Here is a 72,089-nt window from a genome sequence, read left to right on the forward strand (position 1 = left end):
ACTCTTTACTTCGCTTCAAAAACATTAATAAAAATAATCAAATTATATCAATTTTTAAAAAATCAAGACTAATTTTAGATTAAAAAATTTAGAGGATTAATATGATAATTTTGGACGAAAAAATAGACAAAAAATAATTTAACAAAAATTTTAGTATCCCAAAATTTTGACCAAACATCCGTGAATTCATAATTCATTCCTAAAGAAGGATTAACCACGCCTTTGGAAAATTTTCTTCAAAATACATTTTTTAACATCCATAAAATTCAATTCGAAACTGTATTATTTCAAGCCACTTAATAAAGTTTCAATTCTAAACCATAAGTTATGTTTAAGAACATCCAATTAATCCATTAAAGCTCATTGTTACCATAAATTTTCAATTCTAAACCAAGCTTTTGACTTTTAGATTGAAATTTCTGTCTGCTACTATTTTAGGGCGGCTTTGGTCCCTTCTTGCAACATTTTTATTATTAATTAAGGATTAAGGAATAGTATTTAAAATATATCTTTAATCAAATGTATAATACAATGAATAATTTTTAGTCCAATAATTTAAACAAAAAGCCATACAAGTATATACAAGTATACGAAACTATATGAATTATTTGAACAAAATAAAAGTAAGTATATTATACTAAATATTTGAAAAAAAAAACATTTTTTACTAAGATCAAATATAAATAAACTTTTTATGGATTTTTTTTTTGTTAAACGATAACATGTGTTACTGTCTTGATATTTTTTTAACATTTTTTTTTTTCACCTTCCACCACCTCTTTTCTTTTTCACCGCAATCTCACTCATTGACTCCTCTAAAATTAGCATTATGAAAATGATTAAAATGAGATGTAAAAGTTTAGTTTTATATCTGAAGTTGGAGATGAGAGTATTGATCCCCATACCTCTACCATGTGTACTTCCTCATGTTTTTAGATTAGTTAAAATCTATTAAAAGTGTAAGTAAATTTTCTACAATATGGCAACTAATTAAGATTTAAATTAAACTAACCCATTATTCTAAATACTCTAATCCGAATTTAAGTTGGATAAATAGATCGATTTTAACCATTTTTAATACAATTATAACTGAAGTTTCTGCAATATAGGCAAAAAAATTTATATGATTTTAAATTAAATTCAAGAAAATATTAATTTATAATTTATTGGAACCATTACTTTACAAATATGATAGCAGTGCAGAGATTGTATGTCAACGATTTTTTAATAATAATAAAGGACAATTAAAATTGAAATGATCTCTTCAAAACATTATAATTATAATAAAAATTATAATTATAAAATTATTTTGATTTTTATTGATTCTCATAATTATACAATAAAAATACTGTCAATTTTTTTTATCATTTTCACTAATTATGAATAGTTTCTTATGTATGTTGAAATTTAAAAAGCTGGTTTTAAAAATATAAAAAAACGAAAAAAATATAAAAAATATAAAATTGATCTATAATATTAATTAATTCATGAGGTTTAAATTAATTTATTTTGTAAGAAGTGTAATATAAATTGAGCCATTCTATTAAAGTATTTCTTAATTTTGACATTGTTCCGGGGGATTTTGAGAATTTAAGGATTCTGAAATAATATAACAAATATTTTTTAAATAATTTGAAAATATAAATATTATAAGATAGGCACTTAATTCATTAAAAACGTTATATTATTATTTTATTATTCTTATATTATATTGTTTCTTTAATTTACATCTTCAAATAAAAAATAAAGTATGATATGCATACATATTTATATATAAAGTAGATATATCTTCTCATTTTTTTTCGGATCTAAAGTAGATATCTTCATTTTTTTTGTCGGATCTAAAGTAGATATCTTCATTTTTTTTTTTGGATCCTGGTTGCTAAAATAATCATCGTTATAAATAAAAAATTATAATTAATTATTAATTAGTTAAAGATTAATTTAAAAATTAAGTCATTTGGGTAATTAAAATAAGTGGTTAAATTTTAGTGATCAATTTTTTATAATAACCTAGATCATAATAGCTAATTTTAAAGACCAATTTAATGATCAATTATAATTTTTTATTTATAACAGTTACTACAATAATTTATAGTTTTGTAAATTAGTATTTAAATTTGTTATTATAGTTACTAATCATTATTGGTTATTATTTAGAAGTTTTATTGAAGTGATATATCTATATTTTTAGAAAACTATTCTTTCAAAATTATTTGGATTATATTTTATCAAATTTGAGTAAACATGTAAGAAAATTGTCTTATTTCTTTCATACTTTTAATTCATTTATATATTTGTATTTTAATTTAATTTTCGTATTTTGATATCTAAAAAATAAATTTGTTACTATAATTACTAATTATTATTGGTTACTAAAATTCATCACTATTTAGAAGTTTTCTGGAAGTGATATATTTATTTTTTAGAAAGCGAGTTTATATTCTTTTAAAATTATTTGGATTATATTTTATCAAATTTAAGTAAACTTGTAAGAAAATTGTCTTGTTTCTTTCATACTTTTAATTGATTTATGTATTTGTATTTTAATTTAATTTTCGTATTTTGATATCTAAAAAATAAATCCAATTCTGTCATTATTGTCTGTTATTGCCAACATATAGTTTTATATGAAGGCTTATAAATTTGTTCTTTTTTGATTACTAAACTAAACTTTTAATATTTTCCTTTACAATCGGAATTTTATTTGTATTTTTATCTTCTTAAAGACATAACTTTTTAAATATATTATCATATATCATGTTAAGTTATAATGAATTGAAATTTATTTAAAGCACATTTATATATATATATATATATATATATATATATATATATATATATATAAAATACATTAACAACCAACTTAAGAATATATTTTAGTCTTATATATCACATACTAGTTTTAAAAACATAAAATAAGAAAATAATTCTAATAAGACACAAACTTTATTGTACTAGGTTTATTTTTTCAAAAAAAAAAAGGGAAACTTTTTACCTCGAGTTCTGAACAGTGGTATTTAAGTAGATATCAACCATTCAGTGTACTATTAATTCTTTTAACTTTCGTTTCACATCATATGTTTCCACCAAATAATATTAGTAAGTTACGTGTTCCTCTACTGAGGAGGATGCAATGACGTAGGTATAAATAACATTTTGTTGAAGTGGAAGTATAAATAACCATATCTTTTTGAGTGATTAAATTATATAAATTAAATTCTGATATAGAGGAAAGTCGTAAGAGAATTTATTCTATCTTTGAAAAAGTTTTGGATATTAAATCTCATAAATTTATCATAATATTATGAAGTTGAGATAGATTTTTTTTAAATGATGTAGGTGTTAGTATTTAACATAACTTGCCTAATATGGAAAGAGATCATTTATTGATGAAGTATGTTAGATTATGAATCAAAACAAATTAATTAAAAAAAACAATAAATCTTGTGATTAATTAAGCAGTCCTCAGTATCCTAAATAATTAAATGTGGAAGTATAGATGAAAAAATTGGTACCTGATCTTTCAACTGTAGAGCACCTGAAAGTTTTTTCTCTTGATTTAATCTTCTGATGGAAAGAGAGAAAAGAACAAAAATAATATATATGGTGCTCAGAGAAAGGAACCATAACCCTTTATATAACTTTTGTTACTTACTTAATTTCAATATTTTTAATTTAGTCCCTTCATCAAATTAAAATATTGTTGTTACATACGCATTTAGTATATTATGACATATATGTTTCTAGCCATAGAGTTAATTCATTAGATCACTCTAATAATTTGACTAATAATATAATGGTCTTAACACATTTAATTATACATATACATATATATATATATATATATATATATATATATATATACATACATATGTATGTATATACATACATACATATGTATATACATACATATGTATGTATATATATATATATATATATATATATATATATATATATACCCCTTGTTAATAATCTCCTACCCGTATTTGTGACTAGTGAAAGATTATTAATACAAATGTGTTAGACTTTATGAGCTAAAAAATGTCATTATATGTCTTGAATATACTCAAATGATCATATGTCCATTAATTACATCCGCATATAGAACCAAAACAATTTTAATTGCATTAATCACAACTAAACCTGACAATGATCATTAATGTTGACAAAATCAAATGACATAGACTCATCATGACATGTGTAAACTGAAAATTACAAATTACGTGAAGGTGACTTGTACACATCTATTTTCAATTGGTCATTACTTTATTTTAATGAGATTAATATAATAACAGTAATATACAAAGTGTAATTTCGAAATAATATTCAAAGTATGTCCAAAGATATTACAAGCATGCATAAAATTAAACATAGAACACAAAACACATAAAAATGACTAACACTAAACTAAAGATTCCTCAAACAACAAAACACTCATATGAACAATATGCTCATGAAAGATCATGAGTGGAAAGTAACTTAGTGAAAGGATCTACCATCATGAAATTTTTCCCTTATTGCTATTGAAAATCGTCCACTTTTTACCTTATTGTTGTTAGAATACAATACAATTGATTTATTGTCACAATATAATTTAAGTGGTCTTTCAATTATTTCATAATGGTTGTGTGTATTTGACAAGATCTAATTATTCTAGAATTTTCCTTTTTATCAATAGCTTACTCTTTTGTGTGCTTTCTTATGCTGTTTATCTCCTCTTTTTGCGATGATCACATATTCGGTAGGAGTAGATGAATTTGCAAGTTTAAACACATATCGGGAGGATAAGGAGCCATCTGGTAGAGTAGGGAGGGGGCTTTATTAGTTTGTGTATAGAGCTTGTTAATTTAGTTTAAGTAAATAAATGATATATTTTTATAGTCCTATATATATTTTTGTAGAACTGTATTAATATACTTTGTATACTGAATTACCTGTTTTGAATACTATGATCAAATATTATATTTTAGGAGTTTTAAGCTACTAAAATGAGTTGTTACATATTTAACAAAAATAATAGAATTAAAGGCAAGCTATAAATATTTTTAATTTTATAAAACAAAAAGTAGTGATGTCATATTTTCAAAAAATTAAATTAAAGAAAATATTTTAAGGAGAGAAAAATGTAGAACTCATTTTACATAAACTAAAATTACGTAGTTGAAGCCAAACTCACTTTCATACAAAATGAACTCGTGATTTTGCTGACACCAATCAACTTAACACAAAATCAATCTGAATCAACTTCTAAACGCAAATAAATTTATTTTCAGAAGGATTAAAATACAAACGAAAAATAATTGTAGAGGTTTTTAAACAAAAATACAAACATAAAATCTGGAGTTCAATATATTTTTAGTATATGTAAAATTAGGATTTTTTTTTTTATTTTAATTCCCCAAATAACTTTCTTTATTTTTCATTCTATAAACTTTGGAAACATTGCTGTAATATTTCTTTATAAAATGTTGCATACATTTTGGTTGTAAAAATGAATTTTTTAAATTTCATCTCTCTTAATAGAAAACGATAAATCAAATGGAGATGCGGGGTATCAATACTCGTCCCCATACACTGTATTATTAATTTCTACGAGAATAATTTAACCTGCTAGTGATTTCATATTATTTTAAAATTCAAAGCAATAAATTGACAGAAAAAAAAAAAAAAAAAACTAGTTTTTGAGATCTTTTAAGAAACACCTTCAAGCCTTTTTTGTAATGGACATAATAAAAGTAGCACTCTCTAATTTTCCAACCTTCATTATCTGCAGAATTTTGTTCTGAAACCTCACGAATACTTCATTTATAACCTCTGCATCAAACTTTTCTGACAAGAGAGGCTCCAATGCTGCACGTGCGTGCTTGGAAATGATTTCGGCTCTTACATTTTCACCATCACCACCTTCAATGTTTAGTCCTTCATCCCAACCCGAGATTACAACTTCTAATCTCTCAAGAAACACTGACTCTTCTTCCTCAATCACATTCTTAACTTCCTCAACTGTAGGTTCATACACTGGTATATTAAACCACTCTAATTTTGCTTCTTCAATCAAACCCTACGTATAAGTGCAAATTTTATAGCTATAATTAATCAATAATCATCACAAACTTAACTGTAATCAATTAAAAAAAATGTTGTTTACCTCCAAGAGCATGTCATTGAGTATTAAACTAACTATTTCCCAACTTGTTCTTCTAGGAGTTTCATGATAACCGAGATGCATCAACACCATTGCTCCTCCAGGCACAAGCTCCTCAGAACGTGATTTCAGAAACAATTTGAAGTCTTGCTGATACTGTTTAAGGTAAGTTTTGTGTACCTCAGGAGGGCTTGTGCTAACTATATGACAATGACCCTTGTTAAGGGATGCTACATCCTTACATCCCAGTAATGGATCCTACAACCAAAATATGAGATGAAACAAAAACAAACCTAAGACAAAAATGGTTTTGGTCGACTTAGAGGAGAAGAAAGAGTGAACTTATCTAACCTGAGAAAGCCAGTGTAGACCGTTGGAGGAATGAAAAAGGTTTATGGAATTACTGGGAAAGAGTCTTCCATAGAAGGATCCAGGTGTGACATTAATAAAGCATGAATCATGTTCTTTATATTGTAGCAGTTTTGTATAAAAATCTGGAAGTAACTTGATGGTGGTATTGAAATCATTTCCAAATAAATCATTGAGATAAAATTGGAATGTGGGTGGATCACGGTTTAAGAGAGTGCATGTTGTATGAACGATGTTAATGATGTTTGATATTACAAGAAGTGTATTTGATCCAACAGAACAACCTAAGTCTGCTACTTTCATGCAGGTCGGAGAAGAATCACGATATAGCCTTGTTATTGTTTCTTCAAGTATGAATTTGGCTTTAAGCATCATTTGTCTCTGCAATAATCAAAGTTAGATGAATATATATAAGAAAACAAAATTGAAAACAATGGTTAAATATGTGGTTATATAAAGATAAAGATGGTACTTGTATGGAGGAGTTGTTTGCATAACTCATTTCTCCTTTGCCACCGTTCATGTGAAGGAATGGTTGATCTCTTTCCATTGATGAAGCACCCAAAGGATTGAATCAATGATTTGGCTTCAGACTATTCTCACCTTTAATTAATAGTAAACTATGAAAATATTTGGATCTAATTTCTAATATTTTAAATACTTATCAATCTTATAAAGCATGCATGCATGTGGTTTCAGAGACAGGACATGTGATTTTCTTTGGTCTTCTTTGTTAATTATTGTGATTTCTTTATTAATTCATATTTATATTGTAAGTGCCGTTTAATAAAGATAAGTTAATGGCGCAGTATATGCTTCCATTATAGGTTCAAAGCGCACAACTAAGATTTAAATATACATAAAGCAAAAATGATAAAATTTTAATAAATTAAAAAGTTACAAATCAAAGTTCACAAATAAGATTTAAATATGTATAAAGTAAAAATGATAAAACTTTAATAAAGTAAAAAAATCTATAAATCAAATCAAAGTGCACTAATAAGATTTATGTATATATGAAACAAGACTTTATAAGAGCTAAATTAAGTAAGAATCTTAGGAATAAAAGTAGTTGAAAAGTGAAAAATATAACCTTTTATGGATGAATCGATGGTAAAATAACACTCACAACAAGAAAAAAATAAGTGGAAGGAAAGGATTTCATGAAACTATGAAAATGATATTCATAGCATGATATGAGCAAATGATATTCATGAAAATGGGAAAAAAAACATGGAATGAAAATAGTACCAATACTACATGTAAAAAGAAAAAGAAAGAAAAAAGACCAAACAAGATTTCATATGTAAACTAACCAATATATACTACATTAGTTAATAAGTTAACCCATATAGTATGTATCATATTAAGTCAGCTATATTTTGAATTGATGTAGTGTATAATACTACTTTAAGTCTAGTAATAATAGATATATGTTGAATATTTATTATATTAGCTATTAACAATGGCGGATCTTCACCAAAATTTTTGGTGGAGCCAAAATAATATACTCAAAATTTATATATTTAATATTTTTGTGACTAATTCAATAAAAATGAATACATAATCTAGTACATATATAATTATCAAAGAAATTACACAATTTAAAGGAATGTCTATCGTTTTTGTCATATTTTTGAACTCATGGAAATTGATTATAATTAGATTTTTCAGTTAACTTTTTTCGATGTAAATAATCATATTATCTGTAAAATATTCATCTTCCGTTTTATTAACATATATTTGATTCAAAAAATATTCACAAACTTTCATGTTTTCATCTTCACCAGTAGTTTCTCTATCAATTTTAAAAAATAAATTTATTCTTTTATTTTTCATTAATATACCTATTTAGAAAATAAGTTTAAGACTAAAAAATAATTTATCATAATCTAATCAAAAGTTAAGAGACATAATTACTAAAAAAAACTATGATAATCAAGTTACAATTAAAAATTGACTATGAAAAATCACATAGTACATTGTTTATTCTTCTATATTAATAAAAAATTAATATACAAAAAGGTCATGAGATAAAAATATAATACTAAATGTTAAAGAAATAGTTTACTATCAAGTGAGACAAGAGAAAATTACCTTATTTATTTATTTAATAATGGAAGAGAAAATATAAAAAGATGAGGATAGAAATACTGAGTTTATGCCTAACTTTTTTTAGTAATAAAAGAAAATAAATAAACATAAAAGAAGAATACAACATATAAAAAACTCAAAAGATAATTAAGAAAAAAATAAAAAGTATCTTAATAATTTTGTTTTCTTATATATTTAATTATTTATTATTGTACTTTATAAAATAAATAAAAGATAATTAATTTAATTTTTATTAATTTTGAATATAATATTATTTAATTTTAAAAATATAAATTATTTAAAATATTTAAAAAAAATTAAATGTAAAATAATGAAAAAAATAATAATAAAAGATTGGGGAGGGGGCCGTGGCACCCACCTGCCCCTTGTATGCTCCGCTCCGCCACTGGCTATTAATTACTATAGTGAATATAATATATTCACTGCTTATCCTGAGTTATTACTAAGTTCGTTTACTACTAATCTTCTTTGGATGTCAGAGAAAAAAAAACTAAAATTGTTGTTGTAAACATTGTTGGGAGAATCTGCAACAAGTTAATAAAGTCATTTAAAGTGTGTTCTCAGTGAATATAGAGTATCAGTTATCGCATTTTTAAGCTACAACTTTGTAATAGGAGTGGACACACAATAAGAAATAATTATAGATTTGGAAAAGAAAAAAAAAATAGAAACACCAGTGCAGTAACGACTTTTTGCCCCGGTTATTTTCCTCATTTTGTCTCGGGTCTGGAACCGAGGCATATGGAGATGAGGCCAAAAGACACCCCCTTTGGCCTCGGTTGTTACCCGAAGTCATAGTGTTCCATTTTTGCCTCGGGTCAAAATAGAACCGAAGCCATACGGGGCCACCATCTTCCTCGCACACGAACCACCGTACTAGGCTGCTGTCTCACCCTCCAGGTGCAATCCCTGTCTCAAAACCCTAAAAACCTTTGAAACCGCAAACACTCCAAATCCATTTGGCTCTTACGGAGAAGATGTTTGTGCACAGGGAAAAAATTAGTTCAAATCAAAGAATCAACTCAAGAATCCAAATCTCAGACATCACAACAAGAAAGAAGGTGTTCCGGGCAAGATCCGCCGCGCAGTACAAACCAGCTCAGGAATCCAAATCTCGCAAACGGCGTCGCAGAGGAAGATCCGCCGCACGACTCGTTAGAGGTGTTCCGGCCACCAGACGAGCCAGTGCCAAAGCCACTGAACTTCCCGTTCCCGCGAACCAGAACAGCCACCATTGAAGCTTCTCTGCAACGCGAACAACGCCGATCGGAGAAGAAGACCTTGACGGAGGAGGAAGGTGGTGGCAGCGATGGAGGAAGGTGGTGGCAGAGAGAGAGACGAGAGAGTGACGAGAGAGAGACGAGAGAAGAGAAAGGGTACTGCTGTAGAGAGGGGCGCGGGGAAGAAGAAGAGAAAAGGGGGCTCACGAATTTGGTGCCCTAATTAAACCATATGGTCTCGGTTATTAATTGAACTGAGGCATATAGCCCTATTTGGCACCAGTTCAGTCTCACCCGAGGCCAAAGGGTGGGTTTTTGGCTTCGGGTTTGTGTAACCGAAGCATATGAGCCTCCTTTGGCACCGGTTTTTGGCGAACCGAAGCATATACCTCTCTTTTGTTTCGGGTTAAGCTGAACCGAAGCATAAAAGTTGTTTGAAATTGCAAAAATGCCACCACGCCATTATATGCTTCGGTTCTTGGATAACCGAGGCATATAAGGCGAGGTAGAAATCAATTTCTGTACTAGTGAAAAAACAAAAGAAAACAAAAATTGGAGATGCGGGGTATCAATCCCCATACCTCTCACATGCTAAGCGAAGACTCTAGCATCTGAGCTAAATCCTCTTTATTAATAAAAGTCAAAATACATAAAATGTATATTTCAAAGTCCAAATTGATCAAATAATGTGAATTAGAGATGTCAAAATGAGTTTCAATCATTGAGTCAACCTGGCTCACCACGGATTCGAGCCGGGTTGGATTGAGAAAAATTCAGTTTTTTCAAAAGTGGGTTGAACTCAACCCGACTCACTTAACCCACGGGTTAAACAGGTTCAAGCCGGGTTTAGGGTGAGTTGACCCACTTAACCCACCACCATTCTTTTACAATTTTTTTTATTTTTTTTAATAATTGTTTACTATTCCTAATTATATAGGTTCACAATTTCATATTTTTAAATGCTAGAATGTTGCTCAATAATATTTGAATAGTTTGAATATTTCATTAATTTGATTGTCAAGTTATATATGTTGATACTTTAATCTTTAAATATAATTTTTATAGTGAATTACTCAAGCAACCATCTTATAAACAATTTTTCCTTAATTAACATGACAAAAATGTGTAATTTTTTTTATTTATATTTTGTTGAATAACATGACAGAAAATGTGTAATATTAGTCATGTTTTTTGGACAATATGGACATTTTCTTGAAAACAATTCATCATATATTGGTGGTGAGCATGATGAAGACATTGGTTCTTGATTTTACTTTAATTAACATCTCATAGGTTCCTATAGGTTCCTTAAAAAAATATTTAAATAATTGAATACTTAAAAATAAATATATAAATAATTTTTTATGTAGGTTGGTGAGCCAACCTACTTGACCTACCAACCTGTGGTGAGTTGAGCCGGGTTGCAAAATTTCTAGCTCACCATAAAGTGAACCGGATTGGATTCAATCATTTTCAACCCGACTCGTAGTGAACCAATCTGTATGAGCCGGGTTGGCTCACTTTGATATGTCTATTGTGTATGATGGAATCGTAATTTGAGCTTATGATGACTAATATAGCATATTAAAGAGCAGTGTTTATTACAGATACAATTTCTCACGTATATAGAATAATACAAATAATTGATTATCAATTTAAAAAATAACCAAATTTTTATCTAATAAAAAAATATTCAAATTTAAACACATTCCTTTCTTTTAATATTTAAGGTAACCGTAATTGAATATTCATTTCATAAATTTAATTGATAATATAGTTTTATATTTCCATTCAAACTATGTGAGGTTTTTTCTTTGAAGGAAGATTCAACGATAATGAATCATAAACAACCATTATCTATAACAATATATAAAATGAATTTTTATTTTTGTGTTCACGTTTTATGATACCAATTTTACTCTTAATTATTTTTAAAATTAATTATTTTATAAATAATTTACTTTTAACCGTTATTCTAAAAATCTTTTTGATCTTAAATCATTATTTTAAAAACTGTTTTTATACATATATTTTTCTTTTATTTTATATTTAACATCTATTTTAAAAATTAATTATATTTATTATTATCTTAATTTAAATTTTTTAAAAATTAAAAAATGCAAACGTATATACGCGACGGCGTCTGTATGTCTGTTGATACAAGTAAAGTGGAAGGCCTCACTATGGTTGTGGAGGATTAAGTGTAACAAACGGAGAAATTGAAAGAACAATAAATTCAAATAAAGGTATGAAAATTTTCAAAGATCACACATAAAATCTTATTGATTGATTTGGCCTTAATCTGGACACCGAATATATTTTGCAACCTAATTATCGGCATTAATATTAAGGAGAGAAAAAAAATGGAACAAATATATATTTATTTTCTATCCTATAGGGAAGAAAATATTCATAGTGAAAACTTATAAAAATATAACGTTTTTCAACTATATGATATAAAAGATTAAAACAGGATGGTATAAATTACATTATTCTTCGATGACAAAAAAAAAGGCATATAAAATATTTTTGGTGCTTTAAATATTCAATCATATAAATAATGATACAAAGTGTCATTTTATTTAACTCTATTATAAGATCTCCCTCAATTGAATGTACGACAGAAATATTTAAAAACTTTTTAGGATTGACTTAATTAATATTAACTTAAATAAATATAAATTAATTTATCCATACTAATTTTATTTGTCTTTAATATTTATTTTAATTAACATATATTATTTTTTTAAATTAAATGGATTTTATATGTTAATTTTACATTTAATATAATATTTATTTATCAAAAATAAATTAAAATAATTTTACATTTCTTAACTTATTTAATAAAAAATAAACTTTTATATTTTCTTAGAGTCAATTAACAGACGAAGAACCGCAATTTTGGTTAACGTTACTGTTTGAAAACTAATTTAATATTTTCTTATAATAATGTTATATTTTAGTTTAAATTAAATAATTTTAATTTCAGTTTTATAAAATAAAATCATTGTTTCATAATTTTTTAAAATTTAAAAGTTACTACTTTTAATATATGTTATATATACGATATTATTTTTGTCCAAATATGATTGACACCATTATTAACATACTGTTTGATTTGGGGTGAGATGGAAAAAAAGAATAGAGAAGCACAAAAGTAAAACTTGAAATTTTGAATTAAGAAAACTAAAATGGTAGTAGATATAATTAACGTGAAATAAAAAAATAAATAAAACTAATTATCTGGCGTTGCTATTTATCAAAATGCCCTCATCAGATTAAGAAGGAATTTAAAATCATTCAGAAAAAAAAAACAATTACGAATTAATCAATATATAATGGAAAAATAATTACAAAAACAATTAATTTTGTTTAAAATTAAATTTATCTATATCCCTTATCAAAACTATAAAAATAATGCAAATAGAGAAAAATACATATTGAAGACAAATATATAAGTGTTTATATGATTTTGTTGACACATATCATTACCAGTTATATATCTTTCTACTATACACTAAGTCTATACATTTACGTGGCTTGTAATGAAAATTGAATTTAAAAATATGAAATGACATTTATTTATGCTTTTAAGAAGTTTATAGTCAAAATCAAGTGATTATAAGATCACATGTTGATAATTATAGCATGTTCTCGTACAAATTGTATTAGTTAAATAGGAGATTCTTATTTGTAGTTCTTTATTTTATCATATATAACTGAAATTTTGGTTTTAATTTTAAGAATTTTCAAACTAGACAAAAATGGTGTATAAAATAGAAAAAATACTTATATGCAATTTAAATATAATAATCTTGTAAAATAGATAAGTTATCCACTATTTAAGTATAACCATTTATAAAATATGAGATAAAGCTTTAGATTTGAAATATATCATCTCAAAAAAAATTATCACCATTTAACTCGAACTATACTTTAAAATAAATAACATAATATTATATATATATATATATATATATATATATATATATATATATATAAAAGATAAAATTTGTAAATAAATATCAAATAAGAGTATTTATGATATAAGATTAAATTGAAGTCTAATTATATTTTTATAAATCTCACAAACTTTAAAAGAATAAAATGGGATCTCATTTTAAGTATATTTAATATGGATCTGATCATTGAAATGATTTATTCTTAGCATAAATATAATTATAATCAAGAAAATCAAATCTATTAATATATTATATTAATAATGTTATTTATAGAATAAGTTTGACAATAAGATTAGATTGCACAAATTAATTTTATCTTATCTTTTCTAATCAGTTTATGATTTATTTGTATAATCCATCACTATAAAAGTACTATAAAAATGTGCAATTGTAGTCCTGTTTTATTACTTTTGGAAAGAGAGATAGGAAAAGAGATACAAAGATGGCCATGTCATGTGATGTTGTGATGACACGATCAGTTTGGTCCTACAATCTCGAAGTAGAATTCGAGTTGATCCGTAGGGTGATTGGGTTCTTTCCTTTCATCTCTATAGACACAGAGTTTTCTGGTGTCATCTTTCAGTCGCATCCAACACTCCGACAACCACAAAATAACTATGCGGTGATGAAAGCCAATGTGGACTGTATTCATCTCATCCAAGTTGGATTGACCCTTTCAGACTATCATGGCAACCTTCCAACCTTTGGAACCTCCCATCGCTTCATTTGGGAATTCAACTTCTGTGAGTTCGATGTCACGTGTCATCCTCATGCTCCTCACTCTATCACCCTCCTCCAACGTCAAGGCATGGATTTTCATAAGAATCGAAACTTTGGAGTCAACATTGTGCAATTTGTTGAGCTCATGATGATCTCAGGACTCCTTTGCAATAGTCATATTCACTGGATTACTTTTCACGGTGCTTATGATTTTGCCTACATGATCAAGGTATTGAGCCATCATTTTCTGCATATGCAACCACTTTTACCTCCCAACTTGGATCACTTTTTGCAACTCGTTAAATTCTTCTTTGGACAGGAAGTATACGATGTTAAACATCTCATGAGATTTTGTCCCAACCTTCATGGTGGTTTAGACAGAGTTAGTGAGTCCCTAGGTTTGGATAATAGTGCCAGAAAAAAGTCATCACGCAGGGTCCGATAGTTTGGTCACTCTGCATGTTTTTAATGAGATTAAAAAATTCTATTTTCATACACAAAATGACTTGAAAAAACATGCAGGTGTTGTTTATGGTTTAGAGATGTTATGATAGTCATGTTTTATAATATTTGTATTTCTCTTGCTTTCGTTATTTCATGGAAGTGGAAAAATATATAAATTTGATAACAATTTAAGTATTTTTTATTTGATATTTTTAATTTAATATTTTTTAAATTCAAATATGGTTTAATTAGTGATTTCATCCCTTACTTTGTTGTTTTGATTCATTTTGGTCCTCTTATTATATTTGGATTTAATTTACGCATTCTATTTTTTAAAAATGTTTACTTTGGTCCTTTAATTGTTTAAAAAAGTTTAATTTAAAAAATATCAATTTAGTCCCTCAATTTAAAATTTTGATTCAATTTAGTTTCTCCATTTTTTAAAACGATATAATTATGCCATCTCTAATTTGAGACCAAATTAGTAATTAAATTTAATTATAACTTATATATACATGTTCAAAAATAAAATTTATACATTGAATAACTCCATCTAAATATAAAAATATTGAATATTTAAGTCGGGTGTAAAAAATAAAATAATTTAAGTATTCAAAACTTTTTTTTTCTTTTTATAATTGATATTCTTTCGTAGAAAAATTAATTTGTAAAACAATGGAACAAATGAAATGATGACTATTCACTCATTTATCGGGCCAATTGACAATAAGGTAGTATAAATAATTCATTTTCTCTCAAACCAAACCTCATAAAACTGAATTATTCTCGCAAAGGATACACAACATCCTCAATTATTTTAATTGTTTACATATACATTAAATAATGTGTATATTCAATTTTATTTTGACCCATTAATAGGATATCCCATACTTCAAAATCTCAGCATACTTGCTACAGTAACGTACTTTGTTCACACCAAAATATCTACATTAATGAGGTTATAATTATTTATTTAGTCTTTTATATTACATTATACGTAGATTATAATCTTTTTTTCAGTTCTTTAAAATACAACAAAAATTATGGATGATATACAAAATTAAGGAAACTCATTGAAACTAAATTATAACATTTTGAGTATAATTAATATATTCTCCGATGTTGTTATAGTTTAATACATTAATTCATTATCAAAAATAATATTCCTATCCATTACAAGCAAGCTCAACATCCTCAACATAGATCATTATTTGATCTCCTAATGAAGAATTAATTGAGTAAAAATTACAAATATGTAATTTAATGATTTCTTCTTCAAAACAATAATATATGTATATCAATGTATATTACATTTTGCTATTAGTTAATATTTACGCTAATATATATAAATATATAAATAAATAAATAAATATATATATATATATATATATATATATAAAAGGTTTCAAATAATTTGGTCAAAATATGTGAAACATAAACACAAAACTATAAAATAATTCATTTTCACTTGTGTTCATACCTTTACATCATTCATTCAAAGAGTAATTCCTATCATATCTCTTACATGGGTACATAAGAATGATAAAATGGAACGAGGTATGCTTATAATTCACAAACCCTAAACTCTAAACTCTAAAAATTTTTAGGAGTCTTTCTTCCTACACCTCCAAACATTTCTTCTGTATCTCCAAAATTTCTTTAAATTCCCAAAATACCCTTTGACCATTTAAAGAAACTCACGGACATCACACTCCCAAAAATACTTTCGAATGTAGACTTTCGGAAGTCAAAATATATGACTTTCGGAAGTCAAAATATATGACTTCTGAAAGTCAAAAAATATTACCGGTAGTCGACTTCCGAAAGTTAAAATATATCACCGGAAGTTAAAAATCATTACCGGAAGTCGACTTCTGAAAATCAAAAATCATTACCGGAAGTCGACTTCCAGAAATCAAAAACATAACCAGAAGTAGACTTCCGATGATAAAAAAAATTAAATCAATTTTTAATATTTTTAATTCTTTTTAAAATTTATATTCTCTAACTTTTATTTTATTTTATTTTTTAAAAAACGTAATAAAAATTATAAAACATATAAATTTTTTTAAAAAATTACTTTAAATTGAGGAAAAAAATAAATTATAAAAATACTAAAAAAAATTGAAAAATAATTTAAATTAAAATAATAAAACTTTAAATTAATTAATATATATATATATATATATATATATATATTTTATTTCTTTTTTATTTTTCTGTTTTTTTTAAGTTTTACTATTTTAATTTAAATTATTTTTCCATTATTTTTTAATTTTTTTTATTTATTGATATTGTTATAATTATTTTATTTATATATTTTATGTGTATTGAATTTTATATTTTATTTGAATTTTTTAGTTTTGTTTAAAATTTAAATATTTAATTTTAATCAAATTTTTTAAAAAAATTCAATTATATATTTTTTTATATTTTTAAGTTTAATTTTATTTTTAAATAATTTATTAAAAATTTAATAAAAATAAAAAAGAATTAATATATATATATATATATATTGTATATGTATTTTTTTTATTTTTTTTATTTAAAGTTTTATTATTTTTAAATAAATTTAAATATTAAATAAAATTAAATGAAGCAGAATAAATTTTTTATTTTTTTTTATTTAACGTTTAATATTATTTTAATTTTACTTATTTATATATATATATATATATATATATATATATTTCAGTATATTAAATAAAAATAAAATTATATATATAGATATTAATATTTTTTTAAAATATATACTAAGAAATATGAAAACATAAAAAATAAATAAAGTAATAAATTTAAAAAATCATTAAAAGTTAAAAAATTTAAATTTTAAAAAAAATTAAAAATATTTAAAATAAAATTTATTTTCTAACTTACCAAAGTCAACTTCTGGATAATTTTTTTGTCTTAGAAAGTCAACTTCCGGGAATATTTTTTGACTTTCGAAAGTTGACTTCCGGTGATAATTTTTGACTTCTGGAAGTCGACTTCCGGTGATATATTTTGATTTAATCGACTTCCGGTGATATATTTTGACTTTCGGAAGTCGACATAATTTTGGGGGTGCGGTGTCTGCGGGTTTCCTTAAATGCTCAAAGGGTCTTTTGGAAATTTAAAGAAAGTTTGGAGGTGTAGAAGAAATTTTGGAGGTGCAGGTAGGAAGACTCATTTTTTAGACCTACCAACTTACATGGGCCTGATCCACATTATTAGTAGTCTGTACGGGCTTGAGATGAGCGGGGCGCGCCGGCCCACAGCCCACATATCTCCTTACTTCCATTAATGTTAAAACTTAACTCGGGTATCAATCAATCTTGTTATTTTCTCAGTTACAACTTCTATATCTTCTGAAAAAAAATGTTGTTGCTTCAATTGGTATTCTACACTACTGTTTGACTGTTTTGTTGATGTATTTAGAGGGAGAAAAACTTTTGGGAAGTCTTGGTGGCATGTTTTCCAAAACATGGAAACCAGAAAAGATGGCATGTTTTCCAACAAACAACAAACATGCTTACAACAAATTTAGAATACTCTTATGACCACGTTGTCTACTCCACTTAAAAACATCTACTTTTGCTACAAAATAAAGGAAAAATCAAAAGTTATTAATAAAATAAGAACTAACTAGGTAAAATATTAAGCTAGTTGGAGTAGAATTATTGATATCACTGTCATTTGAAATACCATGACATGTTTTTTATATAACATTCATTTCAGGTAGAAGAAGAAAATGCAGAGTAAAGTATTGAAACTGAAAAATATATAGAAATATGTAACTATTTTGCTACGAATCAGTTACAATTTTATTCCTTCGCTATTTTCTTGCAAATTAATGAAAAATTAGTTATAAATAAATATTTTGGTAAATTTGTAACTATTTTATTACAAACTAACTCCAATTTTATTTTTTCGCTATTTTCTTGCAAATTAGTGAAAAATTAACTATAAAAAATTTCCCTTATTAATCTCTTTAACAAAATATAAAATTTCTTGTAGTGTATGTACTTATATATATTTTTTCATAAATAATAAGTATTGTTTTGCAAAAGAAAGAAATATATGTAAGTTCTAAAAATAAATAAAATATTTTTATGATGAAACATGTTGTTATTCTAATATGAACGTTTTAGATGATTTTTTTTTTATTGATGTCTGTAAATCTATCAATTGATATAAATGTTATGAATATAAATTTGAATTGACATAAATGTTATGAATATAGAAATTGAGAAAGTCTTGAGATTAATTGATATAAAAGTAGGTTCTTACGTTGGTTGTAACATACAACTAATTTAGAATGTAAGATTAGTTCTACATCCATTAAAATTTAACTTATAGCATTACATCTTTATATTGCAATGAATATTAGTGAGAAAAATAATTAGTCACTATAACCTAACAAATATGTGTATCTAATATCTTTTACATACAGAAAAAATTATAAGTATTTTGTGAATTAGATTTTAAATTGTTCTCTTCATTAATTATGAAGTTTTGACTATAAAAAAAAATTAGTATTTAAATTATATCTAATTTAATAACTAAAATTTAGTAAATAAAGTTAGAAACCCATTTAAAATATAATTTACAAATTAATTATATTTTATTCATAATAAAATCTATTTTAAATATCAATAATATTTTGTTTATAAATTAATACATAGGTCACTTTAATAACTAATAATTTTTCATCTCTAAAATTAATTTTTATTTATAAGTATTTTTGTAGTGCAGAAAATATTGGTTTCAGATATGCAAGTTAAAAATAACCAAACCCTCTCTCTATTTATCAAGAAAATGTTGATATAAAAAATTAACATAATTCACAAGGTTATAACAAAGTAAGAAGCTATAATTCAAAGTGCACAAATAAGATTTAAATATACATCAAACAAAAATGATAAAACTTTAATAAAGTAAAAAGTTACAAATCAAAGTGCAGAAATAAGATTTAAATATATGTATAAAGTAAAAATGATAAAACTTTAATAAAGTAAAAATCTACAAATCAAATCAAAGTGCGCAAATAAATAGATGTTATAAGCAAATGATATTCATGAAAATGGGAAAAGAAATGGAATGAAAATAGTAACAATACTACGTGTAAAAAAAGAAAAAGAAAGAAAAAAGATCAAACAAGATTTCAAAAATAGATTAACCAATATATACTACATTAGTTAATAAGTTAACCCATATAGTATGTATCATATTGTCAGCTATATTTTGAATTGATGTAATGTATAATACTATTTAAGTCTAATAATAATAGATATATGTTGAATATTTATTATATTAGCTATTAATTATTTTAGTGAATATAATATATTCACTACTTATCAGTTCGGCTACTACTAATCTTCTTTGGATGTGAAAAAAAAAAAAATTGTTGTTATAAGTCAGAAACATTGTTGGGAGAATCTGCACTGATTTAATAATGTCATGTAAAGTGTGTTCTCAGTGAATATAGACTATCAGTTATCGCATTTTTAAGCTACAATAAGAAGTTTTTTCTAAATTATAGATTTCGAAAAGAAAAGATCTTTGATTACCATAAACAAATCTTTAGATAGTCAGTGTTTTACGCCACGAATTAAGAAATAATGGATTCTATTGTTATTATTTTCAATTTAAAAAATAAAAGAAAACAAAAAGTGGAAAAAATAAAAAAAATAAAAAGTGAAAAAAATAAAAGAAAACAAAAACTGGAGATGCGGGGTATCGATCCCCGTACCTCTCGCATGCTAAGCGAGCGCTCTACCATCTGAGCTACATCCCCTTTGATTTTAGAAATCAGAATACATAAAACATAGATCAAAAGGTATAAATTGATCAAATAATGTGTATAATGGAATCGTAATCTGAGCTTATGATGACTAATATAGCATATTAAAGAGCAGTGTTTATTACAGATAAAATTTCTCACGAATATAGAATAATACAAATAATTGATTGTCAATTTAAAAAATGAACCAAATCTTTTATCTAATAAAAAATATTTTCAAATTTAAACGCATTCCTTTCTTTTAATATTTAAGGTAACCGTACAGGAATATTAATTTCATAAATTTAATTGATAATATAGTTTTATATTTTCATTCAAACTATGAGTTATTTTTTTTTTAAGGAAGATTCAATGATAATGAATCATAAATAACCATTATACAAGTGGAAGGTCTCACTATGATTGTGGATTAAGTGAAATATAAACGGAGAAATTAAAGGGACAATAAATTGAAATAGTGGTATTAAAATTTTCAAATATCATACATAAAATCTTGTTGATTGAATTGCCCTTGATCTGGACTCAGAATATATTTTGCAAGCTAATTATCGTCATTAATATTAAGGAGAGAAAAAAAATGAAACAAATATATATTTATTTTCTATCCTATAGGGAAGAAAATATTCACAGTGAAAACTTATAAAAATATAACGTCTTTTTAACTATATGATATAAAAGATTAAAACAAGATGGTATAAATTACATTATTCTTCGATGACAAATAAAAAAGGCGTATAAAATATTTTTATTGCTTTAAATATTCAATCATATAAATAATGATACAAAGTTTCATTTTATTTAACTCTATTATAAGATCTCCCTCAATTGAATGTACGACAGAAAGATTTAAAAACTTTTTAGGATTGACTTAATTAATGTTAACTTAAATAAATATAAATTAATTTATCTATACTAATTTTATTTGTCTTTAATATTTATTTTAATTAACATATATTATCTTTTAAAATTATATGGATTTTATATGTTAATTTTACATTTAATATAATATTTATTTATCAAAAATAAAGTAAGATAACTTTACATTTTTTAACTTATTTTATAAAAAAAGTAAACTTTTGTATTTTGTTAGAGTCAACTAACAGACGAAGAACCGCAATTTTTGTTAACGTTACTGTTTTGAAAACTAATTTTATATTTTCTTATAATAATGTTATATTTTTGTTTTAATTAAATAATTTTAATTCCAGTTTTATAAAATAAAATCATGTTTCATAATTTTTTTAAATTTAAAAGTTACTATTTTTAATATATGTTATATATACGATATTATTTTTGTCCAAATATGATTGACACGATTAACATACTGTTTGATTTGGGGTGAGATGGAAAAAAAGAAGACAGAAGCACAAAAGTAAAATTTGAAATTTTGAATTAAGAAAACTAAAATAGTAATAGATATAATTAACGTGAAATAAAAAAAAATAAAACTAATTATCTGACGTTGCTATTTATCAAAATGCCCTCATCAGATTTAGAATAGGAATTTTAAAATCATTCTGAAAAAAAAAACTAATTTTGAATTAATCAATATATAATGGAAAAATAATTACAAAAACAATAAAATTTGTTTAAAATTAAATATACATATATCCCTTATCAAAACTATAAAAATAATGCAAATAGAGAAAAATATATATGTGAAAACAAATATATAAGTGTTTATATGATTATGTTGACACATATCATTATCAGTTATATATGTTTCTACTATACACTAAGTCTATAATTTATGTGGCTTGTAATGAAAATTGAATTTAAAAATATGAAATGACATTTATTTATTCTTTTAAGAAGTTTATAGTCAAAATCAAGTGATTATAAGATCACATGTTGATAATTATAGCATGTTCTCATACAACTTGTATTATGTGAATAGGAGTCTCTTATTTGTAGTTCTTTATTTTATCATATATAACTCGAAATTTTGGTTTTAATTTTAAGAATTTTCAAACTAGACAAAAATGGAGTATAAAATAGATAAAATACTTATATGCGATTGAAATATAATAATCTTGTAAAATAGATAAGTTATCTACTATTTAAGTATAATCATGTATAAAATATGAGATAAAGCTTTAGATTTTAAATATATCATCTAAAAAAATTTATCACCATTTAACTCGAACTATATTTTAAAATAAATAACATAACATATTATATATATATATATATATATAAAAGATAAAATTTGTAAATAAATATCAAATAAGAGTATTTATGATATAAGATTAAATTGAAGTCTAATTATACTTTTATAAATCTCACAAATTTTAAAAGAATAAAATGTGATCTCATTTTAAGTATATTTAATATCCAGATCATTAATTGAAATGATTTATTCTTAGCATAAATCTAAGTCTAATCCAGAAAATCAAATTTATTAATAATTTATATCAAGAATGTTATCTATAGAATAAGTTTGATTATAAGATTAGATTGAACAAATTAATTTTATCTTATCTTTTCTAATTAGTTTATGATTTATTTGTATAATCCATCACTATAAAAGTGTGCAGTTGTAGTCCTGTTTTATTACTTTTGGAAAGAGAGATAGAAAAAGAGATACTAAGATGGCCATGTCATGTGATGCTGTGATGACACGATCAGTTTGGTCTTACAATCTTGAATCAGAATTCAAGTTAATTCGTAGGGTGATTGGATTTTTTCCTTTCATCTCTATGGACATAGAGTTTCCTGGTGTTATCTTTCAGTCGCATCCAACACTCCGACAACCACAAAATAACTATGCGGTGATGAAAGCCAATGTGGACTGTATGCATCTCATCCAAGTTGGATTGACCCTTTCAGACTATCACGGCAACCTTCCAACATTTGGAACCTCCCATCGCTTCATTTGGGAATTCAACTTCTGTGAGTTCGATGTTACGTGTCATCCTCATGCTCCTCACTTTATCGCCCTCCTCCAACGCCAAGGCATGGATTTTCATAAGAATCGAAACTTCGGAGTCAACATTGTGCAATTCGTTGAGCTCATGATGATCTCAGGACTCCTCTGCAATAGTCATATTCGCTGGATTACTTTTCACGGTGCTTATGATTTTGCCTACATGATCAAGGTATTGAGCCATCGTTTTCTGCACATGCAACCACTTCTACCTCCCAACTTGGGTGACTTTCTGCAACTCGTTAAATTCTTCTTTGGACAGGAAGTATACGATGTTAAACATCTCATGAGATTCTGTCCCAACCTTCATGGTGGTTTAGACAGAGTTAGTGAGTCCCTAGGTTTGGATAATAGTGCCAGAAAAAGTCATCACGCAGGGTCCGATAGTTTGGTCACTCTGCATGTTTTTAACGAGATTAAAAAACTCTATTTTCATACACAGAATGACTTGAAAAAACATGCAGGTGTTGTTTATGGTTTAGAGATGTTATGATAGTCATGTTTTATAATGTTTGTACTTGCTTTCGTTGTTTTTATGCAAGTGGAAATATATAGAAATTTGTTTTTTAATTTAATATTTTTTAAATTCAAATAAGGTTTAATTAGTGATTTAGTCTCCTACTTTGTTAGTTTGATTCATTTTGGTTCTTTCATTATTTTTGGATTTAATTTAGTCATTCTATTTTTTAAAAATGTTTACTTTGGTCCTTTAATTGTTTAAAAAATTTTAATTTAAAAAAAAATCAATTTAGTCCCTCTATTTAAAATTTTGATTCAATTTAGTTTATTTATTTTTTAAAACGATATAATTATATCATCTCCAATTTGAGACCAAATTAATAATTAAATTTAATTATTATTTATATATACATGTTAAATATATAGAATTTATACATTGAATCGCTCCACCTAAATATAAAAAATTGATTATTTAAGTCGGGTGGATAAAATAAAATAATTTAAGTATTCAACATTTTTTTTCTTTTTATAATTGAGATTATCTCGTAAAAAAATGAATTTGTAAAACAATGGAACACATGAAAGGATGGCTATTCACTCATTTATGAGACCAATTGACAATAAGGTAGTATAAATAATTTATTTCTATGATGTCATTGTTACATATATGGTTTGTTTTTATGATACTTTTATAATGATTTTGACAACCACATTTTTATTCATGGGGATCATATTCTCCATACTAGGTCCATCGATTGCAAATTTATTTTATTGGTTGGGGCTCCATAGGGATTATAGATAAAACTATTTTTTCAAACCAAACCTCATAAAACTAGAATTATTCTCGCAAAGGATACTAAACATCTTCAATTATTTTAATTGTTTACATATACATTAAATAATGTGTATATTCAATTTTATTTTGACCCATTAATAGGATATCCCATACTTCAAAATCTCAGGATACTTACTACAATAACATACTTTGTTCACACCAAAATATCTACATTGATGAAGTTATAAATATTTATTCAGTCTTTTATATTAAATTATACATAGATTATCATCTTTTTTTTCAGTTCTTCAAAATACAACAAATTATGGATGATATACAAAATTAAGGAGACTCATTGAAACTAAATTATAACTTTTTGAGTATAATGAATATATTCTCCGATGTTGTTATAGTTTAATACATTAATTCATTATCAAAAATAATATTCCTATCCATTACAAGCAAGTTCAAGCACATCCTCAACATAGATCATTATTTGATCTCCCAATGAAAAATTAATTGAGCCACAATTACAAATATGTAATTTAATGATCTTCTTCAAAACAATAATATATGTATATCATTGTATATTACATTTTGCTATTAATACATATTTATGCTAATATATATATATATATATATATAAGGTTTAAAATAAGTTGGTCAAAATATGTGAAGCATAAGCACAAAACTATAAAATAATTCATTTTCACCTGTGTTCGTACCTTTACATCATTCATTCAAGGGGTAATTGCTATCCTTGAATTAGACCCACCAATCTGTATGGGCCTGATCCACATATTTGTAGTCTGTACGGGCTTGAGATGAGGCGGGGCGGGCTTACCCACGGCTCACATATCTCCTTACTTTCATTAATGTTAAAACTTAACTCGGATATCAATTTTGTTATTTTCTCAGTTACAACTTCTATATCTTCTGAAAAAAAATGTTATTGCTTCAATTGGTATTCTACACTGCTGTTTTCACTGTTTCTTTGATGTATTTAGAGGGAGAAAACTTTTGGGAAGTCTTGGTGGCATGTTTTCCAACAAACAACAAATTTAGAATACTCATATGACCACATTGTCTACTCCACTTAAAAACATCTACTTTTGCTACAAAATAAAGGAAAAATCAAAAGTTATTAATAAAATAAGAACTAACTAGGTAAAATACTAAGCTAGTTGGAGTATAATTATTGATATCACTGTCATTTGAAATACTGTGACATGTTGTTTATAACATTCATTTCAGGAAAAGAAGAAAATGCAGAGTGAAGTATTGAAACAGAAAAGTAAATAGAAATTGATGTGTGTTGGAATAGCGATCAGCTGCTGGCAAACATGTCTCTGATGGTTGGGAGCTTGATCTCTCCCTTCTGAGAAAGGGGAATGGTGATGTCGCCAACGACAGGAAGGTCAATGATGAGCCAAATATCCAATTGATAATCGATGTCCCAATCTGCACCAATGTCCCTTGCCAAGCTCAGTAACACCGTGTGAGGCACCTTCACCGGCACATCCAACATTGTCGAGTCCTTCGCCTTCAACGACCCTGGGTCAGGTATTATCCCTGATGCTATCTCCCTTTTCACAACACAATAACAACAAATCACACAACTCGAACATTCCTCTCAATTAAAACACCGAAATACCAGTTTGAAAACCATAAATCCAACGAACCATTCAAATTTAAATTAAACGAACAATAATAACAACAGATCCTGCAAAATCCAACCACCAGCGTCGTGGTTTCACGATTCACAAACATGCAAGCAAAACCAATCGATCAACGGTAAGAGAAGCGTGAAAAGAAGAAGAGTGGACGAACCTGTCTGCACTTTTGAGGGAGTACTTGATCTCACAAATAGGGAGGGGAGTGGCATAAGGATTAGAGACAGAAACCTTAGCCAAGTACTGGACGCTGTCGCAGCTCACCTTTTGGAAATCGACGTCGGCCACCGTCGCCTCTGGCTTCGGCATGTTCGCCACTTTTTCCGCCACTTTGTCCGCAACGTAGGTTTTAGCTTTGTCCAACAAGTTCGACATTTTCAGCACTGCAAATATCGCACTCACACCGATTACACCAAACGACACCTTAACACCCAGACTCGCTCGCATACTTATAGACGGCAAAACCAGACAAACGACATACGCAAAGGCCAAACGCGATTCCGACACGTGACGACTTGTCGTCGAACGTGGCCCCTTCCGGGTTCGCGGATCTGGACTTTCGGAGGCACAAAGGAATAGAATTAGATCCGAAAATCTGATGATAGAAAGATTAAGGAACTAATGCTCATTATCGCTGTTGTTTTATTTCCTTTGATTGCGTGTAATGTAACCGTGTAGGTTACGTGTGCACACGTACGCGTGTTTTGATTTCTTGTCATCATTTGGATTATTTTAGAGCAAATTTTGTTTTTTAAATTATAAAAAACTTAAGCTTTCCATTTTTAAAAGATATGTAAGCAAATATATTTAAAAACAGAAAATAATACAAAAATACACTTTATTTTAAATTTTTTAAAAAAATACAATAATTTTTTAATGTCTTACAAAATAATTTCTAAAATTAAAATAATGAAGACAGTTAAAAAAAAAAACACATTTACTTCTTCTTTTTCCTTTTTCTTGAAAATTGACGGTTTTGTGAACTAGTCGGTGCATTATTAGTGGTTTATCCTTTGTAAGTCAATGAAGTGCTATTTTTTGTGGTGAAGACACATGAATCCGTGATGGATCCATGTGCATGCATTCATTGGTATGCTAAATGAGTAGGTTTAAAGATGAAGAACCATATAGCCATGAATACAGATATGTAAAAGTGGGAAATGAATTGTGAATCACTGAACATGGAATATGGAGGAATAAGCATCACCAAAAAGAAAGAACAATTTATATCAGAAAACTGACCTCCATTATTGAAGATGATGATGAAGAAGATGATGAGTGTTATCACGTTCTAGAGTGGAGATGTGAAAGTGAATCTTGTAAATGAAGGTAATAAATACAGAGTGCGATCGAATGAAACGAGGGAACAATACTTTGTCTCTTTATTTTTATTTTATTATAAAGATTATAAAGATTCCTTCTTTCCTTTTCAAGTGGACAAAACGTAACTCTTTTTGAAATTCTTTTTAGGTGATACTAATTTGTCACTATTAATTAGAAAGAGTAACATTGGATAAATCACACGCATCCACTAAAAAAATCCACCACAAAGGTAGAAAAATAATTTTGATTAAAGAAGTTTATGTGTGGTAGAAAAATAATTTTGATTAAAGAAGTTTATGCAAGACTAAATTTGAATACCGGTTAGAACTTTTAGAAAAATAAAAAGAAAAATTATATTTTGACAAGAAATTTTTTGACAAAGTTACTATAAATGGAATTAAAATATATTTTTATTTTACTTTTTAACCAAAATAAAATAATAAAATAATATTTTTTTACTTAAAATGGTAATTTGTCAAAAGTTTGTTAAAAAAAACTTTTGTTAAAGTATCACTTCCTAAATAAAAATTATGTGGGTATGTATGTATGAAAGTGATTCCTAAGTTGTGATCGCATGTTTGAAGCACCGATAGATATATAACAGCGTATATAATCAAAATCAATATTGAAACCATTTAACCTTAGTTATGCATATTTAATGTTCTATATATTAATACTTAATTGATATAGGATCTGTTAGTTAATTCCCACAGATTCATCACAAATAGAGATGACAAATAAATCCGTCCTTGTGGGTATTGTCCGAATCCATCCTCGTTTTGACGGAGAATCCTCACATTGACTGGGCATGGGTATGGGTATGGGAAATCCCCGATTTTTTCAATTGGGTATGGGGATGGGGATGAGGATGAATATATCCCCGCCATAATACCCGTCCCCGCCATATTTCCATCATCGTTTAAATTATTAAAGTATTCATAATTAATTAAGTAATCCTATATATTCTTTTTATTTTTTATTTCTTCTAAATATTTGGTTTGTCATAAAATTCATTCGCATCTCCAATATATTTTTTATCTTATCATAATCTTTATGTAATTATGTTAAAATGATGTATGTCAATTAAAAAAAAATTATGTCTAACATTTGAATATTTCTATTATTTTTTAATATTTTTATTTATTGTATATTTTCCTTTCACATGAGAATGTTTAATAGTCTTAATTTAAGTGTTTAATAGCATAAACATTTCATTTACTTGGTAATATAAAAAAAATCTTTACTTATTATTATTAATTTTTATTTCATTTCAAGAACTCTTTTATTTCGTTAAAACAATTTTTGTTATTTCTCAACTATTGAGTATATATGTTGATATTTGAAAAGTCTTCTTAGACCTCTAAGATATTTTTCATCTTATCATACCCTTGATTATACATTTGTTTTTCTTTGTGCAATTCTTTCCAATAGTCTCCAAATTGTTTATAAGACACACATTTGTTAATTTTTTATTATTTTTATTTTTGTTTATTTTCATCATGTAGAATACTATTTCGATAATTTTTATCTAATTATTTTTTATTTTCTAACTCATTACAATCATACTTTAATTTTTTCACTATAATTGTATAAATAATTTTTATTTACTACAATATAAAAATTTAATGTAATTGTCATGAATATTTTTTTATCACCATCCAACATATATTGAAGTTTAAAAGATATAATATCTATGATAAAATTTTATTATGTTTATTATTTGTTCTTTGCGTCATTGTTTTAATCAACCATTGAGTATATATGTTGATATTTGAAAAGTTTTCTTACATCTTTAAGATATTTTTCATCTTATCATACCCATAATTATATATTTGTTTTCTTTTGTGTGATTCCTTCCAATAGTCTCCAAATTGTTTATAAGACACACATTTGTTAATTTTTTAATATTTTTTTTTGTTTATTTTCATCATGTATAATACTATTTTGATAAATTTTATCTAATTATTTTTTATTTTCTAACTCATTACAATCATACTTTAAGTTTTTCACTATAATTGTATAAATAATTTTTATTTACTACAATATAAAAATTTAATGTAATTGTCATGAATATTTTTTATCACCATCCAACATATATTGAAGTTTAAAAGATACAAGATCTATGATAAAATTTTATTATGTTTATTATTTGTTTTTTGCGTCGTTTCTTTATCAACCATTGAGTATATATGTTGATATTTGAAAAGTTTTCTTAGATATCTAAGATATTTTTCATCTTATACCCTTAATTATATATTTGTTTCTTTTTGTGTGATTCCTTCCAATAGTCTTCAAATTGTTTATAAGACACACATTTGATAATTTCTTAATATTTTTATTTTTTGTTTATTTTCATCATGTAGAATACTATTTTGATAAATTTTATCTATTTATTTTTTATTTTTTAACTCATTACAATCATACTTTAATTTTTTCAATATAATTGTATAAATAATTTTTATTTACTATAATATAAAAATTTAATGTAATTGCCATGAATATTTTTTTACCACCATCCAACATATATTGTGGTTCAAAAGATACAATATCTATGTTAAAATTTTATTATTATGTTTATTATTTGTTCTTTACATCATTTTGATCAAGTGATGTATTATAACTTTTATTAGTGTATAAAATATAGATTCATTATAATTTAAAAAATTGAAGTAAACAAACATTTAAAATATATTTTAATTAAAATATTTGTTTCCTTTTATATTTTTTAAAAAATATTTTTTCCTTTTATAGTTTTTTTAAAAAATATTTTTAAAGTTTATCAACTAGGTTTCATTAATGTTTGCAAATTTAATAAATGTTTTGGTTCTCATTAAATTTTATTTGGTATTCTAATCTAAAATGTAAACAATTACAATTTATTTCAAAGTATTTGATATCAAAGAAACAACCATACTCCTAATATTGAATATTTGATAATATTATGTTTTCTTTACCGTAATTTTTATTATTTTATAAAAATTAGTTAAAATTAATATTAAAGTAGTAAGTAAATGGGTACGGGTATGGGTACGAGATTATATCTGTTACCCGGTGGGGATGGGGATGGAATAAAAGTTTGATACCCGTTGGATTTGGGTATGGGGATGATGATGAATTTTTTTTACGAGGATGGATATGGGATAGTGAAACCCGTCCCCGCCCCGCCCCGCCCCGTTGCCATTCACAAACCATTCACCCAATTCAAATCGTTTTCCCCAACACTATTTCATATCCATAAAATTAACATAAAATCACGAAAGAAGATGATTTTTTTTTTACATAAGTAACATATACCTTTTTTCATTCATTTTTCAAGTAAAATTTGAAATTCATTATCGATATTTATCTACTACTACAAAATATCAAATTAGGTTCATTTACTAATTTTGGTGAAATTGAGAACATTATTAAAGTTGATTAAACTCTAATACAAACATAAGACAACTTTTTTAGAAGAAATTAAATTTATAAATTTATTTTTAACTTTTTTTAATAAATAAATATTTGTGTTAAGTTAACCCAAGTTAGCCAGCAAATTTTAAAGAGACGTGTACCTACCTGGTCCAATAGATAATGTTAAGTAATACGATCTAATAAGATTCATTTAGTCTTATCACCAAAATGACTACAAAATATTCTAAAATATATCTATTTGAACAAATATTCACATATTAATAATAATTATGACAAATCTCGATAATTTGATCAGTCTTATTAAGTCTTGATACTCCTTAATAATAAATATTTACATATATCAAATAAGGTGTTACATTATTATTATTTATATGAGTTTAGTCATTATTTTACTAATATTGCTTGATATTATATTATATATTTTATCACATGGATTCAAGTTTTAAAAGATTCTATGAATAAATATAGTATTTTTTTAAGAAATATATTCTTGTTCATACTCATCCTCTTTTATTTTAAAAAATCCAAACTTTCTTATTAACTTGAGTACTTATGAGTCTTTTGTAGATGAATTTTTTCGTGTATTCTCAAGATCATAAATCAAGATTTTCCAATCTACTCAGATTTACTACCTATCCAAAGGTCCATATACGAGATCCGAGTAAAAACAAGATGTTAAGTGTTTATTTTAAAAGAATAGAAATGAAAACCTAAGTATTTTGTTAGTGTCTGATTAGATTAATATTAGAAGTTAATAAAAGATGTAAATATTTATTTTTAGTATTTATGTTTATTTTTTATAGCATCTGTTAAACTGACACTTATTTATGTTATAAATTTGTGCACATTCGTGGCAACAAATAGAAACAGTAAATTATTTTTAATCTAATAGCCTAGAGATTTAAAAATAACAATCCTTCTTACTCTCAATTTTTCTCTCTTATTTTCTTATAAAAATCCTCACATTCGTCTCTTTCATTTACACTAATTTATCAAACTTCACAACCTCATCTCTACATTAATTTAAAAATTAATAATGAATTATTATCCACTTAATTACAAAAATACTTAAAATTAACCTTAAACAAATTATGTTAATGTTACAAAAAAACATATAGGAAATAAATTCGACATTATTGACTAACTAGAATTTACTTTTACTTGTTAATATTGGATAAACTAACACTAATGTTTATTTTCTTGTAATGATTCAAAGTGACAATTTTTTAAACAACAATTTATACATTTATACATAGGAACATGAATTTGTTTTTTTTTTCAATCCATAGTTTTTAAATTATAATTTGTTTGACCAGCTATAATTTTTTTTTTATGATTAACATTTAGTATTTACAATAAATTTAATAAATAATTTTTTTACAATATTTTCATCAAACATAATATTCAATTAGTAGATATGTTATAACAAATATGTTATCATTCAAATTAATCAACATTAAATTAATCTACCACATTTATATTTTTAAATTTGGTGAAATATAAATTAAATATATTTATTTCTTCGCTTTTTTTTAGTTTGTAATACATGAATAAAGGAAGTACATTTTTTTTATCCACAAAAACAAATTAAATTAATGAGGTAATTGGCTTACCTCAACCCATATACACAATATAAATAAAAGAAAAACAAAAAAATTATTACCCCTTTACGGTTTTTCTCTCACATACTAAGTCTGATTTGCATAAACCTTATATTCTCATATAGCACCAAAGTTAGAAACATTACGTGCCTATACATGAATAAACGGATTGGACATAAAAATCTCAAGTCAGTTTTGATCTAATAGATGTTTCATTCATACTTGTTTCCTGAATCTACTACTTAAAGCCATGTTCCAGCATCCCTGGAAAAGCTACAACATGCATATTACACATCCTGAAGCCAAACTGCAAACAAATCCATAATACCTCCATTTGAATTGAACCTACATGCACAAGTATGTTAGTCCAACTTACTTGATTAAAACATATCATAACTTGATTAATCATAACCTTCCATAAACAAATCACCAAATTTTAGCCTAAAACACAAACCAACTTATAAGTGATTGTTTGAAGGCATGTGATCAGGCTAAAACACCAATCAAAATAAGAGAACGTTGTTTTTGGATACTTAGTTGTGATCCAAGCCCAAATCGTTACTTGTGTTAGGTAAACACTTCCTCCGCATCAATTTTACAATGTATAAAGATAGAGTTATTCTTATGATTTCATATTTGACTAGCCACCGAATAACTTAAAAACAAATGTGATACTGATTCTTCTATAATTTCACACATTACACACATTTTGTTTCCTAGTGTGATTCCTCTCCCAATCAAGTTGTCTTTTGTTGTAATTTGTCAAGCAAAATGTTGAGCACTTGGTAATGCTCTGCATTTCCAAAGTTTTACAAACTGGTCATTATCATCCACTCTATTTCCATTTCCATTATAAAACCTCATATATGCTGACTTTACCGTATACTTTTTTGATTCATTTGTTTTCCATAACTATTCATCACTCATTTCATTTAGGTGTACACTCTTCTATCTCTTTCATCAATTCTTCACCACCAATGTTTTCTCCCATTCAAACCATTCTCTTCTCCACACCAAATTCCATATTCATTGGTTTTCCGTAAAAATCATATGCTTTTTACTTTTGTTTAAAAATAAATATGATGTTATAATAAAATAAATCAAAAAGTACGAATAGATATATTGATTTGATTTTTTTGAAAAAAAAAACTAAAATAAGACAAAAGGAAAATTCAAATAAAAATATAAAAGTGTAAATTTGCATATAGATTTGAGTATTAATATTTCCAGTCAATATGTTGAGGCCTCGTCTATACTTTCTATAATTTTGAATATGTCAGCTAAGCATAAGGAAATGTATTTATATAATATTTTAAAAAAAGTAAAGAGTATTATGTTATTATCATTAAAAAATAAGATATTATAATTCATGATATAATTTAATAAAAATAACATGTTTCTTAAGTAAAATAAATTGTTTTAACACGATATAAGTTATATTTTCACACTAGAATGATAAGAAGTTTGGTTAAAACTCTTTTGTGAAAATCAACAACATGGTTTTGAATTCTATTTTCTACAAGGTAAATAACAACATCCTTTCACATTCACACCTTAGATTTTCAGAAAAACAAAAATTTCTTCCAACTTTTCATTATTTCATGCACATAGCAAACAATATTTACAAGAAATTAATATAATAATTCATCTCATTAAAACCAATATTCAAACAATTTGTTGTATTTACCATTTAGAAGTACAGCACTAAAAATCCATAGAAAAAACTAAAGTTGAAAAGTAAATCATGATATACAAATACACTGTAAAATTGACAGAAGTTTGATTACACAGACATAGACACAAAAATAAGAATCAAACCAGTAACTTATGAACTGACAGAGAGCACATAAATAAGTTAACTTAATCATAGTGCTTGATATGTACGCGTGTTTGCATGTAGCTGTAGAGAAACTTTTTCACGTTACAAGCTAGCAAGAAACTGTATTTGCTTCAGCAGAGGGGTTAGAGTTTCCATCAGCTTCTCGCATGGATGGTTGTGAATTCCCTCGTACGTTGTCACCACAATGCTCGTGTCTTTCGACAGCCTCTGCACTTGTTTCTTCACATTGCATGTGTGGTGCGTGCACCGGTAGTAACTTCTTCATTATCCATCAATGCAAAATCATAACCAACAGTCACATGCATGCAACGTAAACCTCATCAAAACACACGCATCAAAACATTTACCTGGGATATGTGCTGTTCTTCACAGATTTCTGTCCATATTTCCTCCAGCGATAACCATCATCCAAAACATCATCTGCACTTCTCGTTTGAAAAGCAAACCTCGGCACTCGTGTTGTTTTCTTCACCCTCCCACCTTTCCTTTTCTCCTTGTTTCCCTTTTCCTCCTGATTTTGAGCCATTAAAGATGAAGAGGAAGCAGAAGCACGTTGAATAGTTTCCTTGGCATCACCATTAAGCAACAACAAGCTGTTCTGGGCAGAGAAAAGGTTACCCCACGAGTCAAAGTCACATAGCCCTTGCTCTAGAGGTTGTTCCGAAGGGTTGAACAGAAAAGGGTTGTTTTGGGGTGGTGGATCATGGTTTTCCATCAGGTCTTGATTCCAGGAAGTGAAGAGAAAATGAGAATGTTTTGGCGTTGAAACTTATAAAGAGGATGTGCATGCATTGATGATAACGAAAAATTAGGGCAAATGGAACACGTCTGCTATGTGTCATGGTATGAACTTGAAAGGGCGGTTGAACAGAAGTAGTTGGATTTGGTTGAGTTTATAGCATTGAGTGCAAGTAGAGAACAAGCTTCTTCCATATCTTTTGCACTTCTCTTAGGATAGACATAATCATTCTTCTCACACTAGTTCAAAACTTCAGATAAGATCTACTGTTTACCTACCGATAAAACTTGCACTTATGTAGTTAATGTATAATTTGCTTACGCCAAACGTTGTAACTTTTATGCCATTAACTAATTTTATGATTTTGTTAACTATGTCTGAAAAATAGTATGTCTAAATTTAAACCTAATTATGTGCAAATTATGTCTGAATTCCCACCACATACGGTAAGATTAAATTGGCCTGTAATATTAACTTTTAAATAATTAGTGTGTGAATTAGTTTCTATTTAAAATTAAAAATATTAGAAACTAATTTATACTTTAATTCATATATCAATTATAATTTTTTATTCAAAATAAAGACTATTTTACATATAAATAATTTTTAATTTATAGAATTGTATCTATCTTAGTCAATATAATACAATGAATAATTATTTTTATCCTTAAAATTGATTGTTATTTAATAACTTTTTTGTAGTTCTAATGCTAATTAAACTCAAAAAAAAGATCGTAAACTAGATGTTTATCTGTGGAATTTTTTCAGTAAATTTCTTTCTTCGTTAAATGATTTTAAATTACGTTTTTCGTCATTGTTTTTTTTTTTTCAAATTTCTTTAGTAGAGATTAATTAAGAATGTGTCTCCTAAATAATGAAACGTATCTCCTTTACAACCACGGTATTAACTAATTTTAAACACTCCACTATTGATATTGCTGTTTTAGAATGGAGAATGAAGTTTTAAATATCTCCATTATCCTTTTTAGAATTTCAACTAAAATCTTTGTTTTATCTTATATAAAGTGACGAAATTGATAGCAACAAACAATTAATTGTGTGAAGAGGGAGACATAAATTTATACTAAAAGACTCATCTGTACTAAAATGATTTCAAATGAAGAATATAGTTATCTCTCCAAAAAGATAAGCTTATGATTTAAAATAAGAGGAAAGGAAGCTTTTTGTTTCGCATTTTGGGTAGGAAAAGAAACATAAAAAACCTATGAACCCAATTTGAGATAGCTTGCTATAATGATCAAAAAGGTGTGAAAGCTTAAAAAGTTCATGGTTAGATAGCTGAAATTCCTAAGTTCTCAAGTAACCTAATATATCAAAGGCACGCATTTCTCAATATTATAATAATAATAATAATAATAATAATAATAATAATAATAAATTTTCCAATATGATAATACCACAGCAATAGACGTAACTCCAGAAGCTACTTGGTCTTGCTTCTGTGGCTTTTGCTAAATTTTGACACGGATTTGTGGAGAACCGTGCTTATGAGGGATACCAAACATGCACTTTATTGAATTTCTAATATATTTGTACCTTTATTTTACATTCTATAACCGTAGATACATTTTACAGCTTGAATTGAAAGTAAATTCTGTGACAATACATTGCTGATTCAAAATTACAATGAGTCTCCCTCATACCACAGCAAAACATGTCAGAATCCTACTCTGATAAAAACAAACTCTTCCTGCCATTACTAAATCTGGCAAATTACAAGGAATGAACAGCATCATCTCTATTTCATAGATTCAGTCATTCTCCAGTTAAATCACAGTATCATCTCAATGGCAGCAGGCAGAACACTAATCTTTTTTGGAAGGAACCCCAAATGTTCCCCATCAGATTGAATATAAATACCACCCTTGCCTGAGATGTCCTCCACCTCAATAGAAAGTACACTGCAATATAAAAACACTCTCGGATTAATATTGTTAAGAAGTGAATTTTAAGTATAAGTTAATCCTACAAAATCGACTTGTTACAAAACCGACTTGTAAGATGAAATTTACATCTACTAATATATTGTAAAAGTATCACCACAATGGTCCAATCCTAAGCTTCCATGACCAGAAAAAGGTAGCACATTAGGTTAATTGTCAAAGGTCGCCACAAAATCATGTTGCTAGGTACTTACCTCCACATTTTTTTGTTAGTTACAATTCAGTGCAATTAAGGCACATCCATACACAAAGTTATATCAAATTAAAACAATGATACACAGTAATCAATAGTTAGAAAGAAGCAACGAAAGGTAACATTAAGAATGGTAGATTGACTTGTTTGGAAAAGATTATACCTTCTATCAGATACATTTTTAACCGAGAGATGTGTCCCACTGTATAGCCTATGTAATTTCAAGACAAAATCATACCACTTGAAGTTCTGAAGAATCACAACCTGCAGAATTAATTGAAAAAAACGTACTTTCAGATAAAAAAGATGACCGGGATTTAGGATGAGGCTTAGCCAGTAGATTATTCAAAAATAGATGATAGATTTCATCTATGGCATTTGACAGAATTGTATTTCACCTCTAAATTTCTACTGAACGGATCAGCATTTGGTGTAATTTTCATGCCACCACCGAAGTATTTTGCATTTCCAATGCAAAGGGCTGTCACTTCAGAACATGTCTCCCACGGACCATCATTGAACTGCATTTTTCATGTTTTAGAACTTGGCGACACTTCTGGTGCACAAACATAGACCATGAAAAAACTAAAATTATCACGACCTCAAACTAACACTGACCCTGATTCTCAGATCCTGGTTCTGATGCCCAATGAAGGCTTGCAAGGCACCAATGACATAGCACAGGTTGCCAAATCTCTTGTACCTAGAAGCATAAAAACCCGCCTTTGCACTCCTATAAAATTTGGTCAGGCATGATTTAGATATGATTCATATACATTACACTAATTCTGAAATTTCTAATTTATCCTTACAAGTGAATGTCAGCAACATTTATGAAGTAGTGATGATCGCAATCCTCCCCGGTGATAACACCTACATCTATACGTGATCTCAACCCTAAAGAAAATTAGAATTTATAGTAAGAGAAACTAAAGCACATCTGGAAACATAAGATTTGATGAGGCCAGTATAAACATACTTTAGTTATCAAACAGCTACAATAGAATAGTAAAGCAATTACAGATTAAGAAAAAGAAAAAACCTCTAGCAACACGTTCAATAGCCTCATGGGGATCATTTTTCCTGGAAAAGACTCAACAGATTTTCCATTCACTTCAATTATATTGATATAACAAGCATCATTTAAATAAGATATACAAAGATAATGAAGATAAAAACAAAAACTAACCACCCAAATGTTCTTGCGAAATCAGAACCAGTTCCCAAGGGGATGAGCTGTATAAAGCCATAACAGGGTATATTTTTCGATAAGTAATTCATTCAAGATGTACATATGACAGAATCTAAGATGTCAGCCATTGAATAAAAACTGAGAGTATTGCAATGGTGGCAAGTACTCACACCAAGAGCAGTTGAACGCGTAGACTCTTTCACTTGACTAACAACAGGTTTTCCAGCCCAGAAAAATCCATTAACAACCTGCTTTAATAAACTGAGGTGCATTAGGAGAACAATTAAGAAAGAATGTTGAGATTCATCAACAAGTTTACTTGTATCAAATACATGTACTTTATAGCAAGGAAAATGCTAGCAACAAACTCCCCGATACACTCTTTAAAACACTCCTTCTAGTATTAATTAAAATTCACATTGGTCACTGTAAAATATCACTCCTAATTTATGGGTCCTACTACCAGTTCACTGAACCTAGCATGACTTTCAACCAATAAAGAAATGTGTTGAAAAATTTATACTGCGAGCATTTTATCTTTTTAACAAGTATTAAAGGGTTTTGTTGAACCTTTTCTGATAAGGTAAAGGCTTCTCAAGAATTTCCCTAGGGAACTTTATGTAGCAATAATCCACCAAATAATACCACCACTTCCAACAATAAATACCAAAGCAGTGTTCACCTCATGAAGAGTTCCATCACCTCCAACAGCAATGACAGCATCAGCCCCCTCCCTTATAGCCTACATAGTACATGGACAAACAATTCAACATGATGTTGGGAGCAATTGAGACAAAACCAACTTATCACAAACACTTCAAACTGACCTCTCTCGTTATGTCAATAGCATGACAAGGACCTGATGTTATGGATTCACATATCTACCCAAAACAAATAAACATAATGAATTTGCAAATAAACACAACACACAAAGCAAATAAATTTGCACAGTTCATCCCAAAAAAGAACAGGCAAACACTCACAACAGATCAGCAACAAGACTCACTCACATTACAATCTTTACCAAGGCGAGACCGGAGATACGGAACTAGCTTCCTCCATTCTTTACCCGTCCTCCCATTAGCACCTGCAACCCAAGTTTCCAGTGCTAAAATTTAGATAAATTCATAAGTAAACACTACTTCACATAGGCACTCACCAATTAACATGTGTAAGGCTATACAAATCCTGCGTCTCTAAAGTTTTTTCTTTTTTTTCTTTTTTGAACAAACAGTTGATTTAGTTTTACAATCACAGTTATCCTTTACAGAAAGTAATCATGTTTGGACCAGAGCCGAATACAGATACATTATATCCAAAAATTAAATTCGAGATGAGCATACCACCTGTTAACGAGTTCAAATTGTGGTCCAAATTTTCCGAAAAAATCAATCTTTATCCCCAAAAAAAATAAGGGTTATTATGCTTTTCTAGCTAACTGAACATTTTCATAATGGGTCACCGAATTCAAACACCGAACAATTAAATTTAGCTCAAAGACAAGAAAAATGTAATATTTTTGTGGTTTTTCAACAGACCTAGAGGGTTGACGATGAAAACAAGGTCCCTTTGACGAGAAGAAGTGGAAGAACCAATGTGGTCAGGTGCCATCGGTTGAAGCTCTGATCTGAAAGTCACGGAGTGAGCAACATATATTCCACTTCCCAATGCCATCATGACGGTGTTGGTGATAACTATGGCACGCAATCTTTTGCTGAATTTGGAAAAACCGAAAAAAAGAACAAAGAAGAAACAAATCTTGGTTCTATCCGCAGAAGATGTTGCCACTCATCTTGAGACTACTTGTCGTTTTCGACGCTCTGAGTTTGTTAAATGCCTTTTCTCCCTTCAAACACTTGTTCAATACTTCAATGCCAATCCACACCGAAACTGCAATAAATTGTGTCTTCTGTGCTAATCCTTTAGTTAGCGCGCTCTTGTGTTGTTTATATGGATAGAAGAAGAGCGATGAGAAAATTCTCACACTACAAACAATAAACCCAATAATTTTGTAAAAGACATTATATATCCTTCAAAAGTTATCTCTTATTATTTTTATAAGAATTTGTAAAATGTAAATTGTTCCAAAAATAATCATTATGTATTAGGTTGTTGACTATATTTTAATTTAAATAATATTTAAAATCATAAAAAGAAAATTTAGACAATGTTCGTGATGGTTTTAAGTAGTAAGATTCACAATTCTTAAAATGCACAATTAGTTTTTAGCTTTTGCTTTAGGGTATTTCTAGTTTTGAAAATCATTTTTTCTACTAATTTTTTTTTTAGTTTCAAATAAATTGCTTTAAAATTCGTTTAAAAGTACGATTGTATGATATTGAGTCTTTTTAACAATAGTCATAGTATTACTAGTGGTTGTTGAAGTATAGGTAATTACAATGGCAATAATAATATTCAAATTAATGGATAATATTAGTAACTGTAGTCCATAATGGCGGCATTGATTGTGGTTGGTAGTAGATTGTGGTGAGATGATGAAAAAAGTCATTATCAAATATAACAAAAGTATATTTTTTTTAAACTAATCAAATTAATATCTAAATGAATGGAAAGTATTTCAGAGTTAAGTAAAATTTCATTTCCACTTCACTTTTACCTAACATCTTTAGTTTTAAAATTTACACGAGTATCAAAAGTAAAAAGCCTCACAACACAATGTCGTAAAAGTTATATATATAGAGTGTGTGAGGAAGATTCACCATCTCAAAAGAAAATATGTGTTAAAAATTCAAAGGCCAAGGAGGCAAAGCGTTCAACGTGGTAGAAGGCAGAGAAAAGATGTATAGAATCATTGATTCCATATCGTAGATGTAGTTTTTCAAATTTATGGAGAAGCTAATAATTATAGCTTTCACATCCCTGGCTCCATTTGTTATTTCTCAACAGGTTTTCAAACATGCTTGTAATGGTAACGATGATCAAAATAGAGGTTTCTTTCCATTTAGCATTCCCAACAAATGATCAATAACTTTGTTCCCATCATCACGTAATCCAGAATGCATGAACTCATTAGTTATCCATAGCCTAATCCCTGATATTTGAGAAGCTGTTTCCATTGCCAGCTTAAAACTCACGTACAAGTCTTCATAGTAAACAGCTGCAGCAACAGGTACCTGCCAGCAATGGATCAAAGTTAACACCAACAAAAACTTGAGAGACTCAACTTCATCTCATAAACATATTCAACTATTACGAATGTACCATTCACAATTCATATCTTACAAGAAGTTTTAAGTATAAAAGATAACTGAGTAAACTACCTTATTGTTATTTAGAACCTGAACGTCATATAGAGGGGGCCAGTCTTTCTTCTCTGCCAATATATGAGCTGCATCTTTGAATGGCTTCAATGCATGAATCTCATCAAACATCCATGGGAAAATCATCTATAAAAGCAAAAGGAGCATGGTGAGCATCTTCTCCTTGTAATAGGAAAGCAAAACATAATGAGTAGATTAGCATTCAATTTACTTACGAAGGAAATGCACTGTCATGCATGATGTTCCACATCCAAATAGAATGCCAATTCTAACCAAGTCTTTTCATTCAATAAATGTTAAGAATGCACATATATTGGTGGCAATTGATAATTACAGATGAACTAAATTATTCACATCAAACATCGATGAAGTTACAGAATCCTATATTTGGTCTCTATGTATTTTTTAACCTTGTCACAGTTTTTTCTTTTATGGAAGAATAAAAACAAGATGTGCAATATTATTTTAATCATATCACTTGTCATTCTGAAATCTCTATTATACAGCAGAATTAGTCTCTCAATAGCATCAATTCAATATTAGTTAAGCAATTAAGATAAAAAAGAGATTCTTTACACTCTACCTCTCCTGTAAAAAGAACAGGGAGTCCTTCTTTGGCAGCTTTAATTGCATCAAACTTGTCTTCAACTTCACTCCTAATACTATTGGCAGACCATTTACTAGCAGAACCCTACAGAGAGATGGAGGGACCAGAGTTGAAGGAGAAGCATAGATAATGCATAAACAAGGAACCAAAAATAATAATACCTGACAATAGATGGATTCATGCATAAGAGCATAGAGTGGATTGGTATCAAAAGATAGCCACTTCTCAAACTGCAAAGAGTGAAAATTGGCACTAGATATTCAGAAGGAAACTTGAAAATCTGTATTCATAATCACGGAACAGCAGACAATTTTTCTTACAGAACTTAGGAAGTTATAACTTATTTTCTTTGGTGCCCCCGGAACCAAAGTAGGATCCCACACTCTCTCAAACCTAGAAAGGGACAAAATCATTAAAAAAAATGAATTGAAGATAACTTTAAAACACACAAGGTAGTAATGCTTACAAATAGTGCAAGCTCTCAAAACCGGAGCTGGATCCTAAGCCAGATAGACCAAGAGTCTGCAGCCCTCTTGGGGTTAGGAACCCCCCAGATGGAAGGGCCACCTACGCAAAGAGAGAAGGAAATAAGGATCTGACAGAAAATAGCTCATTTTTTTCTTGTTTAACAAGAAGAAGAAAATTTTGAGACAGATCATCACCCCTCCTCCTTCTTGTTCAGCTAAATAATTAACAAGTTCTTGAACAATTTTAATATCTTGAGGGAATCTCTTGTAGTACTTCTCATTTTGATGTATAGATTGCTCAAAGCCTGCTTTGTACACTGAATCAGCGGGACATCCACCTCCAATCGGAGGAATTCCTCCGGTTAGAAGTGCTTGCTTCAGCCCATGTGGTGCAAAACTCAAATATGTGACTGCACAAAATCCACCAAAGCTCTACAGCAATTAAAAGGAACAGAAGAAGAATAAGTAAACATGGAATTTCAAGGTTATATTGGCTTCAAAGGTACAACTATTTCTAACCAAAGCTCCTAAGTCAATAACCAACAGCAAAATTCATAAATATCAAATTTCAATTAGACGGGAAAAAAGTATAGAGAAAAGAAAGAAAAGGAAGCAGTTAGAGGCATTAAAGCCAGATTGGTTGGACATCAAAATCAGATGGTCATACTAATATTTAACAAAAATATTAACTTGAATACCTGTCCCAAAATTGTCCAAGGACCAGCATCTGGAACAAGGCGAACTCGAATAAATTCTGCATCATTTACAATATTATCTGCTCGAAAATGTTTTAAGAAGTCAGCCAAGTCCTCAGCAGACTTGAATTGCAACATTGATGACACAGTCAAGGGAGTTGATAAGCCTGTTCCCCGCTGTAGAAATGTACATAAGCAACAGAAAGATTATAAATAAAAGTTCTTACAGTACCACAAAGATGATTACACAAATGTCGAGTAAATCATGCCTGATCCATTAAGATGAGACGGAATTCTTCACAGACTTTTTGAACCCACCCACTAGACTCGGTTGGTTGTCGACACTCAAACCCAGGTCCACCTTGCAAATATAACAAATATGGCAACTTTTGCTCTTCTTTCCCAGCTGCAACAAAAATACCGAGTTTTGAACAAAAATACGCAAAGATGATGAAAGGGGTGATGTAGAAGAGTGGGCATAAGTTATCCGTTATAGGAAAAACACAAATTCAATAATCGATCACAAAATTAAAAAGAATCCGGGTATCTGATCAAAAACTGATTTTATTAAAGGATGACTAATCAAAACATAAAACATTATGAACATAATAGTACAGAAGTTTTATGCTTACATGAGGTATGTAATGCTGCTCTAGTTGCCAGCCCCACCCACACACAGAAAGCTTAATCATGAAATCTATGAAATGTACGGTTTGCATCCTACATGACAACCATCTTCCTCATCTAAACATAACGTTGCAACAGCAGAAACCAAATAATTGCCCAATGCCAGTAAGTAATATATTCCACCAGTACCAACAATTCATGTAAAGCTGTCTTCAGTATCCAAATAAACTCATATCAACTGGCTACCCAGTTCTCTTACCAAGCTCACCATCCCAATTACGTTGCTGAAAACCATAATAGGTCTCACCTCTCTTCCTTGAAAGGGATGTAATCTCTTTGGATACAATTATATGTCCCCTCATCCCTTGAGGAAAAGTGCTTGATCTAGAGGAATTGTAAGCAGACACAAACATAAAACACTTAATGGAATCACTAGCCAAGTTCTTGTTTATAATTTCAGAAAGCTCAAGTAGTTTCCACACCACCAGCTTTTAAAAATGCAGTAATACAATGATACTAACAAAACATCACCCTTCCGTTTTCTACTCTCATTTTTCGATCCAAACAATGGACCTTAAATCCATTCCATATTCTTCCATCAATCCAAAACACAGCTAATAAAGGATTCAAAACCATTATATAATCTAAAAAACAACTACATTCTGCCGCAATATCAGATACTCCATTGACAAAAGGCTGATACTTCATGTATGTTTTCAATACAATAATTAAACAACATTGACCTGATTACATCATCACGAAAACCCCATCTTGGTTTTCCATCACTTCACACAGTGAATCATTAGCCACCATAAAAATTCCATTTTTTTTTCCCACAAATTAAAAAACTAAAAAAACTAAACTTCATAGTATCACTGAACTTCTGTTCATGAACAAATCAAGGGCAACGACGAAACAATGAATGCAATCAATAAAAACCACTGAAAATCATTGAATAGCGTAGTTCACTTTGACTGGCGTTACCTGCGACGACTTCACGGGCGAAAACAGTGATCTTGGGAGAAGAATGGGGTCCCCGAGAGTGATCGAGAGGGACCGTGAACCGGTGATCACGCAGCCGGAGTTCCGGTACGGAGTACCAGTCGCCGGTAAAGTGCTCCGGTGAGGAGCCACCGGCGGCGAGGCCTTGTCCGTTCATCGGGAGAAGTGAAGTCAAGCGAGAGTGTGAGAAGAGACGGGTGGCAATGGAAGAGGATTTTGTGAAGTGAGATAATGAGAAGAAGAAAGCGCGAGAAGAGTGATGATTATGATTGTTGTAACGAAGCAATGTTCTCAGAAAAGATGATGGTGGCGCGTGGAGTAACAGCATTGTTACGAGGCGAGTGAAACGAAGTGAGCGTAGGCGAAGGTGGATAAAATTTGAACGGTTTTCTAACTTTGACTGATTTATATGGACGGCTTGGATTTCATTGCAGAGAAACAAAGTTCATCTAAGCCATCTAGTAGTTAACCTTGTTACAGAAGCTTAATATAAAATTAAATTTTCTTTTAAATTAATTATCCAATTAAATAAAAAATTATCCTTATTTATTTTAAATAATAATTTCTCTTTTATAAAGATATTTCTAAATAATGACTTATGAATTAATCTAATTTTTAAGATTTGTCAATAAAAAATTAAGCAACTAAACATTATATTAGTTTAAGTAAAGATCAACTAAAAATTTCAAATTAAAGTGTTTTAATTACAATTATTATGAAAGGAAAAAAATATAAATAAGACATAATTTCAACAAAAATATTTATCCAATTTTATAATAAAATTTATCGTCAACAAAATTAATAAATTGATGTTAAAACAAAATAAATAAATACTTTATATTTGTAACAACAAACACACGGGACAGCACAACACATGTATGTTCACATATTTTTTAAATTTTCAAGAAATTTAAGTTAAGATCAATAATAAATATATAATTAATTTTTAAAATAGTTATTAAATGTAAAATTAAAAAATAAGATATGTACAAATAAAGTTTTTAAAATAATGATTTAAGACAAAAGAATTTTTTAAAATAATAGTTAAAAGTAAATTATTTATAAAACAATTAATTTTTAAAATAATTAAGAATAAAACTGGTATATAACGTAGACATAAAAGATGAAATGTAAGAGATTCTAGAAAATGGCGTTTTAAAAGTGATAGTGATTTAAAAATAGTGAGACTCGATTATTTAAATATTAAAAGGTTTTAGTATAAATAGAATTGTTATAAACAAGTTTCATTATTTTAAAACACACAATGTCTTTAGAAACCACTTTTTTAGAGTTCTCTCTCTAGAGGTTCTGTATCTCTGGTCGTTTGATTGAAGAACCGAGACCATAGGATTGATCCTCTCTGCGAGATCTTCAAATTGGACCGATCAGTTCCTTCGTTTGTGTAAGTTGAGTTTCCGCTCTCTTTTTTAGTCTTTTTCTGTTACATGCGAGCCCTTTTTCTGCTTGCATGTGACGTTTTAATCATCAGTATGAGTCTCTGTTGATCAGTGATCATAACGGTATGTCCTGATCGTTCTTGTGATGTTTCTATGTGTAGATAGAGCATCTTGTGGAGTTAGAGGTGTTGACGTTTTTAAGACGTTGACGTTTATAACGTTGTCTTACAGGATAACAGGTAAGGGAAGCTAACTGTTTTGCTTGAATTTCGTATAGAAATCATTTTGATGACTTTGAATTGCATGATTGAGTGTTGTATGAGTGTTTTAACTGTGTAATTGAGTGTATGATTGGATTGTGATAGATTTCTTTCTGGATTGTTGCATGTGAGAATAGATTGGGAATCTGGTATTTTCGCCTAAGCGAGTAGCTCTCGCTTGAGCGAAAACACCAAAAACTCATCCCCTGTCTCTGCGCGAGATCTCGCCTAGGCGAGCCAATCTCGCTTGAGTGAGAGTCACTCTCGTCTAAGCGAGACAACTTAGCTTGAGCGAGAATTCGTCCAGAGTTTGGGTTTTTCTCTGTTTCGAGCCTCGCTCAGGCGAGAATGACTCGCCTAAGCAAGTGAGCCCTTTCGCTTGGGCGAGCCCTTTCGCTTGGCGAGAACCTCTGCAGCTGAGTGTTAATTCTCTGTTTTTAATGGATGAAGCTATGTTTAAATGTTAAAATGTGAACTTAGTTATGATATGCTTGAATTGTTATGACTGGTAATATGTGTGGTGAAATTGCATGAAGTTGGAATATAGTGGTTGAATTAGAATTTCAAGGGAAATTCAAAAGAGTATGTTAGTGTGTGTAAGGATGTGAGGACTCCGTATGGGTTGGTATTCTGACGCTCCAATAACCATTAAGGCTCATGTAGAGTGTAATGGATTATGTGGTGAGGAATAGCAGGAGATCCTAGTCTTTGGACTTGATCAAGTTTTAGACGCGAAGGGGACTTAACCTGTGAGTGGTTGGGTGATAACCCCTTGTGTCCAAATTCTGCAGAGTTTGGGAACCTTCACAGGTGCAAGCCGCCCAGAGATCCAATGTCGCTTACATAATCCGGATATCGAGTCTAGAGTAATATATTTGCATTGTCTTTGTGATGGCCTGTGTGATTCTGGTGAAAATGAGAAAGATTGCATGATTTCTGTTTATAATTGAACTGTATGATGCCTTTAATCAGATTAGCTTACCCTTGCTTATGTGTGTTTGTCTCGTGTTGTATATTTCCTTTTGCGATGATCACCTATTCGGTGGGAGCAGTTGTGGTTGCAGTGGCAAAGACGCTTTTGGAGGATGAAGAGTCATCGTTTAAGTGTTGAGGATGAGGTTTCCAATGTGAGGTTTAACAGTGGTCAGTTTAAGTATAAAGTTTATTAGTTTAGTTTCAGTGTATAAGTGATATATGTTTATAGTCATATTTTTGTAAGACTGTATTAATATATTGTGTACACTAGATTATCTATTTTGGAACCATGATGAAACTTCCTTCTTACTTTTATTAGTTTTAAGCTGCTAAAAGTGGAATGTTGCAGAAAATCTTCTTTATATATTGTTATAAATTAGTAGAAACAAAAGATGCACTTTAGAAATATATATTGTATTTATATAGAATAGAATAAATATTTTTTTTAATATTTACAACTATTTATAAAGTTCGGTGGTGAATAGGATAGTTGAGTTTCTACATTTGCGTTTAAATATAGATTAACTGAAAAGCGTTTTTTTACTGTGTAGTAGATTTGAAAGATAAATTTTTGTTTTGGTAGGTTACAACAAATTCAAAGCAAAAAGTTTCTTTGGAAATTTATTTTAGAGACGGAAAAAGTGGTTTTTTATTTATAAAGAAATAGACATTTACACTATAAATTCTTAACGGAAAATTAATCAAGAAATTATTTTGCACATATAGGTTTGAATACATCTCTTTAAAGTTTGGAGATTGAATCGTACATGGTCCAAAACTTAGGATGTTAATTTATTTCCCAGGAAAATAAAAAGCTTATCACGTAACAAAAATGTCCCTTAAATTATTTTCATCATTAAATGGTTGAATATCTTAGAAGTGAACAACTCTTGATTGAACAAGTGGAAATTCACAAAATTAAAAAAAAAATAGAATTTAAGTAAAAAGATTTCAAACTAAAGGAAACAAATTATTCTATCTAAGTATTAATTAATTTACAATCAACGGAGAATTTGACCCATAAATTATAATAAGTATTACCCAAATAGACTGGTTATTTTCTAGAGAGACATTATTTTAAGGTTCGACCGGAATAAATTATATCAAAGACAATTTTCAAGATTCAAACTAAAGATTATTTCTTAAAAAATAAATTATATTAGTCCTTTAACTATCGAATTTTATAGGTATAATAATTTTTATACGATTATCAAAAGTGTTTTAAAAACTATTGTGTCTTTGCGATCACATAAATGACCACACCTGATTTTTTCATGTATTATTTATTCTTTGATGACTAATTATTATTTTATTCAATATATTGTAATTACTTTAAATATATCATTATCATCCATCATAAAAAATTGATGGGTCTTTTCAAATTCACATAAGCTACTATATTTAATTTAAAATATTATAAGATAATAAATTTAAGTTCTTATTTTTATTAGATGTTGAATTTTTTCATGTCTAGTTAATATGATATTTAAACTTTTATTTCCGATCATTTCTTTCTTAGTAGTAAGTATCTATGATATACGTTCTTTTGATAAAAAAACATTTTTAATTATGAGTATCTCAAAGATAACTTTCGTATATTATAATTTTTATTACTACAATAAGATGCGTTTGTTTGAAACTTCTATAAAAAAAAGACTTTCGATAAAAAGAATTTTAACATTTAATATTTTCACTCGTATTGTATTTGTCTCAATAGGTCACCAAGACAATATTATTTTTATAGTAATTATCTTCAGAAAAAGTTTGATAAAAAAATTAACATATTTAAATAATTAAATTTAACTCTGTTCACAATATATAAGTGGGTGTAATCCTTATCTTACAAGATAATTTTGTGAGATTGAGTTAAACTTAAAAACTCACTTCTAACAATTTGTCATAAATATATATATTTCAAATCTTTAAATATATGTTTCCCAAAATTCAAACACTTTTTATGTTTAATTGAAATATAAATTTATACGTCTTTTATCCTTTCCGAAAAACATCATTTTAGAAAAACGATTTCGTTAGATACCTTTTTTTAAATATATATATATATATATATATATATATATAATTTAAATTTATCATGAAAACATTTATTTTTTTCAAACAATTTTATTCATTTAAAAGTAAACAAAATTTATGAAAATATCTTTTTAACTCAACAAAGGAGTTTCCTTGCCTTAACGTATTCTTGAGTATAATGACAAATTAAAACTATAAATTGTCGTATTCTAGATTTTAGGTAGAAGGGATGAAATTTAGTTATTAGACCATAGTAGTGGCATCTGAAGTTTAAAATAACAGTTAAAACTAGGGATGTCAACGGAGCGAGTAGGGTACGGGTAGTAGTTTTCCTGTACCCTATCCGCTGGAAAAATATTTGCCCCGTATCCGTATCCATATTCGTCGGGTATCCGTTATGCGGGTACTCGTCTATTTTTTTCATATCCGCGAGTATCCACGAGTATCCGCGGGTATTTACAAAAATATTTAAAAAAATAAATATTTAACCATAATTAGTGATTATATCAACAAGTCTCCTTTTTCCGATTGATTCTTGAAAAACAAACAAATAAAAAATCACTACCAATTTATATTGTAGTTTATTTTTGAATAAAATATTAAAGAAATTACTAACTTCATCCATGTCCACCTCTTGCAACATTGTATAAAGTTTCATGTTGTCCAATTTTAATCTAGAAAAGCCTTAAAACATAAGAAGTTCAGTAAAAATTTCTAACAATCACTTAATTAAAATATCTAAGTAAAAGTGTTAATTTTATTACCTTCCATGTTGGTCCATAACCAGTCTTAGAGTATATGGAAGTAATTTACTCATTTGTGGGGTAAGAATCTGACCACCATTATTGGATGAAGACTCATAATGTTGTTTACTAATATATATATATATATATATATATATATATATATATATATATATATATATATATATATATATAAGGTAAAGTTTAGCGGATACGGGTATCCACGGGTACGGATACTATGATATCCGTACCCGCCCCGTTAACATGCGGGTATCAAAAACACCCATACCCGCAGGTAGCGGGTATCCATTTTTAATATCCATTTCCTACCCGTTGCGGATTTTATCCGCGGATACCCGCGGGTACGGATTTTTTTGACATCCCTAGTTAAAACCATGATTTTGAAATGTTTCTAACAGGTAGTCATCGTACAAGCATCCTTCGATGCTATAAATGTTTCTACTTGTGAGGGTAATATTTTTGTTACTACTTTGTACTTACTAGAATTGAAACATGACAGAAAGTGTTAGGAGACAAAAGTAGACCCAAAATGAGAGACAAAATAAATACATGTCTTAAATGTTGTATTTGATTAGTTGAGATGTCATAAAACTTGAAATGGAACAACCCTGCATCAACCGATTCACACACTCACTCATACTCTTAAGTCATTTTGAATTGTCATTAGTGAAGCGATTTGATGGATCCCTTGAGAGAAAGAGAGAGAAAACGTGAATCCAAACCTGAAAACATGTGTCTTAATTACACCAGAGACTTCATAATTATGCAATGAACATAACAAATAGAATACAGTAATATTATATGACATATTGAACCTGGACACATGTATCCAACTCAGACATAATGCATGTTTCAGACAAGGTCAATTCCATTTAGGTTGAGTGTATAATTTTGTTATGTGTTGTGTTCATATAAAAGCTTATCTTGATGTGATCCTAAATGCGCTTCAGTAAAGGTCAACTTTTGAGGCCTTCATTCTTCACCACCGATGCTTGTGGATGGTGAATTGGTGAAACAGTTCTGTTTGGTAAAGTTGGATTTGCCCATTATAACACAAGATCCTTCATGAACCATAATGTTAGCAATCTAATCTAAGTCTGGATTTAGGTCTAATATTATTAGAAGTGGACTTTAAGCCTAATTCAACCCCACAAAACCGGCTTGTAAGATGAGAATTGCACTCATTTATATATTATGAATTGGCCTTATCTTTGGTCAATATGAGACTTCTAACAAATATTAAGTAAAATAAGAAAGTCGAGCAACATATAAAGATTTTAAGTCTCACACAATAAAATTGAAAAAGTCGAATACTATATAATAATAAAGATTCACAAACTCATTATCTTAAAGTTTTGAGTCGATGGTAATTTATATGCTACTTGGATTTAGTTTCTTTTCTACGAAAAATGGCGTATCTCTTTCTTCTTCTTTTTTTATTGGAACATGTAAAGTTTGGTTATTTGAACTGAAGGTTCTTCCATCAAGTTTGGCTTTTAAAGAACCATATCTTAGTTTATCAGTTATATTGTTTAGGTGTCCTACAAAAATCATAAATTTCCGGCAAGTAAAAGGCATGATTATGATGATGTTTTTGGTAAATTCTTTGCCCCATTACCGACATAGTTGAATTTCAGTGTTTTAAAAAGTTTGAAAGAAATTCCCACCAAGCCTCTCAAATGGGGTGTTGGATTGAGTAGAACTTCCATATTGACTTCTAAAAGAGAGAGAGAACCAAGTTTTTGTGTTTCATGAAAGAAACGAATTTATGCTATCTAATTTTTTTTTCCATCTACATTAATAGAAGGATAAGTATCGTTGTTCATGAGATAGTTTTGGGTGTACCACTGTCCAAATACTTGGTTTACAATTTGTAAAATGCTCCAATAATCAACTTGTTCACATTTTCACTTTCGCACGGCTCTTACAAAAATTCTACCTTTAATTGCATATATATATATACATCACCAAATTCGACTCGTATTTTCCCTTTTCTTCTAATTGTATGAAATGAATCCTTTTTTAGGGCAAACAACGGAAAATCCAAAATCCTCTAAAATATAAATAATGCGGGTTTATCTTTACCAACAATCTTAATATGAATGTATGAATTAGTAAAACTTTCTATTATTTTAGATGTCATGGTGTAAAACACGATCTTTACCTTTAAATAACGTGTTAGACACTTCTTAATAAATTTCAAATTCATTTTTCATTGATTTCTCATGTATTAATTCTCTTAAAACACTTTTAAATTTAAGAAAAATAAACATAAAATATATTAGTGTTAAATATGTTTTTAATTCTAAACTTTAACATGAAATTGAAATTAGTGTTTATCCGAATTTTGATACATTTTAATTTTCAAACTTAAAAAAAGAATGAAAATAGTTTTTTTATCTTAAGTATGTTTTTTTTTTGTTAAATTTGTTTCATACTAACATTTAAGTTAATTACATCATTTGACATATTCTCGTTTCAATGTCAACTAAGAAATGTGTTTGACACATAAAAAATATTTAACATAATTGAGTTAACATAACTATATCTATTCATTTTTAGAGTTTGAAAATCAAATTTTTTTAAAAAAAACGAAATAGGTTAGATTTGAGGAACTAAAAACATATATTTAACTTAGTATAATAAAATATAAAAAATATTATTCAATACCATTTATCCGATGCAGACCTCGCTAAGAAAAAGATATCACTTAATACTAGTTCACTTAATTTAAACTTTAATATATATATATATATATATATATATATATATATATATATATATATATGAATATACAATTGTTAATGCAAATAGATGTTATTGAGGACATGATTTCCCAATAGAATTTTGTACACACAGTTAAATGTATATATATAATAACTATATTCTTTAGATGTTAAGTGTATGAAGTGACACGTCTTCTGGTGAGTGGTAGTGTGAAACCACAGATCTTGAGAAGATGATAAAACCAAATTATCATATTTTTTTTCTTTCTAAAGCTGAGGCAAGTTTGGTAAATGGAGAGGTTCCACTAGGGATGAGATGCAATGGTATTGGGAGCCAAACAAAAGGCAGATACCATAGAAATGGTGAGCCTAACATGTTAACTTCAAGCAAACGTGTCTCTCATTTGGAGCTGACGTGAAATACTTTGCTTCTATGTCAATAAAACAGAGACGACGCAGATACCATATAAATCAAAAACGCATATGCTTCATGGAATCTAATTCCTCACTTACCTTAACCCCTCCTGTCCCCAAAAAAGCTTCACTACAATTGGTGCTCTTCCACAGTACTACTAGAATATATACCCAACAAGCAACAACCATGAACCCCCATGTCACACTCACACAATTATAATCATTACCTTCAACAAAATAACACTACAAGTCAACCCAAAAGTGCTTTTCCAATTTATATCAAAATTCAAATACATTCAACTCAATCACAACTTCAACATTGTTTTTACATTAACATACCTAATGCATAAAACTATGAATCCCTGATCATGCTAAGATTACAAATGCTTCATCTATCTATCTTACTACTTGCTACTCTACTTGGGAAAAAAAATTTCCTCCCCTTCACAAACCATTGTTAGTAAAGATTCCTCCAAAATGTTCCATATCCATTTCCTCTAAGAACAAAAAACAAAGATGAAAAAAAGGTCCCTATTGTCATCAATGAAAAGCATGAAACAATTGTGTCACCAAAAGAATCATATGCATCCACCAGCACTGGCCACCCAAGAAGGGATTGCAGTAGCAGAAAAGGGGTCACTGAAGCAGTCTCCTGTGACAACAGAAGGGGCAGTGAGTTGACTCAGCTCATCCAAGCTCTCAAAGAAATCATCTGTCAGCACCATGTCAGACAAAACAAACTCATCTTCTTCCTCATCATCCATCACGTCCTCTTTCTCTTCTCTGCTCTCAGACTTTTCCACTTGTGCTGGAGTTTCTTCCTCTGCCCCTGAGGTTGCAGGGGAAGAGGGTTTTGTGAGGCTCTTGCTCTTCTCAGAGTCTTGTTCGGTTGTGACAGTTTGAGGTACCAATGGCTTCTGGCGTGTGGAACCAGCAAGAGAGTTTCTGTGTGTAGGAGCAGGGTGGTTGTGCTCAGCAGTGTATGTCACTATGAACATTGTTGGGTCTGATCTGTTCCTCTCAACCTGTTTCCTTGCCAAACACCCCTTTGAGCTGCTACATCTGTAGTAACCCCTACAAGAACAAAGCAACCTCAATTAGATCCTAAAGTACACAGCTTTAGAAATTAGGATTTGATTACTTAAAGCATAAAGCAGGGTTTTCGTGTGATAATTAATTCAAAAAAACCACTATTGAGATCTCAAAAACCTTTATCACCCATGCACAAATGGGTTATAAATCTTTAAATCAAGGGTCACCAAATCATGAACTTTCAACACATTTTTGGAAAATTGCAAGTGAAAAAAATATAAACCTTGGATAAGGAGACCCCTTTATGGGTTTCTGGCCATATTTCCTCCATGCCCATATGTCCGAGGAGAGATTTTCAAAAGGCACTTGACACACTTTCTTAAGCTGGTTCTTCCTGTAAAAGACCAAAAACACTCATAAGCAAATCTCACAAACAATCACACTAACATACCAAGATTTCAAAACACTGTCTGCAAACACAATTGCGGTCTCATCAGTCACGTTTGTCTATAATTATCAACATGGTAAGAAAACTACAAGTCTACAACCACAGGCGCAATCTAAAACCTTAACACACGCAGAATTTTGAAGCAAAGACATGATTTTTACAACAAGGCACAGTCCAAGATCGTTTTTTTCCTGTTTGGGGTATCAAAACAAAGCAAGCACGAACTTTTGTACCTTCTTTTAGATCGTGGGGTGGTGACAGAGAGCGGCTGCTTGTTTCGCTGTTGGTGTTGTTTCTCTTGAGATGAAACCGTTTTGGGAGGCGCAGAAGAATAGGAAGAGAGCGAGGACAAGGGAGAAGAGGCTTGCAACGAGAGAGGCTGAGATTTGCAGAAGAAAGGCCTGCAAAGCTCATGCAGCTCCTCAATGGGGCTCCTTGCCTCAAAGGGGTACGCAGAAAGCGACAGAACCTGGCTTCCTTGTTCGCCTCTGAAGATAGAAAAGGTAGAAGAAGAAGAGGAGGAGGAAACACCTTCGGGGTGGAAGTAACAAGAGGCAAAACCAGAGGAGGAGGAGGAAGAAGACGACACGGCGGATGATGTGACGGTGGAGCAACCTCTGACCACCGCATGTAGATCCCAATCTTCGGCCATGGAGACAAACTCTGCAGCGTATGCGCTTTGCTGAGAGAGAGAAAAGACAAAAGAAGGCGCTGACTTTTCACCAGAGAGAGAAATGATAAGGTGCAATGAGTGGGGATGGACTTGTATTTATAGAAAGAGAAAAGAGGGTGTTTTGCGCAAAGTCCAGAGAGAGAGAGAGACAGAAAATGCCTTCACTGGTTCCACTCCTGTTAATCAAAATTAGGATAATTAGTAGATAATTAACTTTCTTAAAAATATGACAGTGTTTCATAATTTTATAATTATTACAGTTTAATGATTTTTTTACATACAATAAATTTTACTGTTAAGAATTATATAATTTTATAATGATTTTGAACTATGTTTAGGTTAAAAAACATTGGCCCAGGTTATTGAACATATGGTTTTGTTGTTTATTACGATAGTGGTATCAGAGTTAAATAAAATTGTTATCGGAACAAAAAAGTAATAAGAAAATAGAAAAACAGGAAAAAGTTGCTTTATTTCTGGAGAGAGAGTGTGTGGATGGCATTTTGGCATCTCTATGCTTATCTATTTACTTTTTAATATATTTTATTTATTTATTTATTTTGGTGTTTGATGGAGTTGACTTTTGAAAATGTCAAAGGCTCTGGATTTGATGGAGGAGGGTGTGAAAGTCCACACGCACTTTATGAGGATTTCTTTGTAAGTTTTGCCGACAGGATATGTAATACAATAATGCCACAAATAGTTGGATCATTTATGGACCTTCAGATTCAGAGTGTCTCTTTCTAAATTTCTTAATTTTCAAATTTAAACATTCAGGTTTTTAAATTTATACTTCTGTAAATACTTAAACAATATTTCTTAATTTTTATTTTGCTTATTTAAAAACAGATAACTAAAAAGGTAAAAAACAAAAACGAATGAAAATGACGCAGAGAAACGACAAAGGGTGCTGCACAGAATGTACAGAAAATAACGGAGAGATAAAAATATTTAACTTTTTGCCTTTTTATTCATGTTAATTAATATCTCATTAAATTTACTCTCTCATTAATTATATTTCCCCACATTTGTCCTTAAATAACGATGTGCCTATTCTAGAAAATATTTATCTTTTTTGAAAAATATGTTGATAGATTTAATATTAAAGCAGTATAGATTAATGATAAATTTAATGTTATTAAACATATTTATTATTTTATTATAGTATTTTGTCCAAGCAACAACAATACACATTCACATTATCTTTACTTCATTGCATTTAATTGTCCTAAGGTGTAAATGTTTTTATTAATCATTTTACTTTTTATGAACATAATTCATTCCATATTCGAATTGAGCTTTCTAAAAAAAATTTAAAACCTAATTATGAACCGGCATTGCAATCACTTATAATAAATATTTATCCACTTCAGAACTACTTATAATGTAACATGCATTTAGTATTAAATGAACTAATAATGCTTTAATTCATAGCATTCACTATTTTATGAAATTTTAATTATAATTAATTTATCACCGATCACATTAAACTTCTTGAAATGTTTACCTATTTGTTCACCAAAATCAATTATGCTATTTTTTTTAACAACATTGTCTAAGTTTGAACTAAATTAAAATACGAAAAACACAAAAAACTCTAATTAATTTGATTTTTATTGTTTAATTGTCATTTGTGCTTATAAAGTATATCAAAGTTAAATAAAAAGTGGTAGAAAATCGGGTGTTATGTTATGGACATGTTATGATTATTTTAATTAAAATTGACATGACTTTTGTATTATATTTTTATTATAGTATTTATTTTTCTACCTAATAATTTGTTGTTTTTTCTTAGTTTATTTTTCATCTTTTCTTTAGCCATTTTTTATCATTATTTATGGTAATGAGATAATCATGAGATTATTATATAGATAGTAATATATGTTAATCCACCTTATTTTAATCTGCCTTACATTTGATAATAATAAAAAAAAGAAAGTCAAAGTCAAAACAACCATCCAGAATTATAAGCAAAATTGTTTAACCAGTTTTACATAGAATTAACTTGGACAAATTTATAAACAAAATCTTAAAAAAAGAAAACTTTATATAAATATTCTAACGATGGTTTTATTTTAAGACGAACATGATTTTATATATATACACACACGCACGTGCGTATGCAAGTAAATATTTGATAGTTAATTTCATCTTTTAAATAACTATTATTTTAAACTAAAATAATTATGTTTTTATTTTTTCTTTAGAATAACCATTAATTGAAATTTTATTATTGTATAAATTAAAATAAATATTTCATTGTTTTATTCTTTTAAATCATTATTTATTAGTAGTAAAATTAAATTTAAATACGAAGTTCCATTTGTGGTAACATAGCAGCTAGTGTGTTCCTTTAGCTTCTATCCACCATCTGTAGTGCTAATGGTCATTATAACAATTTTAAAATATTAATAAAATAACTTTTTATGTTGAACTCATTAATAAAGAGTGATTCGAATTATTTAATAAAAATGTATTACTCAAATCAACGGTGAGGTGAGGTGCGGCTGATACAGTTTTGCAGTTTACACAATTTGTCTTCTGCGGGCCCCACCTCTTTTACGGAAAAAGCAGGATAGCAAATCTCAACGGTTTCGACAGCATCAGAATCCTATGGTGAGCGATCGAACGGCCAGAAACAGTTTGACGGTCAATGATATTAACGGTGCCGATTGGATGACGTGGCAGCGGTGGAGCACGTGAGCACAGACTATAATAGATGGGCGAGGCGCGTTACGAATCGAAAACGTGGGTGGCACGAGGTATGAATAGCGTGTGGGGTCATGTCATGGGTCATGACATGGGTCGTGACATGAATGCATGCATCATGCATGTCGCCACCAGGTGGCTGGGTCCATTGACGCTTGTTGCTGAGTGAGATCAGAATATCACGCTTATCTTTTTTTAATTAGTTTATTTATTTTGGTTCATTGTTTTGTGATTAATAAGTTAGTTAACTAATAAAAAATATGAAATATAAAATATAATAAGTATGAGGGATTGTATATCAAAGTTCTACGTTGTGTTTGAATTGGAGATATGATTTAAGAAATAACAAATGAATAAATTTGAGGAAATGGAGAAAAAGTAGTAATGTTATTTGGAGGAAAAAATTATGTAATTTGATATGAAAATTTATCTATCATATGATAGGTATAATAGATTAAAATAATTATTTTATTAAATAAATTTAGATCATTATTATTATTTCTTTGAAGATAAAAATGATATAAATTTAATTTAAATAATGAAAATTATATTAAATTGAAATTATAATTTAAATTTAAAAATATAATTTACTATTACAATTATTTTTATAATAATAATTTTTTTCATTGAAATTAAAGAAACAGGTTAGTTTTCATAAAATACAAACCTAAAAACATATTTCAATCACATCTCAGATGAATTTCCTCGTCATTATATACATGTAATTATAAGAGAAACTTAGTAAAAACATTCTATTTACATTTTTTTATGATAATAAAAAATAAAATTATAATTATTGTTATTATTATTATTATAATTATAAAATTAAATATAAATAATTTTTAAAATTTATAATAATTATTTTTCATTTATATTGATTAAATTTAAAAAAAAATAAAAAAGGGTTAAATTAAATAAATAATCACTTAAAAGATAATATTAATAAAATAATTATTTTTATTTAAAAAATATATAAAAGGCAAAATTGAAAAAGAAATGTTGACAACAACAAAAGTTCTTTATATTTAGATATAGATGTATAAAAAAATTAGAATATCAAATATATAAAATATATTAAAAATAGTAAATTTTTAAAAAATATAGTTAAAATTATATGAATATTAAAAAAAAAATTGGGGAGTCATGACTCCCTTTGTCACTACTATAGTTTGCTAGTGTTTAGCTTAATTAAGTAATAAATCATCTAGTTCAAACTCTTAATTGTGTGTTTGCATCATATATATTTGATTCTATTTTTGGAAGACTGGTATATTGAATCAACTCAAAGATTATCCACATGTCATACTATCTTTTTCTCACATAATCGCATATATCATGTATTAAGTCTCTCACTCATATGACATGATAAATTCTTTATGACCAATCAGACATAATTCTTTTTCATATCATAAGTTAGGTTACACAAACTTCTATCAACTCTCACCACTTAATATCTTTTTATATGTGAGTCCAATATTAGTAGAGTTATATAATAATATCATACATGAATCATTGATCAATACATAACCTACAACAACCCAATGTAGTATTTTCTCATTGAAAATAACTACATTCACATCACACATCAAAATCTCATAGTAAATTATGGTTCTTGTAGTAACTACTCGGTCATACATCCACACAAAAAGATTATATTTATGGCTAATATCCTAGCTCCACTCAACCATACACTACCCATTTTATTTCCAAATCTTAAAACATTTATTTTTAAAATCTCAAACAAGATCATCACATGCTCATGAATTTAAATCATCACTCCATGTTATACACATGTATTACCTTAATGCAAAACTTATCACATACTTATATAGTTCATTTGAATTTATATGCTAATATATCATCATTTAATTTCCATTACATCAATAATATTCAATTACAACAATATTTCAATCAAATATATAAAAAAGTGAAACATATATACACAAAAACATAATCAAATATACACAAAAACATTATATATATATATATATATATATATATATATATATATATATATATATATATAACTGTCATTTACGGTTATTACAATTATAACCTATTTGGATTATGTTGTATTAAATAAAAAAATTTATTTATTTATTTTAATAAAAATAATTATGTATTCTATGGGAAAATGATCATCTCTTCCTGCACCTCTCACCTTTATTGGTTCCTTTTGAAACTTCGTTTTTATTTTTTAGTTTTTGCCAAAGTTTTCCAAACTTTTTGTGACCCCAAAATAACCTACAACTCAAAAAAGAGAAATTTTTTTATGAGTTTTTCCTTTCATGGTTAATCAAATGATGTGTATATACTGTTTGAATTTGAATTTTCTGTTGATTTTTTTGTTTTTTATTGTGTTTTCAAAACACATTGATGTTCACTGTGAAATTTTAAAATATATTTAAAATTTTAATATAATGTATTTTTAGTGTTCAAAAGATAACAGTACCAAAGAAACTCAGTAAAAAATATGATATTTTTTCTTTTCACTTAATTTTGTACCACTATGTAGTTTTTTCACAATGTCATTAAAATTAGGGGTGAACAAAAAATCTAATTTTCTTGATCCAATCCACTTTTGCTCCAATCCAATTCATTTATAATCCATTTTATTAAAAATCCAATCCATTTAAAATTCATTTAATAGATATGGATTTCACTAGTAGATGAGCCAGAGGTGTTAAAGGTCAGGTTGGGGGTTCGATTCCCACTGGCAACAACCCACCCAGTATGAATGGACGGAGAAGGGTGATGGATTGGGGTGCATTGGGCTGTAGTAACCTAACAGCCTCTGGGGCCCGAGGAGGGGGTAGCCATGGATGTTACAACCCGGACATACCTTACGACCTACATGGGCCTTACGACCCGAATGGGCACGACGACACGAACGGGCCAGACGACCCGGGTGGGCCTGACGATTCAGACAGACCTAATGACTCGAACGACCCAGACGGGCCGACCCAGACGAGCCTGACGACCTACACAGGCCTTACGACCCGGATTGCATGATGACACGAACGAGCCCAATGACCTGGACGGGCCCTACAACCTGGACAAATTAGACGTCCCGGACGGGCCCTATCACCCGGACAGGCCCGACATCCTGTTCATGTCGTCGGGCTTGTTCGTATCATCGGGTCTGTCAAGGTCGTAAGACGCGTGTCGTCGGGCCCGTTCTGGTCTATGGGCCCGTTTGGGTCGTCGCGCCCGTTCAGGTCGTCGGTCCTGTCTGGGTCGTCGGGCACGTCCATTTCGTAAGGCCCGTCCAGGTCGTCTGACCTATTCAGGTCATCGTGCTTTTCTGGATCTATTTTAAAAAATAATATATTTTTCCTGTTGAAGATGAATGCCCATGGGTTGACCCTGACGCATAGGGCTTTTGTAGGGTTTTTGGCCCTGTGGACTTCTTTGATGGGGGCTTTTTTGGCCCTAGCCCACATGGGCCAGGGCCAAGCCTTGTGGGCTGGGCCAAATTGACACCTCTATGGGTTGGCCTGACAACTTAAACGGGTCGTGCTTGACAACCTGTACGAACTGAGTCATGTTGGCCTTATTGACACAAGTTTTAAAAAATTCCATTTAAATTTCTTTTATAAAAAATGGATTTTGAATTTTGAACTTGATCCAAATATTTGGATTGGATTTAAATCTTGATCCAAATATTTGGATCTGGATTTAAAAAAAATCCAAACTACTTTTGCTAATAAAATGGATTTGAGTCAAAAATCTAATCCAATTATTTGGATCTACAATGGATTGGATGTGGATTGGATTATTAAAAATCCAATTCATGTCCACCCCCGATTAAAATTCCATCATAAAAGCAATTGCAACATGATTAAATTTCTTCCCCATTATTTTGAACTTCAGCTTATTTCAACCACATCTCAAGCAATGTGTTTATGTTTATCTTTGAGGCCATCAACTATACTATATAAGTTACAACAAACTATATACTTGATGTTATTATTTGGTAATCAGTAATATTATTTCACCTTCTTTAATATAAGAGAATCTTCATTATGGGAATCTACGACATTTTACACCAGAAAGTAATCATAACAGACACATCTACCACATTTGACTTGCTAACGAAAGTTTCATTGGACCACCTAAATATACTAATGTTAAAAAATCGAGTTATCATATCAATACCACATATAAGTGCACAGAATGAAAACACCCTTTTTCTCTTATCATCATTCGATTATGAAACTTAAAAGGGTAAATTAAAACAAAAAGTTTCTGAGTTAGAAGCAAATAAATAAGCAAAAGTTCACAGTAATGTGTTATATATATATATAGTAATTGTTGAAGATGAGGAAGAAAAACCACATTCTAGAAGTAGGGAAGGATTGCACTGCCACTACCAATGGCTATATAAGCACTTATTTGTTTGGGCAAGTGGAGATTGGAGGAAGGTGGGGGCATAGACATGTGGTTGGTACAGAACTTCCACAATGCTGAAACCACAAACCCTAGAACAACAAAGATTTTATTTTCCTTGTCAACCAGAAGTTCATATGGAACATGATTTCAGGACATTTTTAGGGTTAATGACTCAGAGTAATGCTTTGATGGAGACAGAAAATATGAGTTTGATTGTGAACCCTCATGCACAAGCATAGGCTCCTGCTATTTTCTTCCTTAAGAGGGAAAGGAAGATGGGAGAAACTATGGCACAATATTTCTGTACAGTGACTAATGATTTTGATGGGTTTGGCACAAGATGTGACCCATGTACAAATGAAAATGATGAAAAAATGGACAAACTTTATGTGGAACATATGTAATTTTCAAATTAGACACATATCTCTGTCTTAATTTCCAATTCTTTTTACTTTAAAAACAAGAACATAAACTAACTTTTACACTTTTGAAATTAATTAGGTTTAATTTGATCACATTTAAGCAACTTGAAAGACAAGAGTTTTAACATGTGCCATCTTAAATATAGAATATACTATGATGATCCAATAATAAGATCACTTTTATTTAAAAAATGAATTTTAAGTTTAACTCAGTTTTATAAAACTTAGTTTTGCACCTACTTATATATTATTAATTGACCTTATTTCTAGTGATGTAAAACTTTCAACACACCCTCCTAAATTTCAATCTGATTTTGTGAGTGCAAACCTCATCTCACATGTCGGTTTTGTGAGGATTAAGTTAATTATACTTAAAGTTCACTTTTTAACCGAATATGAAAATCATTCTTAGGGCCTATTGTAGTGAAATTTGTAATTGTAGAGTCTATTATTTCACTCGTTATCGGATTGCTCATTAATATCTAATCTCACACATGAGATGTATTTGTTTCAGTGAGAGGGGATGTGAATCTCACATCGACTAAAGATAAGACCAATTCATAATATATAAACAAATGCAAACCTCACTTTAAAATCGGATTTGATAGGATTGACTTAAATTTAAAGTTCACTTCTTAACATATACATCTTAAACTTCCAGATTTGGATCATATGATAATAATAATTATTCTTTATTTATACATGTGTAGGATCTCTAATCTAAAAAGGATAACCTAAGAGGTGATGAAAGATGCATGATGTTGTGAAAGGATAAGAAACCTGGTTAATAAAACACCCCACTAAGCTGCTTTCGAAAGAGAAAGAGAGCATTTGATGGTAGAAGGAAGGTGTCACACTAGCAAAGTCCCACCACATGTGAGAGCAATTAATGCCATGTGTCTCAATCGATTGCTTTGTGTTTTATTCCCTTACCATGTGTAATCAATGGAGAATTAACAGAACCAAATCATATGGATTAGGGCCAGTGATTTTGGTTTCACACCTTGCATATGTTTCAGATTGGTATGCAGTAACATGAGTGGTTCAAATGGATCATAATTTGAATTCAAAATGCTGAGTATAGTGAAATTGTTCAAATATATGTGGATCCAAATTCACAGTAGATAATTTATATTTGCATGGTGGTTTACTGGTTTGGGTAGATTATTCTGGTTTGGAGTAAATTAATAGTATTTTACTTCAGAACAGGTAAAAACTTTACATGAGCATTCAGCCCGGCACCATGCATTTTGTTCATTTTGGGTATTCCTATGAATACAATCTTTATTTCCACATGACACTAATCATCACTTCATAATACAAATTGGTATATAGTTTAATGATGATATTTTATAAAAGTGGCATAATAATTGTATTAAGAAAAAACTGTTACTGATAAGCTTTTACAACAGTAGTATCTAAACCATCTCTTTGAATTAAAATTGCTTTCATATCGTAAATAAGTAAGGAAAATAAAGTTGTGAAAGCGAGTTTGTTTTTCTTTCATTTGTATAAAAAAAACATTTTACACCCTAGAAAATTAATGATAGTTGAGAACAAATGACAAGAAAGAAAACAAATAAGATAAACAAAGAATATTCATTACAAGAAAATAAAAAAATAAATAAAAATTATTTGTTACTAAATTAGTCACCCTTATAAATAAAAATTTATAATTGATCGTTAATTAATTAAATACCAATTTAGAAATTAAGTCATTTTGGTAGCAAAAATTTAGGTAATTAATTTTTAGTGACTAATTTTCTTTTGTAATCAAAATCATGGTAGCTAATTTTAAATATCAATTTAGTTACCAATTATATTTTTTATTCATAATAGTGATTATTTCAGTAACCAATATTTTTTTTATTCTATATGAATTGGTACCAAAATTGATCATTATAGTGAGTAACAACTTTTGATCATTAAAATGAATTATTAATGAAATATTTTCTTATAGTGAATAGTAAAAAGAAAGAAGATTTACTCGTGTGGGTTAAAATTTAGGTGGATAACTCGTTTATATAATATTTTTAAGTCTATATATTCTATTAGAAAAGTAAACAGGTTTTAATACTTGAATAACTACGATCAAATTAAAGTTAGTTGTTTACATATTCACTAATTTATAAGCTTTATAATGAAACTACAAAATTATAGAAGAAAAAAAATTTTCTTTTACATTTTATCTAAGTATTGGAGAGAATGACGAAATAATTTCCACTATAAACACTATAAAAATATAATACAAAAAGAAAAAGAATGATAATATCTTTATAAATATTGTAAAAGAAAAATAAATTATTTATAAAAAAATAATAACATATATAAATATTGTAATATTATTTTCGTAACCGAGCTCACAAATTTAAATAAATATCTAAATTATAGTAATATCAAAAATTAAAATTACAAAAAAAAAAAAACTAGGGGACTGAGGCCCCAAAGGCCTTAGTGGATCCGTCCCTGAAGACTAAGCACTCTTGTTTGTAAAGGGAAAAAGAAGGGTTTGAAAAAAAACAAAAAAGGGAGTGTAACAAGGGAAAGGGGTTGTAGGAAATGAAAAAAGTTGAGAGTATGTTTTCAATCTTGTTTGAAAAAGTATGGGAAAGGGGGTGGGAATAGCAAGACCCTACTTCGGCTTTTACAGTAACGTGGCTTAGCATGTTTCAAGTTAGTCCTTTTTCAGCCCAATAAATAGCATGAGTTGCAAGCGGGCTCAGTTTGATGCTGGCCCAATTACGTTTAATTTAAGGTTTCTGCTTCCTGCACCCCATACTAACAGCAAAAAGAATACGAAAGACACAACTTTTATTACTTTAAAAGTTAATTTTATTATACCTATGATTTTTTATTTATGAACTCAAGTTCATTCACTCTTTGTCACAACTTAACATGTAACACTAACATAGGAAACTTCCTATAATTTATTTAACTATCTTTTTTGTGTAATTCTGTCACCATAGCGATTAGGATTATAATTTCTAATTAGATAAAGTTTGGTTGAAATTAGAGTTTAAGTAGCGACATCTACAATGAGTCACACTCCTTCACTAGTTATTTTAAAAAAAATCACTTTATAATTAATTAATTAATTAATTAACTATAATCAAATGTGCGAAATCACTTACGAGACAGTTAAGAAATAATTACTCGATTATAAAAAATGTTAAACTAGTCCAATCTACGAAGGCTAATCAACTTCAAACGAAACAAAGGAAAAACAGTAATTAAACACTATCTTATATTTCTCAGTGTCAAATACTTGCACATGTTTTGTCTAATTATTTTTATATAATATTTTCACTAATTTTAAGGTAATCATATTGAAAAGTCAAACAGTCAAACTGAAGTACAACAGAGTCAATAAAAAATTATATTAATATATAATTTTATATATTCATACTTTCTTTTTCTCGTACAACACTATTAGTTAGCGATTAGTATAATTTTGAAATAAATAAATTTAGTATAATATAAAACAACGTAAAAATAGTATATTGATATAACTATAGAATGTTCTAATAGGACTGAACATGAATATAATAAATAAGGCACGTGACTATTAATTTAGCAACAATGAAGAGAAGAGAGAGTAACAGCGACGTGCGTCTGCGGCTGCCCACGTGTTAGGGAGGAAACGTTGAAGGCAGTCACAAAGAAGCTCAGCGCAGACAGGCCCAAGAATACCACTCGATCCATTACATTTTTTTATCTCTTTTATTCCAACAATATCAAATCTACAAAACTTTTTTCTTATAATCTTTTTTTATCTAAAATGCACAAAATACAATAAATTAAATTTCAAACATCTTTGAATTATTTAATTTTAAATTAAAATAACGTATAATTGCTCCTCGTTGAGTTACAGTTTCATTATTAGACTCGATCATTGTATTCTATATATTGTTCGTTTTAGATCTTGGAGCTATGTTACAAAAAATATTTAAATCGTTCGCTTTAAAGTCTGAAGCTCCATCACGAGAAATATTTTTAAATTGTCTTTGGTCGATTCCTTAGCAATATAAAACTATTAGGTATACCGGAACAAAGTTTTGGTGACATCGTTAGGATCAATTATCACATCTAAGGTATTGTCTAATTTGGAGTCTGGAACTCCATCATAGTTTTCTCCTTAAAAGTGTCTCAAAATATTGAAGAAGAAATGGATATTTAAACTTTCATTAACTTGACTCCCAAACGATATAGGACAATTGGGTGTACCATAATAACAAAAAATATTAGAGAAAAAAAATAAAGAAGAAAAGAAAAAACTTAAGAATGTCTTTCTTAACATAACAAACAAGTCCTCTCTTTTTGACCCTTTTTTGGCTCCTACATTTGATGGTTGTTAACTAAACTACTTAATCCAAAACAAAACTACATTCTAGCTTGTGATCTATTTGTTCTACTTAGTTATCATGTCTCCATCATCTCCATGTGTCTCTCGAAGTAACTATGAATTAACATTTTTAAGGAACTATTGTATTTATAAAGTCACAAAATGTTATTGTTACTTCCTTATGCATACAATTACAAGAATAAGAATGCCCTCTGATTCTGACAAAGTTGGTCACATTTTCACTATCAGATGTTTTTATTTTATATTAATAAGACTTTGCTAGAATCCCATCAATGATCAAATATGATGTTTTTTGTGCATCTCTTTGCTTAATTGTTTGATGTTGAAGATGGTGCATCATTTGTCATAAGACTTATCTAATCCAATTTGAATAGATATCGTCGATACGAGACCTCTGAAGATACACTGATTAAATTATCTAAAACTTAAGTATTTGATTAATTTTAATAATATTTTTAATGTTATTATAAACGTATCTATTTTATAGATTTTATATGTTAGTTATTAATCAATAATCTTATCATTTATTTTAAGACGTTGGTTATGAATAATAAATTAATTATTTTTTATCATATATTAGACATAACTATTTTTTATTAATTTTTATATTAATATGTGAAAAATCTAAAATGTTTATGAACACCTCTCCATTAAATCATTAGATGGAACGTAATCTCGTAACTCAATTTTTTTTTCATTTTCATATTAAAGTGTTGTACTTTCATGTATTATTATTAACTTAAGTCTCACAAAGTCTTTTACATATGAACTTTCATTAAATACTTATATAATTACTCTTTTACATATGAACTTTCATTAAATACTTATATGATTACTTATAAAGTTTTTCCTTCGTTTCTAACTTAAACTAATGGTATTTTTCAATTTGTTTAGTTGCATTTAAACATTAGAACAAAATAGAATATTGTTGACGATTATAATCAATCATAATAACAAAATTTTATCAATAAAGTTTATCATCGATCATAAACATTCGTTGGTAAATACTAACATCTACAAATTCATTGGTAGATGTTTATTGGTAAAAGTCCGTCACTAACATCTATTGATAAAAATGTACAATTGGGGTTCATATTAAAACTTCAATAAAATGTCCTCACATTTCCACCCTCACCCCTCATGAATAAAACAATCTCAGATCTCTTTTACATAATTTATCAAGTATAAATTCATTTTTATTAACTTGGACACCTTTTTCTGAAGGTCAACTTTTGTTTAAAAAGTTATCAACGGGTATTATTTGATGTCTAACCTTTATTTATTTAGCATTGAAGATCTTTGATTCGGTCTCCATCTTGAACATTTAACTTGATCTCACTACTTCATAATTTTATTATATTTCCCATAAAAAAATCTTGACTTTAATTATTCATAATCGATATAGATATTATATATTTAAATAATGAAATTATTGACTTTAAGAAATCAAGTCATATGTTGCGGGGGCTTGGACCACTCCACTACTCCGCGGAACTGAACCATATGTTGATGAAAGGTATCACAATCAGAACATATTATTCTAAGAATAAATACACGAAATTTATAGCACAAAAATTAAAACAATATTTAATATAAGAATAAAAAATACTCATGGGACACTATTTGATTGTAATTCTCAATATTTTAACACATTTAAGGATTTCGATTAATTTGATTCGTAATTATAATGTTAGAATCATGTTAGAAACAGAGCATGGCGAAAGGATAAGGCAGTGTGAATATTAGATTTTGTGGAGGCTTTTATTCAACTTTCATTTCATAAATCATGTCAAATCCACTTTGGATTTGATGACACACTTTTTGGACTTCTTTTATGGCTCTAGGCTCCTCTATCTGTATTCATGGTTGAATTGAAATTTTTACACCAAAGTCTATATTCTATACGTGTGTGCGTGTGTGAAATGACTAATTGCTATCTAGTGTTCAACTTTTAACAAAATAGTACACGTCATTTTTTAACAAAATATTGCCAATTACTAAATAACATATAATTAACATTTTTTTTTATCTTACACTCGTATTTTAATTCAGGATTGAGAAAATAGGATATATATATATATATATATATATATATAGTAGGGTTTATTAGAAAAAATATTAACATTGTGGTTTCCTTTATTTAATTTAATAGATATATATATTTGTTATAAATTGATGTGGATGTTTTGGTCCTACGTGGCTTCAACTCCTTTAACTACCTACGAAACAGAATAAAATTTGATATTGTCTTTCTGAAGAGAGCATGGGAACTTTCGTTCTTGCAATTTCCGGTCCTCACAATGTCACACATGTAATAATAATAAATAATAATTAAATTCTGTGGTCTCGCCCATTGATTGCGTAGTCAAAAAGATTCTGATGCTATACTTCTTTTTTCCTTTTGACTTTATTCAAAAATTATTTATACTTAGCGGATATGTATTTAAAATTAATAATATGTTTTTTCTTGAGATTATTCTGAGAAAAACAGAACCTACACGGACATAGTTACAGTTGTAAAAATAGTTCGTAATTAAGCACTTTCTTACTTTTCATAACAATTTTCATATCAGCATAGGAATAGTCATTTTCATTTTGAGACAATATCGTGATAGTTTTTGGTGAAAGAATATTATTAGGTATGTGATTTTCTTAAATACATTAATCTATATTAATATTATTACTTTAGTTATTTAATATTAATATTACAAGAATTTGATTTCTATTAATTGAATTCAAAATTAATTCAAGTTCTTGAAATTGCTTTATAAGATAAGAGTTGTCTTTGTTTATTTAGTCGAAATTTTTACTTTGACATATTTTCTTTAGGTACTATTTTAATAAATGTGTTTATAATTTAAATTTTTAAAATTGAGTTATAAAATAAAGATTGAGCTTATACATTGAGGTTTTATTTGAAAGGAGATAGAAAAGATTCAACTTCAATTATTCGTGATAAATTATATATATATACATATATATAAAAGATGTCACGTTTTTAATTTAAATTTTAAAATAATATTATATTAGTAAATAAGTTTATGATTAATTTAATTTAATAAAATTGTAAAAAGTTAAGAGATAAAAGAAATTTAACACCAATAAATTGCGAACAATTATATATTAAATATCAAGGTATTTTTAATCTAAAATCTTTGAACAATAAATTTATGAGTTTTTCTTTTAATATAGTAATCATGTGAACATTTTAATTGCTTTTGAATTATTAATAATTTTCTCCTCAAATATGAATTTCTTTACATTAAAATAATTATTTCTTGGACACGAATATATTATTGATAGCCATTCTTTTGTACCATCGTTTTACAAGAGAATATGCTTCTCTGTAACAAAAGACTTTCGATATAAAAAATCTTTAACTCTAAAACATTTTACCAAGTTTATATCATATTTGTTTGAATCCTCATCAAAGTATGAAATTTTCAATGACACTTTTGTTGTAGAAACTTGTTCTTTTAATTTTCTTTAATTCAACATGTTAATATTATAAAATGATCTAGTTTCTGCAGAGAAGATAAGTTAAAGAAGAAAGAAGAGAACAGAAATTAGAAAAGACGTTCTTAAACACCAGTTTTCCAATACGATATTTTCTTCACAGCCTTTACCTAACCACACAATTTTATATTTTCACCTTGCACATGTGCAATTAAAGTTGGACACTCCTCTGCTGTGAAGTGCTAAAGAAATTCTACATTTCTTCTATTCTAATTGCCAAATTCTGGTGTGAAGTAACAATTACAACACTCTAAACCAATGTTCACTTTCGTTTTCTTCTTCTCATTCATCATTATTCAATTTCACACTACCTTAGCATTAAATATACTAATATATCACCACTATCTGGATTAGGGTTCACCTTAGTTGGAAAATATGAATCACACACGTTATATAAAAATCTTGCTTTTCTAATACAAAGTATGTTTG

At 28.5% G+C, this 72,089-nt stretch overlaps 7 protein-coding genes, 1 non-coding gene and 1 pseudogene across 9 annotated transcripts; 2 read left to right on the forward strand and 7 right to left on the reverse strand.

Moving 5' to 3' along the window:
• Positions 1 to 5,609: 5,609 nt before the first annotated feature.
• LOC114182918 (jasmonate O-methyltransferase-like) lies at positions 5,610 to 7,072 on the reverse strand. Its single transcript, XM_028069716.1, has 4 exons — positions 6,990 to 7,072; positions 6,500 to 6,898; positions 6,152 to 6,406; positions 5,610 to 6,064 (listed from the first exon to the last, which is right to left on the reverse strand). The coding sequence occupies exons 1-4, from the start codon at positions 7,065 to 7,067 to the stop codon at positions 5,708 to 5,710; spliced, it is 1,089 nt and encodes a 362-aa protein (XP_027925517.1). The 5' UTR covers positions 7,068 to 7,072; the 3' UTR covers positions 5,610 to 5,707.
• Positions 7,073 to 14,256: 7,184 nt separating this feature from the next.
• LOC114182953 lies at positions 14,257 to 15,085 on the forward strand (annotated as a pseudogene).
• Positions 15,086 to 20,681: 5,596 nt separating this feature from the next.
• On the reverse strand, positions 20,682 to 20,754 carry TRNAA-AGC. The gene has a single exon. It is a non-coding gene; the product is annotated as a tRNA-Ala (tRNA).
• Positions 20,755 to 23,351: 2,597 nt separating this feature from the next.
• Positions 23,352 to 24,179, forward strand: LOC114182956 (probable CCR4-associated factor 1 homolog 11). Its single transcript, XM_028069766.1, has one exon. It carries the CDS (start codon positions 23,352 to 23,354, stop codon positions 24,177 to 24,179), a length of 828 nt encoding a protein of 275 aa, XP_027925567.1.
• A 1,864-nt stretch (positions 24,180 to 26,043) lies between these two features.
• On the reverse strand, positions 26,044 to 27,939 carry LOC114183512 (desiccation protectant protein Lea14 homolog). 2 transcript variants are annotated; one of them, XM_028070554.1, is made up of 3 exons: positions 27,836 to 27,939; positions 26,751 to 26,976; positions 26,044 to 26,506 (listed from the first exon to the last, which is right to left on the reverse strand). In XM_028070554.1, the coding sequence occupies exons 2-3, from the start codon at positions 26,966 to 26,968 to the stop codon at positions 26,248 to 26,250; spliced, it is 477 nt and encodes a 158-aa protein (XP_027926355.1). In that variant the 5' UTR covers positions 26,969 to 26,976; positions 27,836 to 27,939; the 3' UTR covers positions 26,044 to 26,247. The 2 variants fall into 2 exon arrangements, with proteins under 2 accessions (XP_027926355.1, XP_027926354.1); XM_028070553.1 differs by lacking the exon at positions 27,836 to 27,939 and having other exon boundaries at positions 26,751 to 27,203.
• A 6,707-nt stretch (positions 27,940 to 34,646) lies between these two features.
• LOC114183268 (probable WRKY transcription factor 43) lies at positions 34,647 to 35,524 on the reverse strand. Its single transcript, XM_028070209.1, has 2 exons — positions 35,119 to 35,524; positions 34,647 to 35,030 (listed from the first exon to the last, which is right to left on the reverse strand). Exons 1-2 carry the CDS (start codon positions 35,484 to 35,486, stop codon positions 34,853 to 34,855), a joined length of 546 nt encoding a protein of 181 aa, XP_027926010.1. The 5' UTR covers positions 35,487 to 35,524; the 3' UTR covers positions 34,647 to 34,852.
• Positions 35,525 to 37,026: 1,502 nt separating this feature from the next.
• LOC114183265 (sphingoid long-chain bases kinase 2, mitochondrial) lies at positions 37,027 to 40,853 on the reverse strand. Its single transcript, XM_028070207.1, has 12 exons — positions 40,398 to 40,853; positions 39,870 to 39,946; positions 39,687 to 39,740; positions 39,542 to 39,601; positions 39,030 to 39,107; positions 38,857 to 38,903; positions 38,710 to 38,750; positions 38,480 to 38,564; positions 38,286 to 38,400; positions 38,066 to 38,188; positions 37,831 to 37,931; positions 37,027 to 37,432 (listed from the first exon to the last, which is right to left on the reverse strand). Exons 1-12 carry the CDS (start codon positions 40,534 to 40,536, stop codon positions 37,303 to 37,305), a joined length of 1,050 nt encoding a protein of 349 aa, XP_027926008.1. The 5' UTR covers positions 40,537 to 40,853; the 3' UTR covers positions 37,027 to 37,302.
• Positions 40,854 to 41,638: 785 nt separating this feature from the next.
• On the reverse strand, positions 41,639 to 45,906 carry LOC114183264 (proline iminopeptidase). The gene is made up of 10 exons (XM_028070206.1): positions 45,521 to 45,906; positions 44,179 to 44,315; positions 43,913 to 44,086; positions 43,410 to 43,646; positions 43,214 to 43,314; positions 43,068 to 43,140; positions 42,909 to 42,977; positions 42,724 to 42,831; positions 42,141 to 42,266; positions 41,639 to 41,993 (listed from the first exon to the last, which is right to left on the reverse strand). The coding sequence occupies exons 1-10, from the start codon at positions 45,864 to 45,866 to the stop codon at positions 41,799 to 41,801; spliced, it is 1,566 nt and encodes a 521-aa protein (XP_027926007.1). The 5' UTR covers positions 45,867 to 45,906; the 3' UTR covers positions 41,639 to 41,798.
• Positions 45,907 to 54,355: 8,449 nt separating this feature from the next.
• LOC114183267 (WRKY transcription factor 22) lies at positions 54,356 to 56,329 on the reverse strand. Its single transcript, XM_028070208.1, has 3 exons — positions 55,819 to 56,329; positions 55,421 to 55,531; positions 54,356 to 55,179 (listed from the first exon to the last, which is right to left on the reverse strand). Exons 1-3 carry the CDS (start codon positions 56,235 to 56,237, stop codon positions 54,684 to 54,686), a joined length of 1,026 nt encoding a protein of 341 aa, XP_027926009.1. The 5' UTR covers positions 56,238 to 56,329; the 3' UTR covers positions 54,356 to 54,683.
• Between the last annotated feature and the right edge of the window lie 15,760 nt (positions 56,330 to 72,089).

The sequence above is a fragment of the Vigna unguiculata genome, chromosome 5 (assembly GCF_004118075.2).
Source record: "Vigna unguiculata cultivar IT97K-499-35 chromosome 5, ASM411807v1, whole genome shotgun sequence".
In the NCBI taxonomy this organism is placed as follows: Eukaryota; Viridiplantae; Streptophyta; class Magnoliopsida; order Fabales; family Fabaceae; genus Vigna; species Vigna unguiculata.

Bases quoted from the DNA above. Each gene is read 5' to 3' on its own strand.
- LOC114183267 (XM_028070208.1), bottom strand. From the start codon at position 56,237: ATGGCCGAAGATTGGGATCTACATGCGGTGGTCAGAGGTTGCTCCACC. The intron at 55,532-55,818 runs GTACAAAAGTTC...GGTCTTTTACAG, and splicing joins ACCCCACGATCTAAAAGAAG to GAAGAACCAGCTTAAGAAAG. The intron at 55,180-55,420 runs GTTTATATTTTT...TTGTTCTTGTAG, and splicing joins AAGGGGTCTCCTTATCCAAG to GGGTTACTACAGATGTAGCA.
- LOC114183268 (XM_028070209.1), bottom strand. From the start codon at position 35,486: ATGGAAAACCATGATCCACCACCCCAAAACAACCCTTTTCTGTTCAAC. The intron at 35,031-35,118 runs GTAAATGTTTTG...TGGATAATGAAG, and splicing joins AAGAACAGCACATATCCCAG to AAGTTACTACCGGTGCACGC.
- LOC114182918 (XM_028069716.1), bottom strand. From the start codon at position 7,067: ATGGAAAGAGATCAACCATTCCTTCACATGAACGGTGGCAAAGGAGAA. The intron at 6,899-6,989 runs GTACCATCTTTA...TGATTATTGCAG, and splicing joins CAAACAACTCCTCCATACAA to AGACAAATGATGCTTAAAGC. The intron at 6,065-6,151 runs GTAAACAACATT...ACTTATACGTAG, and splicing joins TCAATGACATGCTCTTGGAG to GGTTTGATTGAAGAAGCAAA.
- LOC114183512 (XM_028070553.1), bottom strand. From the start codon at position 27,040: ATGCGAGCGAGTCTGGGTGTTAAGGTGTCGTTTGGTGTAATCGGTGTG. The intron at 26,507-26,750 runs GTTCGTCCACTC...TGTTGTGAAAAG, and splicing joins TCCCTCAAAAGTGCAGACAG to GGAGATAGCATCAGGGATAA.
- LOC114183265 (XM_028070207.1), bottom strand. From the start codon at position 40,536: ATGATGGCATTGGGAAGTGGAATATATGTTGCTCACTCCGTGACTTTC. The intron at 37,932-38,065 runs GTGAAATACAAT...TTAATTCTGCAG, and splicing joins CGTTCAGTAGAAATTTAGAG to GTTGTGATTCTTCAGAACTT. The intron at 37,433-37,830 runs GTATAATCTTTT...TTTATATTGCAG, and splicing joins AAAAATGTATCTGATAGAAG to TGTACTTTCTATTGAGGTGG.
- LOC114183264 (XM_028070206.1), bottom strand. From the start codon at position 45,866: ATGCTGTTACTCCACGCGCCACCATCATCTTTTCTGAGAACATTGCTT. The intron at 43,647-43,912 runs GTATTCAAGTTA...TAATTGCTGTAG, and splicing joins CTTGGACAATTTTGGGACAG to AGCTTTGGTGGATTTTGTGC. The intron at 42,978-43,067 runs GTAAGAAAAATT...CACTCTTTGCAG, and splicing joins GTTATAACTTCCTAAGTTCT to TTTGAGAAGTGGCTATCTTT.
- LOC114182956 (XM_028069766.1), top strand. From the start codon at position 23,352: ATGGCCATGTCATGTGATGCTGTGATGACACGATCAGTTTGGTCTTAC.